Source organism: Symphalangus syndactylus, chromosome 5 (assembly GCF_028878055.3).
Source record: "Symphalangus syndactylus isolate Jambi chromosome 5, NHGRI_mSymSyn1-v2.1_pri, whole genome shotgun sequence".
Taxonomy (NCBI): Eukaryota; Metazoa; Chordata; class Mammalia; order Primates; family Hylobatidae; genus Symphalangus; species Symphalangus syndactylus.
Genome location: NC_072427.2, coordinates 67122434 through 67194522, shown reverse-complemented (window position 1 = coordinate 67194522; position 72089 = coordinate 67122434). Strand labels below are relative to the sequence as shown.

Genomic DNA, 72089 nt, shown 5'->3' with positions numbered 1-72089 from the left:
GAGTTATATTTTTAACACTCACTGTCTTTGAGAAAGCAATTTAGTCTTTCTGTGCCTTGGTTTTATTATCTATAAAATGAGGGTATAAGCATCAACTTACTGGGGTAATTTATGAGAATTAGATGAGTTAATATATGAAATATATTTAGATTAGTCCCTGGCATATAATATTTTCTCAATAACTGTTAGCAATTGCTATTCATTAAAGTCAATAAAACAATACCTACTTTAAAAAGAAAACAGACTAGATAGATGAATGGAGGGTGGCTGAGAGTAGTTGCCCATTGTCTATGCATCCAAAGTTGGTGTATGTGTTATCATGGAACTCATCATGCAATATTGTAATATTCGTTGTCTGTGTCTGTTTTTTTTTCTTTTTCTTTTTCTTTTTTTTTTTTGAGACAGAGTCTTGCTCTGTCGCCCAGGCTGGTGTGCAGTGGCATGATCTTAGCTCACTGCAACCTCCACCTCATGGGTTTAAGCAGTCCTCCCACCTCAGCCTCCCCAGTGGCTAGGAATACAGGCACACACCACCACACCCAGCCCGGCTAATTTTTGTATTTTTTGGTAAAGATGAGGTTTCACCTTGTTGGCCAGGCTGGTCTCAAATGCTTGACCTCAGGTGATCTGCCCACCTCGGCTTCCCAAACTGCTGGGATTACAGGCATGAGCCACTGTGCCTGGCCTGTGTCTGTTTTCTTTAGGAGACTCCACACTTTGGGAGTTCAGGGACTGGTGCCTTATCCCTTGCCACACTCCTAGCACCTACTGTGGTGCCTTGAATATAGTTAGCACTCAGTAAGTACTTTTTTCCCTCAACATGGTTGAACTAGCTCAAATGCTTAAGAACCAATAGTTTTCTTATTTACTAATATACTTTAGTGGGAAAAAGAGGATTGGAGTTTTGCAAATTTTACTATATTTTTAAGCCTGATAGGGACATAGACTTACAATGAGGTTTAAAGATAATAGGGAAAAGGATTTAAAATCTGGAATGGATGGGAAGAGCCAAAATGGATAATCACTTCACATGTTGGGAAGGAGGGAGGAGGGAAAGTGAGGGGAGAAGAGAAGATACCAAGCTGATAAATCCTGTGGGAGACAGCTAAAGACAAATGTTCCTTACTTCAACATTTTACTGTAGGGAGGTCCTGAAGCCCTGGATGTAATTATCTTGGCTGGAACTCCGAGACGAGGGTAAATAGAAATCTGAGTGTGTCAACAAATTATTTAATTAAGCAGAGTACATGGCAGTGTGAAAGCAAAATTCTAATGTGCAATAAGATAATGTGATTGAAAGCTTCAGCTGTGATGGAATGGAGAGAGTAAGACATGAAAGAAAAATGCTACAGTCCTGAGGACCAGGCCATGGACTGGTGTAGCCAATGTGAAAAATAAAACAAGAAGTCAGATAAAGAAAATGGAATTGTATTATTCAAGAATACCTTATTTAGATCAACCCCATGGGTTTAAAATAAATTTAAAAGCAATTGAGATTAAGCCATCGTTTTAGATGAGCCAAGGAGGCCTGAAAGTGGCATTAAAAGGGTCTCAGGATTTGTGCCATCAGCATAAAAGTGGCAGTTACAATTAGAAGCAGAAGTGAAATGGCTAAGATGTATAAAAACAAGAAATGAACAGATGGCCAAGGCATTCAGTTTGCTAGGGTGCTAAAACCGGATATATTTTATATTTCATTCCAAGTTAGCAAATATTAGGACATTAAAATGCATGAACGTGGTGTGTTTTCCATCTTGCCATGTTTTTATTACCAAGTTAGGGGGAAAAAAGTAGGCTGCATGGAATGTATGCAAATGCATCAGTCTAAACAAATGCAGAGTCAACGGAGATCAGGAAGGTCAGCTGGATTTCTATTTTCTAAAGAGCTGCCTGGTCAATTGTATCCTAAGCTTCCTGTGTCCAGATAGTCCTAAGTGGCCACCCACTTCCAGAAAGACTACAAAGGTTAGATTGCTGAATGACACTTTCTTTAAAGGTGGTAGTAGCTCCCAATGATGTTTATACATGGAAGATGTTTTTATTGAACTTTAGTATGTCATTCGCCCTAAGCAATCATTAATACAAGGTAAGGTCACTGTGATCAGTGGAATATTGATAATACCAGACTGTCATTACAAGACCCGTTTCTTACACATTTTCTGTGGAGCCTGGAGCTTTCTCTGTAGACTGAGGCCACAGTTAAGCACAAAATTTTCAATGGTTTGCAGGCTTACTGATTAAGGAATAGGAGTATGTTTAGAGTCACTGATCTCTCCTGAACTTCTTTATTTGATCTCAGCCAATGTCTAGGCTTCTGAAACCAGATCATGATGCTGAGTCCCTAATGGGAAACTTGTTGAGTTCCTTTTTTTCATGATTGTCAGTTTCTAGGCTACCAGATTTCTCTGTCTTCAGAATACGTAGCCATGCATCTCTGAAAATAAAGAACAATTTCTCCCTCTCCACTTTTCATTTTTACCTGAATCAAAATTGCACTATATTCATTCATCCAGTCAGTCACTTAATCTATATTTATTGAGTGCTGATTATGTGGTAGGTACTGAGCCAGGAACTAGGGATGAAATGGTTTCTGCACTTATGTTTAAAAAGAGATTGACTTTCTCACGGTCTGTGTTTATTAACTTTGACTCCCTTTGACATAATATAAATGCAGTGGAGAAAAACATTCACACCTGACATCTGTGGAGGCTGAAGCTGTACATATAAAGAAATACTTAAGAGAGTGTGTGCCCTTCCTCTATTTCCATCTCCTGCCCTGCTCCAAGTTATGTTCTGGAAAATACTATTAGGTTGGTACAAAAGTAATTGCACTAACCAAATATGCACACAAAAAGTGTCTGTGAACAACACCTATTCGCTCTCAGGCTGCAGGGGTCATGGAGAAAAGAGCATTTATCTTCCTCTAGTACCATATTAATATCTGGAAGGAATACAGTTTTTGACCAAAGAGAAGGAAACAAAATTGTGTGTATATTGTATGATTACATTATTTCACATGAACATATGGAAAGATGTATGTGTATGTGGATGTGAGGGTCATCTGGCTGAGACATCTGTCACCTGATTGATGGCCAAGGTTGATTTGGCTGATCTGGCCAGCTAGGTGGGTGTCCCTTCTCACAGCTCCATGTGCATCTCTCCTGAGGCTGCTTGGTCAGAGGATGGCCTTCCCTGATAGAGGAGGATCATTCTTCAGTCAAGGGTATAGAAGTCTTTGTGCTCTCCGGCTAGGACCCCCCAACAAGACACATGTGTATGTAAATTAATATGTATACATTTTATTATATATGTGTAATTTACCTATGTGTAAACGCAACACCAAATAACAGATACTTTTTTTTTTAAGATAAGAGTCTCACTCTGTTGCCCTGGCTGGAGTGCACTGGCGTAATAACAGCTTACTGAAACCTCTACCTCCCAGGCTCAAGCAATCCTCCTGCCTCAGCCTCCCAAGTAGCTGGGACCACGGGTGTGCACCACCACGCCTGGCTGATTTTTCAAGTGTTTGGAAAGATGGGGTCTTACTATGTTGTTCAAGCTAGTTTCAAACTCCTGGGCTCACGCAATCCTCCCACTTCAGCCTGCCAAAGTGCTGGGATTAGAGGTGTGAGCCACCACACCTGGCCAACACATACATTTTTAAATATGGTTAAGGCAACCCTCACAGTAGCCATGGACTTGAGGAAATGCTGTGTATGTGTGTGTGTTAGGATAAGGATGGAAGCTAGGGCAGGGTAGAGAGACTATGAGAAGGGATGAAGAGCACAGAAGCACAGAATTCCTTAGTGTCTTCTATCGTAATTATTGAAGGGTTATGAATGGTACAAGAACAATGGCCAGTAGTGATGATGGGGCAGAAGGGGGAGGATGCAAAGAGATGATGATTTGAATATGGATCAGAGAAAGATGGTACCTTGAAGATATTAATAACATATCCTGCTGCTAATTTAATATATAATATGTATATATAATATATTGATATACATGTACACATATGCACAAATAATATGTGTAATACATAAATTATGTACCATAGTAAATAGAAATGTCCTCCATATTTCTGAAGTTTAGAAAATGGTGATGAGTTTTCTTTATATGGTAGCAGAGTTAAGCCACCTTTATTTATAAACTTAAACTATGTGTCAAAGGTAATTTAAAAAGCTATCTATATAAAATTTGCTATAAAGAATGAGTATATTTTAAAACTGATGAAATATGGATATCATTTGCAGCCATACCCTGATGTTGATTACATGATTTTTTAAAAGCCAATAATTATTTCAATATCCATCTAAAATATTCTGATTGAATGAAGAGATAAACAAATCTGCCACTAGAAGATGAAAGGAATATGTACATGTAAAATCATCAAAGAATGTGCTTTAGAGAATTACACAAATGCTTGAGGAAAAATTATGTAAATAGCATTTTTTAGAAACATAAATGTAAGAAAGTTCCAAAAGTGGCATACTATTATATCATAAATATGTATTATTCTAAAAGTAATGCTGAAGGGCATTAAGCATTTCTCTTTAGGATAACCACTATTTAATGAAAATAGAAAACATTTTCAAAGTAGCTTGATTGCTAAGTGTTTATATCAGCTACAACTGTTTCAGTAAAAAATAAACATAGATATTTAGGTAGAGAAAATAACTGAAGTATACTTCTTTTCAGAATACATGACCTAAGGATTTAATATTTCAAATACAGAAATAATTTTAAAGGCTTGAAAATAAGATCTATGTAGTTGAACAATAAAGTCTATTTCTAAAACATTTTATAAACATAAATCCCTTCCACCAGCTCTGCAATTATTCTTATTCTTGTAATTGTGTCTTCCTGGTCTTAGAAAACAGATAGAGAACTGAGACCCCATAGGGTCATGAAAGAGACACTGGACTCCAGGGTATTGCATAGCTACTAATGCTAGGAACTTAAGATAAATGTTTGTAAAAGATAAATATCCAATATTGAGTGCTTACTATGTGCCATGTGAAACATCGTTTTCCTTCATTTAAAAAATTTAATCTTTCCAAAACACCATGAGAAGTAACATTTATTATTCCCATGTTGCAGATGAAGAAACCAAGACTGAGAGTGATTTATGTTAACTTGCCCAAGGTGAAGCAACTAGAAAATGGGAAAGCAGGACTGGAACTTAGGAAGCGATGTCTTTAACCACTGCCCTGTACAGCCACCCATATTAAACCCAACTATAACTCTTTATGATTAATTTTATCTCAGGAAGTCAGAGAACTGTAAAATAACCTGCCCAAGGTTCTTTTGCAGATTAAGTGTCAGAGCAGGATTTAAACCCGAGTCTGACTTCAAAGCCATCTTCCACTGTGCTTTGATGCCTTCATCTGAGATGATGCCAAATACCTGTGCCACATACTGGCACCTGCAGTTTATTAGGCTGTTGGCATCTAGTCAAGGATGCTCACAGGGTGTTAAAGCAGCAGTAGGGACCAGAGAAGGACTTCTGCCTAAAAGTACATGCAGACCTGTCCAGATGCAAGTCTGACTCTGTTAACTTTGTGCCATGGTGACCCCTCATGGGGTCTACATCCTATACAATACAGAGCTGACCACTGTATTTCAAAATGAGTTAAAATGTGTGAATAACCATAAACATGAGTGATGGAGTAAAAAGATAAAATCAAACTAGATATATTTATATTAAGAAGAAGACAGACATAATAGAAATATTGAAGGTCTCAGAAATTAAATGAACATTAAGAAATGCATCTGAATACATATGATCTATTTTGCAACTAAAACTGACTATTGTTTAGAATCAGATTTTAAAATCAATGTAGCTTTATATGGATATTAATCATAATACTATCCATAATCATGTGTAGTAATCAAAATAAAAATTATTCCTCAGAAAAAAGTATACGATTGTATGTACTCTATTATTGAAAAGGTATTCTTCTGCTTCATTGCTAAATATGCAGTTCTGCTGAAGAATTTCTTCAAAGTGACCCTTGGAGATCTGGACTCTTACAATGTATGTACATGTTTCACAATTGCTTAAATTGACAATGGAAATAAAAACTTTGTAATTACCAGAAACGAACCCCTCCTAATGGATCACTGTTAGTGAGTACAGAGGCCTTTTGAACTTTGCCAAAACAGGTGCTTCATGCAGAGAAGGCTGCTGAGACCAAATGCTAGGATTATTAAGTAATAATTAGAGAAATTCTAGGTAGAGAGAGTGTATGAAAGGACAGACTTTGATGAGACAGATGACCTTTCAATGTTGCTAAGGTGTTCTCATGGTGGATTTTCCCATTCAATTCAACAGCCAGCAAATAAAGCAATAAATTAGAACATGCCCAACCACTAGAAGTCATTTCTCCTGTTAAAAGGAGTCATAATAGGAAGCAGAAATCAGATGGTGGAGTTGATAGTATTCTGCTCCCTCGGGGCCCATTCCTCAATGGTGAGAGCTCCCAAGAGCCTCATGGCTGATAAACTGCTCACTCTGGAGTCCTGCCCCAGCTGGCGGACATTCAGTGACCGGACAAAGAGTGGACCTGTCCCACTGTATCAGCCAAGCCCACCCTTCTTTCCCAGACAGGAAGGGACTCAAGGGCTGCGAATGCAGGTCTGGTGTGACTTGGGGACTTCTGGCACACACTTCTCTTTTCCCTCTATCTGTTGATTCCTTTAAACCTGAAGAGGTGGAAAATATCTCTGAAGAAGTAGACCCCTGGCACTTATTTTGTGCCAGGAAATACTATAATTCAAGAAAAATTCTTTTTTCCTCACTAAGGATGTTACTTAGATTATTTTAGAGCTGTCTTCATTCTGGCAAAAACAATTCTGATAAAATACTTGCCACAGTATGTGGCAAAAATAAACCAAATAAATATGTAAATACAATAAATAAAGTTTGTTTAATGGGTACATTAAACCCAATATTCTTATCATACACCAACTTACCATTCTCTGTAAGTTACTGTACTATTAAAGTCACCACCAAGTGAACTGTTATTAAGAATACAGCTGGCCAGGCACGGTGGCTCACGCCTGTAATCCCAGCACTTTGGGAGGCCAAGGAGGGTGGATCACCTGAGGTTGGGAGTTTGAGACCAGCCTGACCAGCATGGAGAAACCCCATCTCTACTAAAAATACAAAATTATCTGGGCATGGAGGCACATGCCTGTAATCCCAGCTACTCAGGAGACTGAGGCAGGAGAATCGCTTGAACCCAAGAGGCAGAGATTGCGGTGAGCCAAGACTGCACCATTGCACTCCAGCCTGGGCAACAAGAGCAAAACTCTGTCTAAATAAATAAATAAATAAATAAATAAAATACAGTTATAGCTGGAGTGTGGGTCCTGGATGAAGCATTTTTTTTTCCTTATTCCCATAACTTCATTACTCTGCCTTTTAAGAAAATCTAATTTGATTAGCTCTGTGGAGTTGCCTTTTTAAGAAATTGTATCATGCTAAAACATAACGGGAAATGTTCTATAAATGATTTAGTCAAACCTTTAAAGGTTCTTTAAATAATAGAAGAAAAGCCTGGTGAACTTCAAGTGAGATTCTTGAAGGATTAATTCACTGTTAAAGCTACTACTCTATTCATTGTCCACATGTGGTGATCAGGCAAACCTTCCTTTCAAGGTTCACTTTCAAAGAGTCGCCATGTAATCTTGCTCAGTGTGGACAGAAATAAGATCTCTGTTTGCTAGAGGCAAATGTATTACAGCCAAAGCTCCAAGAAGGAATGGCATGAAGCAATGATTTTCAGGAAAAAGAAAACCAAACAACAACAAAAATGCCCTGTTTCTAATGAGGCTGATTCTTTGATCCCCTGGAAGGGGCTCCTCAGGTCAACAGGAGTGGAGTTGATTTGGTCTGGAAAAGCTGGAAGGTCAACTCTGGAGATAAACAACTTGGAGTTCTGTGCTGGAAACTAGGAAACTTTGTTTCAGTCCTGAATTTCCCAGTAACTTCTTGTGTCACCTTAGCTTGTTACTGCACCCCTCAAGGTTATAGTAAGTTCTCTTGCTTATTAAATGAAGAGGGAGAGGGCTTATGAGCAGATCTTCATGGAAGTTGCAAGCCTAAAATCTCATGGCCTCAGATTGCACTTGAAATATCATGAACACCTATGTCAGAAATATTGTTTAATATTAATTGGAAATATCTTTCACATCCTCATGTATTTGGGATGATGCCATGTGTGCATACGTGTGTTTCTTTTTTCTCTGCTTATTTTAAAATAATCATGAATTAGAGTGTCAATATATTTTTAGTTCTAAGAAAGAGAACATAGGTGTAGGACAATTTGGGCAAGTTCTGTATTGAAGGCAGAAAGTCACTTTTACTAAATTCCTACTTAAAAATCTAAAATAGAATATTATATTTCCACAGCACTAATAGTCATGCTGGATTTTATAGAATATTCCTAAATCTTATCCAAGAAGAGGTCTCGTCTGAAATTGGTGAAAGTCTGTTTATTAAACAATTATTTTTTCTACTTTTTTTTCTTTTGAATCAAGCAATTGGGGTAATTTAATTCATTTACTCATTTTCACCTCTTCTGAGTGCCTACTAAGTGCCAATTACTGAGTTGGAAACTGCAAGGATTAGAGAAATAAATGACAAAACTACTGACCTCTGGGAGCTTGCTATGGACAAGTATAGGATTATATTTACAGGCTTCCAGGCTTCAGACATTCAAAGAACTAATTATATCAGTTATTTCCACATTATGTTTCATTTGTTTGTTTCCTTTCTGCAATTACCTTATTATCAAAGAGGGGAAATATATAGATGAGGCCAGGAGTGGTGGCTCATGCCTGTAATCTCAGCACTTTGGGAGGCCACAGCGGGCAGATCACATGAGGCCAGGAGTTTGAGACCAGCCTGCCCAACATGGCGAAACTCCATCTCTACTAAAAATACAAAAATAATTAGCCTGGCATGGTGGTGCATATCTGTAATCCCAGCTACTCAGGCGTTTGAGGCACAAGACTCGCTTGAACTCAGGAGGTAGAGGTTGCAGTGAGCCCAGATCATGCCACTGTACTCCAGCTTGGGAGCCACAGAGCAAGATTCTGTCTCACAAAAGAAAAAAGCAATAATAATAATCATAATAAATGAAGTATACAGATGATCGCAACTTAAGATGGTTGGACTTATGATTTTTGGACTTTACCATGGTACCTATACAACCATTCTGTTTTTCATTTTCAGTACAGTATTAGATAAATTATATGAGCTGTTCAACACTTTATTATTAACTAGGCTTTGTGTTAAATGATTTTGCCCAGTTGCAGGCTAATTGTAAGTGTTCTGAGCACATTTAAAGATAGCGTAGGCTAAGCTATGATGTTCTGTAGCTTTGATATAGTAACTGCATTTTCGACCTATGGTATTTTCAACTTACGATGGGTTTATGGGATGTGGCCCCATGGTAGGTGGAGGAGCATCTGTGTACCATTTTTGTAGGGAAACGCTTTACCACTAAAAAGAAAGTTTGTGTGGTGCAGCAGGGAGCCTGCAGTCATCTTTTGTTTGGCAATGCTAGGGTGGATACAATGCAAATCATGTCCATTTTGCAACACATCCTCCCTTAATCCTTGGGCATCATTCATGTCAGATTGCTTTTGAAGGCTGCTTCACAAAGCAGCTGAAGGGAACACTCGCATAGGTGTGGGAGCCATGCTACTTACCTCCACAGTGACTACACCAAGTCTTCCTTTCACGCACACAAAGACTGGGGTGTGAGAGATATCCAAGGGCAGAGGATCTGGGACACTGTGATACTGAATAGGAGTCATTTACTATGCCCTTGAGGTGTAGACAAAGAATCCTTAATCTGGAAATTCCTCACCCTCCTATTTTTCACACCTAACTGCATCCAGAAATTGAGTATCTACAAGCTGCAACCTTCAGCTAGTGAAGAATGGCTTCAATTTGCACAGTCAGCAAGTGCAATACACGGTGGCCACGCTTAGTTGTAGTGAGGGGCTTGTTTCACTGTTCTTTGGTGGCAAGAATTGACTTCAGGAAATAACTTGGAGGGGAAAGGAGACAGGTTAGCAAGTAGAGAGTTTCCCAACATTCAGGAATTGTGTGGTCATGGAATTGGTCACCCATCAGGGTATTCACCAGCTCAGACAAACCAGGAATGTGTTACTGTACGTTGGGGATGTGGAGGATCACGCAGCCGCTGAAAATTTGAGCTGTCATGTTTCTGTGATTCTGTGAACCAATGATCTTACTTTTCAGAAGGTTTTTACTGAAGGAGAATTCAAGGCAGGTTTGTGTAGTACAGATTTTCCTAAATTCTGTCCTACACGATATAAGTTTTTAGAGATTTAAGTTACAGCAGAAATAAAGGTGTTCTGTAACAAAAATAGTTTTGGAAAATGTGAGATGTTAGACAGTAGAATCCTCCCTTGGGGATTCATGATGTACATTGCCAGGGCATTTTGAAAAAGTTGATAGTGAAGAAATTTGTTTAAACTTTGTTTAACCCAGTATTTCTCAAACATATTTATTCGAAATGTAATTTTTTTTTTTTTTTTTTTTTTTTTTTGAGACAAGATCTGACTCTGTCTCCCAGGCTGGAGTGCAGTGGCATGATCTTGGCTCACTGCAACCTCTGTCTACTGGGCTCAAGCCACCCTCCCACCTAAGATTCCTGAGTAGCTGGGACTACAGGCGCATGCCACTGTAACTGACCAATTTTTTTTTTTTTTTTGTGGAGACAGGGTTTCACTGTGTTGCCCAGGCTGGTCTCAAACTCTTGGGCTCAAGTGATTCAACTGCCTGGGCCTCCCAAAGTGCTAGGATTATAAGGGTGAGCCACCATGCCCAGCCTCAAATACAATATCTTTTATTTTTGTATAAAGCCAGTGTTCCAAAGTCTACCACTTGACAAATTTCTTGTGGTAAAAAGAATATGACTTTTTGACCAATTTGAGTGGCAAGTCTAAGCTTGAACAAAATTCTTACTGTTTCAAGTTTCAATGTCCTCATCCAAAAAAAAGGAGAACTACTTACTCATGCAGAGTCTTATGAGTATTAACATATGTCTTAGAAAGTGCCTAACAGGCCAGGCACAGTAGCTCATGCCTGTAATCCCAGCACTTTCAGAGGCTGAGGTGGGAGAATTGCTTGAGGCCAGGAGTTCAAGACCAGCCCTGGCAAAATAGTGAGACCCCATCTCTACAATAAATAAATAAATAAATTTAAATTGAAAAAAACTAGCCAGGTGTGGTGGCGTGTGCTTGTTAATTCCAGCCTTCTGAGCTCAAGCAATCCTTAGGAGGCTGAGGTGGGAGGATTGCTTGAGCCCAGAAGGTCAAGGCTGCAGTGAGCTAGGATCACACCACTGCATCCCAGCCTGGGTGACAGAGTGAGACCCTGTCTATAAGAAAAAAGAAAGAAAGAAAAAAAGTGCCTAAATGGTGCTGGACCAACAGCAAGTACTCAATAAATGGTGACTATTTTCATTAGTTGCTAATTTTAGGACTTTTTCTTTTTTCACTTAAGTACCTAATCATTCCTCTTGCAGTTTAAATCTACTTCCTTCTGACTGACTTTGATGGAAATAGGAAACTGTCATTAATCAGTAAAATAACAACTCCGATTATATTATTCGGTGAAACAGCTGAGGCTTCATTGCCCAGTCTTTGCTCACGGGGCAGAAGGCCTCAGTGGCTGTGATCCCCAGTCCCTAATTTCAGGGACGAACTTGTCTTTAATCACTTTTCCTAAATAGACCTAGAGCCTAGAGGCACAGTATTATAAAGGAGTGCCTAAGCAGGGTGCCTGAAGGTTGAACACCTGCTCAAATAGTATTGTCTTTGAACCGTCATAAAATTTTGTTTGGATTCCAGTTATGGGGACTAGCATTTTAAGATTGTGGTGGATTGTGTACTAACGCCTCCTGCCCCTGTATCCGTGAAATTTATTTACTGTATTTTGCATTTTAAATATTTGTTGTTCTGAATGCAGAGATTGACCTTCACACCAATCCATAATCGAAGTCCTCAGGTTTAGCCTCAGAACTTAGGCTGTCATCTCCATTTTTGGCCTTTAGTCCTTATAGGAGACAAATTCTCACTGAGAAAGCCTGGTGCTGTATATCTTTTCAACAAAGCTTTTCTTTTCTTTTTTTTTTTTATTATTAAACTTTAAGTTCTAGGGTACATGTGCACAACGTGCAGGTTTGTTATGTATGGATACATGTGCCATGTTGGTGTGCTGCGCCCATTAACTTGCCATGTACATTAGGTATATCTCCTAATGCTTTCCCTCCTCCTCCCCCCACCCTACAACAGGCCCCGGTGTGTGATGTTCCCCTTCCTGTGTCCAAGTGTTCTCATTTCAACTAAGCTTTTCTTTGCAGAACATGACTTCTTCCTGAAATGATGGGAGGCAAAAGCAAAAACTCTGTTATCATGATAATGTGGTCAGGAGAATGCCTCAAAGTGGGTGTCTAATTTACTGCGGGGCTTTCAGTGGCCAGTGGTTGAGGTGGAAATTGAAAAATGTCTTTTGTTGATGATCAGTCAGCTCTTGTGATAACACTCTTCCCTTTTTTTGATTTTTAAATTTTTTTGCCAAGGGCACTTTCTTTTGGGAAAGCATGGTGACTAAGGGCACAGACGGAACTGGGTTCAAGTGGCCTTGGACAAGTTGCCTTATCAGATCCTCAGCTCCCTCATCTGTATCTGGGGATAAAGATCCCCAGGGATCATTATCTAGGGATATTGTTAACAATAAATGTGAAAATAAAAATGCGTGTATATTGATTGATAGCCTGAACATAGTCAATCGGAGTTAGCTATTATTGTTATCTTTTTAAGTTTATTTAACAAATAATCAGATGATTATCATTATATAACTTCATATGTGTATCATTTTATTGGATATCGTGAGATGATTAATACACAGAAGGTTAGTTTCCACTAGGAGTTTACAAGCTTATCTAAATGCGATGCAGACATGAGTCTCTTCTCTACACACAAGGGAGGAGAATGATTTTCTTATTTGGCTCACTAAATCCTCATACTCTCAAGAAATTCAGAAGTAATATATCACACAACTTTGCCCATCAGATAGAAATTTAATCTATAACAAGAGATATGCAGAAAGAGCTATTTTATAAACTTCATGTTAATTTTTTATGAGGGCATTTTATTCATCAGATTACATTGGTGATTATAAAATATTGTTATCTTCAGACTTTTCTATATAGGAATCAACACTTGTTTTTTGCATAAAAGAATGCATGACTAAAAGAAGTTGGTGATTTCTAGGTGACCAAATATATGGGCATATCTTTGCACTGTTTTTTCTGAAGAAAAATTTTACAGCAATAGGTAGGAGAGGGAGAAGTTGATGTTGGTAACAATCCAGATATAAGGTGATTAGAGATCAGCTGATAGGAAAAATAGAAAACTGGTGGAGCCAGTTAGAAAGAGTTTGCAAAGGCTGAGTGCAGTAACTCATGCCTGTAGTCCCAGCACTTTGAGAGGCTGAGGTGGGAGGACTGCTTGAGCCCAGGACTTTGAGAGCAGCCTAGGCAACATAGTGAGACCCCATCTCTACAAGAAAAAAAAAAAGTAGCTGGGCATTTTGATGTGTGCCTAGGAGTCCTAGGAACTCAGGAGGCTGAGGCAGGAGGATCGTTTGAGCCCAGGAGTTCAATGCTGAAGTCAGCTATGATTGCACCACTGCACTCCAGCATGGGCAACAGAGTCAGACTCTGTCTCTAATACATAAATGAAAGAAAGAAAAAGAAGAAAGAAAGAAAGAAAGAGAGAGAAAGGAAAGAAAGAGAGAGAGAGAAAGAAAGGAAGGAAGAGGCCGGGCGCGGTGGCTCACGCTTGTAATCCCAGCACTTTGGGAGGCCGAGGCGGGCGGATCACGAGGTCAGGAGATCGAGACCACGGTGAAACCCCGTCTCTACTAAAAATACAAAAAATTAGCCGGGCGCGGTGGCGGGCGCCTGTAGTCCCAGCTACTCGGAGAGGCTGAGGCAGGAGAATGGCGTGAACCCGGGAGGCGGAGCTTGCAGTGAGCCGAGATCGCGCCACTGCACTCTAGCCTGGGTGACAGAGCGAGACTCCGCCTCAAAAAAAAAAAAAAAAAAAAAAAAAAAGAAAGGAAGGAAGAAAGAGAGAGAAAGAAAAGAAAGAGAAAGAAAGAAAGAAAAGAAAAGAAAGAGAAGGAAAGAAGGAAGGAAGGAAAGAAAGAAAGGAAGGAAGGAAGGAAGGAAAGAAAGGAAGGAAGGAAGGAAGGAAGGAAGGAAAGAAAGAAAGAAAGAAAGAAAGAAAGAAAGAAAGAAAGAAAGAAAGAAAGAAAGAAAGAAAGAAAGACAAAAAGAAAAGGAAAGAAAAGAAAAGAGTAGGTTTGGGTTTGCAAGGATGAGGTTTCCTACCACCATCACTACCAAATAGCTCTTTGGATTGTCATACCTCTGGGCTTTCCACTTTGAAGGAGGAATCATTCTTATGTCAACTACAGCTTTTCATTCATCATTTCTAAATTTAAAAAACAAATGAAAATGACCCATAATTATTGTAATTTTTCTATAAACCAAAATATAACGTGAGCTGCAGATGTATCTTTTGTTTTACTGATTTCCCTTGTAAATCACATTGTTTGTATTCTATTAGGGAAGTAGGAAAGAATTGTAGCATCTGGGGTCACAAAAAATCAACATTTGATAGCTTATTAGGCTAATATTGCCCATTTATTTTCACATTATAAACTACATAGAAATCCTAACTGTGAACATCTCAGAAATGAATCCTTCCTGAGCTTCGTTTACCCAGTGTAGGGAAATTATTCCCCAATACCCTTCAAAGTATCCAAACTTTCCTCATGCTCCTGAACTCACATACCTTCCAAACTAGTATCAGAACTCTTCAGCTAAAAATTATACATTGATTCTGACTCACACATTAAACCAATTATATTACTCAGTTCTTTTTCAAACAAACAGCATACTTAGAGTGATTCCATATGTTTTGTATCTTTCTCAAAATTTTCTTTGAGTCAGGACAGATTTAGCCTATCTAGCTGTACTGCAAGATTGATTGGATTATTTCACTTTTTATTTTTTCTCACCCCCTACTAATTTTTTCCCTTTCTTATATAAAAGCTCGCTGTTTCAAAGTCACTTTTTAAAAACTACAGGTATAAAATACAAATGAAAACAACATCAGTAAGTGTTTTGGTAATAACAGGTCCTAGCAAGGATATAGAACAACTGGAACTGTCATACGCTGCTGGTGGGAATGCCATTTCAGAACACCACTTTTCATTATGTACTAAAGCTGAATTGAATGTATACATACCACTGATAGAGCAAGGATAAAAAATGCATATATATTCACAAAAGACATGTATATGAATGTTCATAAGGGCACTATTCCTACTGACCAGAAACTGGAAACTATCCAAATGCCCATCAACATTAGAATGGACAAGTAGATTGAAACTACACAGCAATTGAACACTACACAGCAATGAGACTACACAAACTACCACACACACACAATATTGATGAAGCTCAGAAATATTAATATCATGTTGAGCAAAACAAGGAGTTACTGGATTATTCTATTTACATAAAATTCAAAAACAGGCAGTGATTGTTTTGGGAGGGTCTGATAACCAAAAGAGGGCACAGGAGTGCAGTTCTGGGATGCTACACATGTTCTGTTTCTTGATTTGGGTGCTAGGTACGTGAGCTGTACACCTCGTGAAAACTCATCCAGCTATACACTTGTTATTTATGAACCTCTCTGTATGTATGTTACGCTTCAATACAAAGTTTAAGAAATGTGGTAGTGTCAAAGTCAAGATACTGAACAGATGGCATCCAAAGTATGCGATCTAAATGTATATGCAAATCAGTCCTACCTTTCTTCAGAAAATTTTTAATTGATTCAGCACATTTATTATTCAAGTGTCGTGAGCTTTTTCCGTTACACTGACATCATCTTGGACATTTCAAAGGCCTGTTTCGTTCAATGTACTATGAATTACTCTCTTCCCTATCTAGCTATATATCTGAGACATAGCTCCCTGGGGTCAAGGAACATTAATTTTATAACTTTTGTTTACCAACAATATCGAAAGGTCATGAATATGCATTTTCTCAGTCTTACTAGAGGTAGAAGATAGTATTGATGCTCTATATATGCCTATCCTAGTTTGCCATTGCTAGAATAAGATTAAATGAGAATAGATAAAATAGAATAAGATAAAATGAGTGGTTTCAGAAAACCACTTTTCTTATTTCCCTTGTAAATTACATTGTTTGTATTCCATTAGGGAAGTAGGAAAGAATTATGGCATCTGGGGTCACAAAAAATCAACGTTTGATAGCTTATTAGGCTAATATTGTCCATTTATTTTCACATTATAAATTACATAGTTTATAATGTTATAAATTATAACAACTTAAATGCATGTTGCTAAATGAAAAAAAGCCAATCTGAAAGGTTATATATTGAATGATTCCAACTATATGGCATTATAGAAAAGGGAAAACTACAGAGACAGTGAAACAGGTCAGGGTTTGGGGGAGGCAGGAAGAGATGAAAAAGTGGAATACATGGGATTTTTAGGGCAATGAAGCTATTCTGCATGACACTGTAATGGTAGACACACGTAATTTAGTTTGTTTTGAGTTTTTAGAGACAGGGTCTCACTCTGTTGCCCAGGCTGGAGTGTAGTGGTGTCATCACGGTTCACCGCAGCCTCAAACTCCTGGGCTCAGATGATCCTACTGCTTCAGCCCCCTGAGCAGCTAGGACTACAGTTGCACACCACCATGCCTGGCTAATTTTTCATTTTTCATTTTTTTTTGTAAATACATGGCCTTGCTATGTTGCCCAGGCTAGTCTTGAACTCCTGAGCTCAAAGGATCCTCCCATTTCAACCTCCCAAATTGTTGGGATTACAAACATTAGCACCTGGCCACATGTCATTATATATTTGTCCAAACCTGTAGAATGTTTAACACAGAGTGAACTCTAATACAGTCTGTGAGCTTTAGTTAATAATAACGTGTCTATATTGGTTCATCAGTTATAACAAATGTACTACAAAATGCAAGATGTTAATAAATAGAGGAAATCGGGGAAGGGGTAAAGGAGATATAAGAATTCTTTTTACTTTTCTACTCATTTCTTCTGTAAGCCTAAAATTGCAGAAAGAATAAAAAAAAGAAGTCTATTAATTAAGAAAAAAACAAAGATCCCATGCAAAACATTCACTGGAGAGCAATCAGTTACTAATTCAGTGAACACATTGTTAAAGTCTTTCTAAAATTTGCAATTTGCTCCGATGCTTGAATTTAGATGAAGGTTATATTGTCTAATCATAAGTCATATTGTTGTTTTTTTGTAGAGACGGGGGTCTCCCTATGTTGCCCAGGCTGGTCTTGAACACCTGGGCTCAAGCAATCCTCCCACCTCAGCCTCCCAAAGTGCTGGAATTATAGGATCGAGCCACCACACTCGGCCTAGTCATAAATTTTAATAGTTCATGAAAAAAGAGTCCAAAATTCTTACCATGTCGACTGTATTTACTGTTAAGTCATCACAATGGTTTTATGCCGGCATTTTCCAAATAAAAATGCCGAGGAATGTTAGTCCTGTAAAATCATCTTGGAAGAAAATTTGTGATCAAATTAGGGAAATACAGTACTCAATAATGTTTCCTTATTGAAATTTCATAATGCATATTGGCATATTAAAATCTCCCAAAAGTCCTGCCCAAAACAAATCTATTAACTGTGTTTAATCCAGACTATTTCAATTATTAAACCACAGAATCTTCTTTTTCAGTAAAACCTATTAAAATCTGTGGGACATTACTTCTGAGTAACATGCTTAGAAAAGTGCTGCGTAATGCGATTATAAAATGTTTTATTTCTAACAAATAGAATCCAACTTGGTTTATAGCTTTATTGAAAATATTAATTTACAATAAATGACACGTTTAAAGTGGATAATTTAATGACACCTATTTATACATCTGCGAAACCATCATCCCAGCCAAGATAATGAACACATCCATCAACCCCCCCAAATCTCTTTATATCACTTTGTAGGTCTTCTATTCCATTCTTCCTTAACCTTATTCCCAGGGAACTTTTGGGTTACTTTCTGCAAACATAGATTTGTTTACATTTTCTAGAATATTTTATAAATGGAATTATATAGTATGTTATATACTGAATGTTTGTGTTCCCCTAAAATTTATAGGTTGAAATCCCGATCCCCAATGTGATAGTATTGGGAACGGGGGCTTTGGGGAAGTAATTAGATAATGGGATCAATGTTTGAATCAGAGGAGACACGAAAGCTTGCTCTCTCTGCTCTGTTTTCTATGTGTGAAGAGGCAATATGAAGACAGCCATCTGCAAATCAGTAAATGGGCCCTCTCAAGACATCAGATCTCATGGCGCCTTAATCTTAGACTTCATAGCCTCGAGAACTGTAACAAATAAATGTTCACTGTTTAAGACACCCAGTCTGTGGTAACCGGCTACAGTAGTTTGAACTGAATAACATAACGTATGTACTCTTTTTGTTCTGGCTTCTTTCACCCAACTTAATTATTTTGAGGTCCATCCATGCAGTTGCATATATAGTTCATTTATTTTCTTTTTTTTTTTATTAATTTTTTTTGCACACACAAAAAAATAAACATTTTCTAAAAATACATACAAACAAAAAGATGCGTATCAAACATATTAGGAAGGTTGCACATGGGAAGTTGGGGAATAGAAATGGGGGGTGGGAGTTAAAATAAATGAGAGAGGGACTTTATATGGATCAGTGATAATAACTCAATCCTCTATTTGACAAAGAAGAGGGAGAAGGAAGAGGAAGAAAAAGAAAGTGGGATAAAGGATCAGAAAGGGAGGAAAATAGAAAAAATTAGAGTATGACTCCAGGGTAGACCTGTTTCGTTGTCACTGAGTTGGTTGGTTAGCTTGTCTGTTGTATTTTTCATGTTTCGCCAAGTTGGCCAGACTGGTCTCGAACTCCTAGCCTGAAGTCATCAACCCGCCTCACCCCCCAGAGTGCTGGGACCACAGGCGTGAGCCACCACGTCCAGCCCCCACATTGCTTCTGGCCTCCGTGGTAGACCTCCCAGACGGAGCGGCCGGGCAGAGGCACTCCTCACTTCTTCCCGGACGGGGCGGCCGGGCAGAGGAGCTCCTCACTTCCCAGACGGGGTGGCCGGGCAGAGGCGCTCCTCACCTCCCAGACGATAGGTGGCCGGGCAGAGGCTCTCCTCACTTCCTCCCGGACGGGGCGGCCGGGCAGAGGCGCTCCTCACTTCCTCCCGGACGGGGCGGCCGGGCAGAGGCGCTCCTCACCTCCCAGACGGGGTGGCCGGGCAGAGGCGCTCCTCACCTCCCAGACGATGGGTGGCCGGGCAGAGGCGCTCCTCACCTCCCAGACGATGGGTGGCCGGGCAGAGGCGCTCCTCACCTCCCAGACGATGGGTGGCCGGGCAGAGACGCTCCCCACCTCCCAGACAGGGCGGCGGCCGGGCAGGGGCTGCATTCCCAGCACCCTGGTAGGCCGAGGCAGGCGGCTGGGAGGCGGAGGCTGCCGCGAGGCCAGACCACGCCACCGCACTCCAGCCCGGGCAACACGGAGCTCCGTCTGCAGTCCCAGTACCTCGGGAGGCTGAGGCGGGCAGAGCACTCGGCGTCAGGAGCTGGCGACCAGCGTCGCCAAGATGGCGAACGCGTGCCTGCAGCCAAAGGAGAAAAAGCAGGCAGCGGTGGCGCGCGCCGGTAGTCCCAGGCAGTCCGCGGCGCGGGTAACAGCGAGCTGAGTAGATTGCAGCCCGGGCCACGGAGGGAAAGAAAGAAAGAAAGAGAGGAAGAGAGGAAGAAAGGAAGGAAGGTAGTTCATTCATTTTCATTGCTGACTAGATTACATTTTATTTTCATATCCATTAACATGTTAACAAACATTTAGATTGTCTCTGGTACCTGGCTTTTATAACAAAGCTGCTCTGACATTCATGTGTAAGTTTTTGTATACATATATGCTCTCATTTCTCTTAGATAAACACATAGAAGTAGAAAAGCTGAATCATATAGTAGATGTGTGTTTAACTTTTGAAGAAACTGCGATTGTTTTCCAAAGTAATTGTACCATGCTATATTCTCATAAGCAGGGTATAAGGGTTACAGTTCTTCCACATTCTTGTCAATACTCAGTATGCTAAGTCTTGTTAATTTTATTCATTTTACTAGTTGTGTAGTGGTATCTCATTTTTAAAAATTTCCATTCCTCTATGACTAATGACATTGAGCATCTTTTCATGTGCTTATTTGCCACTTGTATATTTTCTTTGAGGAATGTCTGTTCAAATCTTTTGCCCATTTTCAAGGCATTGGGTTGTTAGAGAGTTCCTTAAATATTTGAGATACAAGTTAGTTACCAGATATGTCATGTGAAGACACTGTTACCCAGTTGGTGATTTATCCTTTCATTTTCTTCACAGTGTCTTTCAGAGAGTAAAAATGTTTAATTTTGATGAAGTCCATTGGACTGTTTTTTTGGTTTTGTACATGTTGTATGAGGAATGGATTGGAGTTTTTGTTTTGCTTTGTTTTTGGATGCTAATGTTCCATTTTTCCAAAACCACTTGTGGAAAAAAACTGTGTTTTATCCACTGGGTTGCCTTTACACACTTGTCAATCAATTGTCCACCTAAGTAACCCACAAAAAACTATTAGAGTGCATAAACAATATCTAATTGCAATTGTGGATTTATCTCTTTCTCCTTGCAGTTCCATCTATTTCTGATTCAGATATTTTGAAGATCTGTTATTGGAGGTCTTAATGTTTAATATTGTCATATCCTCCTGATGAATTTACCGTCTTTTTCATTATGAAATGCCTCTCTTTATCCCTTTACATTGTCTACTCCGATGTTAATGTAGCTACTCCAGCTTTCTTTTCTTTTTTTTTTTTTTTTTGAGACGGAGTCTTGCTCTGTCGCCCAGGCTGGAGTGCAGTGGCGCAATCTCGGCTCACTGCAAGCTCCGCCCCCCGGGTTCACGCCATTCTCCTGCCTCAGCCTCTCCGAGTAGCTGGGACTACAGGCGCCCACCACCACGCCTGGCTAATTTTTTTGTATTTTTTAGTAGAGACGGGGTTTCACCGTGGTCTCAATTTCCTGACCTTGTGATCCGCCCGCCTCGGCCTCCCAAAGTGCTGGTCCAGCTTTCTTTTTATTCACATTAGCACACTATATCTTTTTGTATCCTTTACTTTGAACTTATTTGTATCTTCTAACAAAGCATATAATTGGGTCAGTTTTATTTAATCTGAGAAGCTCTGCCTTTAGTTGGTATGTTCAGACCTTTTACATTCAATGTGATTATTGTAATCTACCATCTTACTATTTATTTTCTATTGTCACATATATTCTTCCCTTTTCTCTTTCTCTTCAGTATTTTTTATGATTCTAGTTCATCTCCATTGTGCATTAGCTATAAATAATTTTTTGTGTTAGTGTAGTTATTGTTTGGGGGATTATACTATACATCTTTAGTTTATCACAGTTTAACTTCAAGCACTATTACATTACTTCAAGTATAAGACCCCTACAAAATACACTTCCTTTTCTCCTCTCCTGGTCTTTGTGCCATTGTCTTCATACATTTTACTTCTATATGGGTTATAAACTCCATGATGCATTAGTAATATTTTGCTTCAATCTGTTGATTAACTTATTATTTTTGTTTTGTTTTGTTCTGTTTTGTTTTGTTTGAAATGGAGTCTCACTCTGTCACCCAGGCTGGAGTGCAGTGGCACAATCTCGGCTCACTGCAACCTCCACCTCCTGGCTTCAAGCGATTCTCCTGCCTCAGCCTCCCGAGTAGCTGGGACTACAGGCACATGCTACCACACCCAGCTAATTTTTGTATTTTTAGTAGAGACGCAGTTTCTCACCATGTTGGCCAGGATGGTCTCAATCTCCTGACCTCGTGATCTGCCCGCCTTGGCCTCCCAAAGTGCTGGGATTACAGGCGTGAGCCACTGCACCCCGCCGAGAAAAACATTCTTTGTATTTACAAGACAGTTACCACTTTTAGTGGTCTTCTTTTTCTTTTGTATATGTCCAGGTTTTTATCAGTATCATTTCATTTTTCTTGAAGGGTTCCTCTTGACATATTTTGTAGATATGTGGTCAGGTTATTAATTCTTCTTTTATGTGTCTGAAAAAGTCTATTTCATCTTTGTTTCTATAAAATATTTTCACTGGCCAACAAATTCTATGTTGACAATTTTTTTCTTTTAATATTTTAAAGATGTTATTCCACTACCTTCTAGCTTGTGTTGTTTCAATAAGAAATTTGCTTTTCTTTTTGTCTTTATTCTTTATGTAGCATTCCTTCCCCACTCTGCATCACATACACAAAAGTGGCTTTTAAGATTTATCTCTTTGTCTTGAAGGAATTTTATTAAAATTCATCTTGGAGTAGTTTTATTTTCATTAATTATTCTAGGCGTTTGTTGAAATTCTTAAATCTGTGTGTTTATAATTTTTATCAAATTTGGAAAACTTTGGCTATTATTTCTCCAAATATTTTCCCCTACTCTATTGGAGACTGCAATTACACATGTATTTGGCTACTTAAAATTAGCACATAGTTCACTAATGGTTTTCTTTTTCTCTCTGTGTTTCATTTTGGATAGTTTCTACAGCTATGTTTTCTTTTTTTTTTTTTTTTAATTATACTTTAGGTTTTAGGGTACATGTGCACAATGTGCAGGTTTGTTACATATGTATACATGTGCCATGTTGATTTCCTGCACCCATTAACTCGTCATTTAGCATTAGGTATATCTCCTAATGCTGTCCCTCCCCCCATCCCACAACAGTCCCCGGAGTGTGATGTTCCCCTTCCTGTGTCCATGAATTCTCATTGTTCAATTCCCACCTATGAGTGAGAACATGCGGTGTTTGGTTTTTTGTCCTTGCGATAGTTTACTGAGAATGATGTTTTCCAGTTTCATCCATGTCCCTACAAAGGACACGAACTCATCATTTTTTATGGCTGCATAGTATTCCATGGTGTATATGTGCCACATTTTCTTAATCCAGTCTATTGTTGTTGGACATTTGGGTTGGTTCCAACTCTTTGCTATTGTGAATAGTGCCGCAATAAACATACGTGTGCATGTGTCTTTATAGCAGCATGATTTATAGTCCTTTGGGTATATACCCAGTAATGGGATGGCTGGGTCAAATGGTATTTCTAGTTCTAGATCCCTGAGGAATCGCCACACTGACTTCCACAATGGTTGAACTAGTTTACAGTCCCACCAACAGTGTAAAAGTGATCCTATTTCTCCACATCCTCTCCAGCACCTGTTGTTTCCTGCTTTTTTAATGATGGCCATTCTAACTGGTGTGAGATGGTATCTCACTGTGGTTTTGATTTGCATTTCTCTGATGGCCAGTGATGATGAGCATTTCTTCATGTGTTTTTTGGCTGCATAAATGTCTTCTTTTGAGAAGTGTCTGTTCATGTCCTTTGCCCACTTTTTGATGGGGTTGTTTGTTTTTTTCTTGTAAATTTGTTTGAGTTCATTTCTATAGCTATGTTTTCAAGTTCGCTCATCTTTTCTCTCTTAATTTCATCTAGTGTATTTTTTATCTCAAAATTATAGATCTCTCTGAATGTTCTATTTTTGTCTTTTTAATGTGTATTCTATATCTCTATTTAATATGTTCAGTCTTTCTGCTAGCTTTTTTAACATAGAGGGTATCATTATAATAACTGATTTAATGCTCCTGTCTGCTGTTTCTATCACCCGTGTCATTTGAGGGTCAATTTTGATTGACATTTCTTCTCATTGTGCATTTTATTTTCTCCTCCACTGTCTGCCTTGTGACTTTTAAAAAATTGGGTGCTAGACATTGTGTAATTTGCCTTGTGGGGTGCTGGGTGTTTTTGTATTCCTATAGTAGTTGTTGAGCTTTGTTCTGAGACATGGTTAAGTTACTTAGGAACAGTTAATCCTCCTGGATCTTGCCTTTAAACTTTATTAAGAGGGACCAGTGCAATGTTTACTCTAATGTTAATTTTTTTCCCTACTGTTGAGGCAAAACCCTTGTTAGTATTCCAACTGAGGCCCCATGAATCATGAAGTTTTCCATTTTGGCTGTTGGAATTAAGCACTATTCCTGCCCCTTTGTGAGCTTCTGACACTGTTCCCCTAATAATTTCTACTGGGTCTTTACCCAGCCTTGATAGTTTACACACATGGCTAATCAGTACTCAACTGAATACTTATGGGGACCTTCTACAATTCTCCAGAGTTCTGTCTCTGTGCAGCTGTCTCCCTCTCCTGTACTATGCTCCGAGAACCTCCACTTTGACATCCCCAGGCCCTCAGCTCTGCCTCCTTACCTCAGGGAGTCTGCCAGACCCTGCCTGGGTTTTGCTTCCCTGTGTTGTGGACAGGCCATGTTCTCCAAGCAATTGCTGTGGCAATCAGAGGGCTCACCTTGCTTGTTCTTCTTCTCTTGAGGGTCATTTGTTCCATGACATTGTTTCATATGTTACATTCATTTTCAAAGTGGTTTTAGGTGGGACGGTAAATCCATATCCTTTTACTTCATCTTGGCTGGCCATGAAAGTCAGAATTAACTATATTTAGAAATACTACGACAAGTAGATCTTCAAAGGAAAGTAGAAACTAACACTTATTGAGGGCTTCCATGTTTTAGGCACTATATCCTGTTATCATTATCTCAATCACCAAGTGAGATTAATACCATGAACTTGATTTGTAGTTAAGACAGAGCCTAGGCTATTTCATACAAGTCATACAGCTAGTAAAGAGTAGAGCTGAGATTTAAAGCTCAATCTGTTGGCACAGTCCAAACTGTTTTCTTTTGAAAGGCATCCTCACAGCGAACGTTCCGTTCAGACTTCTCTAATGAATTTGCCTCCTTAAAAGTTTATTTAGTAGCCTACCGTCAAACAGAATTCTACTGGCACCTGTGAAAGGAGCTTGTGTAATATATGATTTTTCTAATTAAGCTCAACATCTCACACTGGTCCCACAGAAAGGATGAGTAAGAGATCGCAATGTATCTCGACCTGACCAATACATAAATAAATAGTCAAAACCCATTTCCTACTGAAGATGCTTTACTAGCACCATCTATATATATTCAACAGCTCGCATACATCATTTTGATGTAGAGAGTCCAGCAGAGACATTCATGTTGATATGCTATACAGAATTTTTACTTCATAGTCAATGTGCACATTTTTTGTTAGAAATCAAAGTGGCGTGATAGATGTCTTAGGTGCTGTTTAATGGAAGAGATGTCAGGATCATGACTGCTCCAAATAATCTCTGGATCAAATGTTCCTGGATTTATGATCACCTGAGAATGTATTTTATAACTGCATTTCCCTTATCATGGTAGCCTTGTACTCCCACAGGGCAGACACAGGGTTTAGACTTGTAGAATGACTCATGAGTGAGGCTGAGCCACTGAGTTACTATAGAATATCGGAGCTCTCTCTGGTTCATCATAGCTTTTCTGGTGGTATCTTTTCGCCACCAGAAACTGGTTCTTCTCTATCATCATGCTGTGAAACATCACCTAGGTCCCCTTTGTTCTCTTATATACCTTTCCACCCATGAGGCAGAGCCTGGAAATATTTCCTCTCACTATCTATTGAAGTGAGACATTCCTGAAATTTAAATGTAGTCCTATCTACTTATCTTCTGAAGGTGAGAAACATTGAGATGAATTCTTAATAACTTGGATGGTCGAACAAGTGCTAGGAAATTTTTCCTAGATAAACAGTCTTTCTTGAATATTTAAATTAGTGAACAAAGATATCTTGTGTGTTAGTCATTTATACACTGACTTTTATACCTTCCCTTATAGCTGAGTGCATCTACATCTGGCACTTAAAAACATGCCATTTGGGGATTGGCGGGGAGCTATTGAACATAGAATGTAGGTCAAGTATAACGTGGAAATGTTCAACATTACAGAAAAGAGTTGGGAATTATTTGTTAAGGCCAGTTTTCTCTCAACAACATTCCTGATGTATAAATGCAATTGTTTGCCTAATTCAAACAATACTTGTCCGTTACATCTGCATGATAAAATCCATGGCATGAATGAGCTCCATGAAAGGACAGCAGCAGCAGCCCAGAGGTGCAGTGGGATCACAGGTTTCATTCATTAAAATTACAAACCTTCAAACGTCTGTGAGTGGGTCCAAAGGGAATGTTTCTACTTATTCTGACCAGAAAGTTTTAATTGGGTCTGTTTTCTCATCTTCTCATTTTGACCAGAGATCTTTAATTGGATCTGTTTTTAACTTCAAATATAGAGTAGAGTCACATCTTACCTAAGAGGATAAAATCTTAAGTTAGCCAGCAAGCCAATAATTAATTATAATCAAAATTTCCCAGGAGAAATTCCTTAAGTCATCCACAAAGTACAATATAAATGGCTTTGTAAATACAAACTCATATCGTAATTTTTTTTTTTGTCAGGGGATGGAGGGAGACAGGATCTTTCCTTGTTGCCCAGGCTGGAGTGCAATAGTATGATCATGGCTCACTGCAGCCTTCATCTCCTGGGCTCAGTTGATCCTGCTGTTTCAGACTCCCTAGTAGCTGGGACTACCAGATACATGCCCCTAAGCCCGGCTAATTTTTGTATTTTTGTAGGAACAAGGTTTTGCCATATTGCCCAGGCTGGTCTTGAACTCCTAGGCTCAAGCAATCTGCCTGCCTCAGCCTCCCAAAGTGCTAAGATTACAAGTGTGAGCCACCATGCCCAGCTTAGTAATTCTTAAGAACAATGAGAATCACTGAGGAAAGAATACAACTTTTAATCATTTAAATGCTGTTCCTTTAAAGAAAAGTAAGAAGTGGAAATGGAAAATGGGTACAAAACATTCTAAAATAGGACATTCACTCTACTCTGTTAAAATACTAAACCTCTGTGTCCTTAAGACATCTTGGTAGATCTGCATGCTCCTATGAGGAATAAATGGGAAAATTTATGTGAAAGCACCTAGCATAGCACCTTGCATAGAGAAAGTACTAAATAAATATCCACCAGATTTGAATCAAATATAGCTTGGTCATACCCAGGAATAATACGCTTTTTTTGGAAACATGGGGAGAACTTGACCACTTGCCTACTGACTGTCCAGGTGATGGCTCTGCTGAACAACTGTAACTCCTGTGCCTTAGGGCATTATACTTTTGACCCTTAGAGCAAAATTGTTTCAAAAATCAGAGTAAAAGTTAAATACCTGATCAGCAGCAGCCAAAAAGTATGTTCAACACTTGATTAAGACTTAAAACTTCTCTAATACTCCGTTAGAACAGCTTGAAACAGTTCATCAAGCTGAAGTAAAGACTTCAAACTTCTTTTCAGTTATATGCAATAGTATAGTCGCTCCCTTAGATGTAAGAAATGGGAAATAGTATTTCCATTCACCTTTTAGGAGAATGACCAACAAGCAGAGATGGAAATGTATTCACTAGTTGATATCAAAAACCATGACATATGATTGCACGTAGGTAATAGGTTACTAAGCCAGTGACCAAGTCTAATTCATGAACAAATGACAATGCACCTGGTGATTCCTGGATATTCCTGATTGGCAGACTTTGGACTTCTTGCACTCAAGTAAGTAGGGATTGGAGGCATTAGGATTAGGAAATTGAGATTATTAATTGATTATGTTAGATTGTTATTCCATATCTGCACTGTCACTCTTTCCATTTTTTCAGATCTCTTTGCTTAAATGCTTCCTTAATAGAGAGGTCTTTCTTGATCACTTTCGATCTCTATCGCTCTCTCCATATCTATCTCTATCTCTCTAGATATCTGTCTTTATTGCTGTCTCTTTCTCTGTTTAGCTCCTGGCTCTGTTAGCTTTCATTCTTTCTGGTTTCTCTGTTTTATTTTTCTTATGAGCACTTATACCACCTAACATACTATATATTTATATTGATTAGTTTATTCCACAAGAGCAGGGACTTTGGTTCATCTATTTTCATATCTCCAAGTGAGGACAGAAGCACATAGGAGGTGCTCTATCAATTGATCAATCAATGTTAATAAATGTAACAAAGTATGAATGAATTATTAATTTAACACCTGCTCTGAAATAGGTAGACAGTATAAAACTGGAAGTTCTAGATTCTGGCTGTGTTTTGGAGTTCATCATCTTGTAAGATGATCAAGTGTGTGAGAATTAGACAACGAGGCCTAATTTGCTCATTTTTCTCAATAACCTCTCTCTTTATTCTCCCCTTTCAAAACTAGCACTACTGCCAGGGAAATAGTGCTCTTCCCAGGTTCACAGCTCCTCAGGCTGTCTCGATGACTTCTTTTGAACTTCAAAGCTGCCTTTGATGTTCATTTTGGTGTCTGGAGAAAGCTAGCACTTGGTGAGCTTTGCCTCCACTTCTGGTTGGCTGACCTTGTTGTTCTGTGCTCTCTAAGGCCAGAAAATACATAAGAAGAATGACTGTAACTCAGATATGCAACATTTGCCTGACTCTTCCCTCTCCCAGGACACTCCTATCCTAGCTCACCTAAGTGCCTTTTGGGTCTGGGCCTAAGCTGTCCCCATGACACAGTCTGGAAAATATCTAAGCAGTTTTTCAGAGGCAGAGTCTCTTCTCTTCCTCAACATCACTATTTCTTCCCTGCAAAGTACAGAGTACTTTCCACATGGAAACAGGAAAGCCGTAGGCCAACTAGAATAGATTCAGATTGTTGGATGTAAAAGCAGAGGGACTGTGTGCACAATGGGGAAGAGCTTCAATGGAGAGGCCAGAAGGACAAGTATTTCAACCTGGTTCCACCACTCACCAGCTCTCTGACCCTGGGCATTGAAACTCTCCAAGCTTCAGATGCTCTGCTGAATAAATGCTGGGGATAATAGCAGAACTTATCGCCTATGAAAGTCGTGAGGGTTAAATAAGAGAATGTTGTAAAATGCACTTAGTACATAGCACAGAATCTCATTCAAAATGTTCACATTCAACATTAGAATAAGAGCTCAGACTTCTAAATATTAGACATTTAGAGTAAAGCATCATGTAGATAGTAGATTCCAGACTAATTCAAGCAACACCTTCACTTAGATTTAGATTGCAGTGTGAAAAATGAGAGATTTGTGTTTCATTTCCCATTGCTATATACCCGCACATGTCTGTAGCTACTCTTTGTATGTGAATATTTGCACATTTTATATCTGCATATATGTTAATGAACTGATCAGTTGACCAACAGAGGCTTATATTCTAATGCTCCCAACCAATTCCTGTGCGCTTTCTGCATCTCCCATGTTGCACTTCTCCACACCTCCGACCTCACAAAGTGCCCTTTCTGCTTTCCAGAACGATGGAGACAGGGATTTTAAATTCCTCCGCATTTATACAAATTAAGTCAAAACAAGAGGGAAGTCAAAATCTCCTATATTTTAAGGTTTATTCTTTTCAGACTTGAAGTGCCCAATGTCACTTTCTTGTCATTTACTGACTTGAAGTCACCAGTGTCCCAGAGAGAAGAAAGTGTAATTTCCATGACTGGACCTCAGTTCTAGGATGGGGTACATTTTATTTTTGTTTATGTGAATTTTTTTGTATTAAAAATAAATTATCAAAAAGTGAGAGTCACAGCAGGCACAACCTTTGCAACCTCTCACAGTTTAAGTGGAACCAAAATAGCATTCCAGGGTAGAGAGTGTACAGAGTGTATTCTGTATTCCTGCTTTCTGGTCATCAGACATCAAGAGTTTCTTAAGACTGACAGAATAAAGTACTAGAAGTTGTGTGGGATAAAGTAAATAAACTAAAGGTTGAGGTGGACATGAAGAAATACGTAGAAATATTCTTTCCTAGCTGAGCGAAGACAATGTAGATGATGAGGGCTTGGATCTGGCTGTTGGAAGGTGAAGCTCTGCTGCAAGGTCTCTCTGTGACCTTGAGCAATTCATTTAACCTGCCTGCGTCAGTTTCCCATTCTAAGAAATAGGACGTTTGAGCTAGGAGTATGGGGACCAGGAAAATTAGCACTTATGAAGCTATCAGAATATAAAATAATTATAAATGTTACTTTGGTTATGTATATTAGAGGGAAAAGACTGAAAACATGATGAAGATCTTTAATCGGATAACTCTGGTGTTTCTATTATGTATTGGATGTTGATTTAAATATGAAATCCTACTCTCCCCCTGACTTATTTTAGGACTTGTGATTGGGAAGATGACAATGTTCTTGACAGGTAAATCACTGAATTTGGGAATCAAAAGACTTGGAGTTAAGTTCTTGTGTGCCAAGGCCGTGGAAAAGCCATTTAACCTTTCTTCATCTTAAAAATGAAGATGTTAATTCCCCCCTCCCCCAGAGAGTTATTCCTAAAACTAACTGAGATAATTTGTGCGAGAAAAGTTGGTATCATTTGATGAAGCAGGAAGCACCCACACTTTGGAATCAGAGAGACATTGTTTTAAATTCTCATCCCATCTCTACTCAGCCACAAGATGCTGGGGACATAATTCACACGTTGTGGATCTATTTCTTCACCTGTAGAAGACAGTAAAGTATCTACCTAATAAGTGGGTAAGAAAAATAACATCTAAAAACTCCTGGTATGTATTTGGCCTCCGAAAATTCACTCCTCCTAACAATAAAATAGTCACCTATAGAGTTATAATGGTACAAGGAACCTCAAAGAGACAGCTCCTTTTTTAAAACTTTTAAAAATTAAATAATTAATAACAAGAAAATAATATTCCACAGTTGTGTAAAATATTAAGAATAACAGACTGGGAGCAGTGGCTGATGCCTGTGTAATCCCAGTAGTTTGGGAGGCTAAGATAAGAGGATTGCTTGAGCCTAGGAGTTCATTACCACCTGGGCAACACAGTGAGACCTTGTCTTTACAAAAAAAAAAATATTAAAAATTAGTCAGGTTTGGTGACATGGATGTGTCCCAGCTACTTGGGAAAGTCATTTGAGCCCAGAAGTTTGAGACTGCAGGGAGCTATGATAATGCCATTGCACTCCAGGTTGGGTGACAGAACCAGACCGTGTCTCTTAAAAAAAATGGAATAAAATGGACATCTGTGTACTAGCTAATCACATTACAAATATCTTTGGGGTCTCCTATAAGACTGTACCCAATCCCTCTCAGCCCCTTCCTATAAGGTAACTGTAATGTGAATTTACAGCTTCTCTTTTTACTACATATACAAGTATTGTCAAATGATATAGTTTAGTTTCAAAAACTGTTGTACTAGTGGATTTTTACTACATGAACTCTGACTTTTTTGACTCAACATTATATTTGTGAGATTCATCCATGTTGTTTAGCTGCAAAGCAGTCATTTTAATTACTTTATGTTATTTCATCATATAACTACCATTTATCCATTTTTCTACGGATGAACATTTGGTTTGTTTCCACAATGTAACTATGCGTATTCTTATATAATCTTGTGATTTTTCTTTAGGGTATATATCCAGGAATGAAATTGCTGGTTTACAGTTTATATATCTTCATAATTACTAAAAATGTCAAATTGTTTTCAAAAGTTGTACCAATTTATACTCTCACAAAGAGCATATAAAGAGTTTTCATTGGTCTACAATCTTGCTAAGATTGGCATTGTCAGTAACAGTATCTCATTTTTATTTTAAAGTGCACTTCTCTGATTACTCATGAGGTTGAGTATATTTTCATATGTTTATTGCCCATCCATAATTTAGCTGCTGATATTTTAAGACTTGCCCTTTCTACACAAATAGCATGACTGACTCAATGTGCAAGCAATTCACCCTGAATCTTGTAGAAATCCTTATAAGATGAAGTCATCTTTAAGCATTCCAGTAGACTTTTCATAAAGAAATTTATAACATGTTGCTTTTGAACTCTCTCACATTACTTTCAGACTGTTGTAAACTAAACATCTAGCAGTTTCAGAGCATTCATAGTATACAATCAGAATATAATAAGCTACCAGCCAGATCAAGGTTCTTGGACGCAAACATGAATGTGAACTTTCCTGAGGGAGAAGGATTCATATTTTTGCTAATTGCAAATGACAGTTTTGCCTCCTGACTGGCTTTATGGGTTATCTTCATAGGAGAAGTTAAAAGATACAGTGGAATATTTTACCTGTTGGAATGAGAAAAGTGAGAATACAGTCACTTTCTCTTACTCTAGCCCAACATCAATTATTCTAGTTTAGGATGTAGATAGTAGATAGTAGCCTAATGTAGATAGTAGATTCCAGACTAACTCAAGCAGCACCTTACATTAGAAGTACTAATTATTTTCAGTCAACCCACAAATAAAAATGAATTACAGGGTTTAGTATAAATATCCAAAAATGCTACATTCACTTTCTTCGTCTTCTTGAACAATTGAGTCAATTCCATTAAACTGGGCTGAGCAAAGTAGGCTTCGGGGATTGAAGTAGGCAAGTGGTAGTAGGATGGTCCAGGCATGGAATTGTCATCCAAATAGGATGAGGAGGGAATTTGCACGGGGTCAGCTGGGTTTAGGGTTTTGGAGTGAGAATATCTGTGTCAGCAGAGAGGATGGGCAGCGGCGAGAAATTGATTTCATATGGAGAACTAATCCAATAAGTAAATATACTAAAGATAATGAGAGCCAGCTTCCTTACTGATAAATAAGAGAAATCTGTGGTATGGAAGTGGACTTAGAATTGCCTGTTTGGACTCATTGTTTTCAATATATAGAGACAGAGAGAGAAATATGTGTATATGTGTTCACAAAGAGCACACCTAGCACAGAGGGCACCTTGGAAAAATATCCAATCCCCAGTTTAAGGCAGGAAAAGTATTACATGATTCTGGAACACACTTTTGTGCCAGAAACAAGGACTTGTTCAAAGAATGATGGAGACATGTCAAAAGGACACAGAGATCAGATTGAAGAGGCTCCTGCGGGCCAAATCTGTGACAATTTAAGCTTTAAAAGAAATAATTATAGTAATGGATTAAAACTAATGAATAACATATAAATCCATGAGTCCATACTGACATAAATAAATAAACGAAGTTGATAGTTTGATGAAGGATGGGATATTTACATAGTGTCAAAGTATCTTCCCACAAAATGCTTACTAATTTCAAAGGGGAAAAAAATAGTTCTACAGTGGTGAAACCTGACAGACACTTTACGCAAGATATTTAACACTATCAGTGATGAGACAAATAAGAATTGTGACATTCCTGCCAAATAATCTGAATATAATTATGAGGAAACATTGGTTATACCCAGATTGAGGGGCATTCTACAATAACCGACCATTTGTAATCTGCAAAATTGTCAAAATTATGAAAGTCCAGGAAAAACCGAGAAAAGGTTCAACATAAAATGATAACTAAAGGCAACATGTGATTCTGGACTGGATCTTTCGTCTATCAAAGACATTATTGGGACAATTTGCAAAAACTCCAGTGGGGTCTGAGGATTAGTGCTAGTAATGTGTCACTGTGAAATTCCTGAGTTTGATGGTTTGTTGTGGTTGTATATAGGAGAATATCCTTACTTAGATAAATATACAATATAACATTTGAGAATGATCAGACATTCTCTCTAATTCTCAAATTGGTTCATTAAAAAAGGTTTTGTATTGTTTTTGCAATTTTTCTCTAAGTTTCAGGTTGTTGGAAAAGTAATTAATAAAATAGGGCCTAATACTCAAAGAGATAACGTGAATACAATCAAGATAAATTATTTTAATTAAACTTGTTCATAGTATTCAAAGCTCAGTGCCCAGTGAGTTCATGTATTTTAACCCAATTAATTAAATTGCATCAAAGATGAGTAGAAACAGAGATTGATATGTGCTTACTGAGTGTTAGGTCCAGGAAAAGGAAACTATATATTTAAGTGTAGGCTAGGCAGCCAGATCGTCTGGGTTCAATGCCAGTCCCATTAGTTACTAGCTCTGTAACCCTGGGGAATGAATTAATCTCTTTGAGCCTCGGTTACCTCATTTATAAAAAGGGGAATGATAACAACATTCCCCAAATTTTGTGAAGGTTAAAGAAGAAAACGTTAAGTCATTAGCATAATGTCTAGTGCATTGCAAGTGCTTAAAATGGTAGTTCCTCTTAGTGTTATTGTTTTATTTATTTTTTGTACCGCCGCTCTCTCTGTTAGGAAAACTTACCTATGCTTGCATTGTTCTCTTTCCCTTCCCAGGTTCTGACTTTGGGGGCAGAAAAGATTCCCAGATTCTTTCCAAGCTTCTCTGAACCTAGAAAATGGTGTAAAGAAGTAATGGTAACAATAGCAAAATCAACATGTAGCATGCATCCTTTCATTTAATCATTTCATATATGAAGCTAAGAATACTCCTTTGTATGTGGGGAAACAAATGTTTAATTGTTAGTGGTTTTATGACCATTATATATAAATGTCACATAACAACCAAGGTTATATCCTTTGACTCAATAATTTTTAACCTCTTTTTCAAATGTAAGTATGTTTGCCCCCCGAAATTGCTCATTTGTTTCCAAAGATTTTGGATAGCAGTGACAAACAAAGCCTGAAACTCAGTGGGAACTCCAGAAATATTTATTGTGTTGAATATTTATTGTGTTTAAAGTGTTAACAATCTATGTCACATATCATAATGTGGATTACTTTATCAGATATTTTGTTGAGGTAGATTTGGTAGGGAAGGGAAAAAAATAACAAGTGTCTCCGGTGCCTTGCAGAATGGGAAAATATGGCTATTGAATTGGTAATGAAGCACAAAAAGCCAAAGAATAGAAATAAACCTTTCACTGGACAATTTTCTGTGGGGCTCGCATTACTGCCTACCTTTCTTTATGACACATCTAACTTGAGTGTATCTCTTTAAAACACTTTATATATAGTTATTTTCTATTAATATTTCCTTGTATCTATTCTCCATACAGAGAGAAAGAGAGAAAGAGGAGAGAGAGAGAGAAAAGGGAAAAAAAAGCCTCAGCTAATCATCTTTCTCCTTACGATTACACTTCATTTCACATGCTTGGGAACCATGTGTGAGCAAGTCCTTTCTTTTCTAAGCTAAACAAGAACAGTTGCTTTCCCCAACTGATCCTCTTCCCAATAATTGAAACTGTTTATCATTTTCTTTTGGGATTGCTTCCAGACCTCCCTCTTCTTTGAATGTGAGGTTCCAGACTGTCTCCACTATTCTAATGGGAGCCTCTCTGAATTCTGAATATAGATCTTGGAGGAATAGTCTGTCTTTATTCCTATATACATCTCATTACAATGTAATCAGCAGATATGGTTTGTGATTTATCTTCAGATAATTTTATTAAGCATCTGTAGGTGCAATTTGAACATGCTGGGGCAATATATAACAAATAAATGCATCAAAGACCTCCTTTCTAAGTAGTAAAAATAAATCAGATGGTGTGATTTAAGAGCCCCAGAAAAAAAGTAATGAGAAATTGTAAATGGCATAGAAGGTTATAGAGTTGCAAACCCCTAGATCAAGAAACTACTGATATTAAGTATAATATGTAATTACATATTTCTCTTCTACCTGTAACGAATAACTTTACTGCTTTGTATAGGGATAATTCATATTAATAAGAATGAATGATGTTTGAAATACTGTCCTTAAGCAATTGGAAAATAAGAAAATTAGAGCAATATTCATGACATTGGTTTATCATGATCTTTTCTGTTTCTAATTTATTTCACAAGGAAAACACTTCATCAACATATAAGAAAGGTTTAAACTGAAATAATTATAATTAAACATTATAATGACAGCTTCCTGAATAGCGAAAACATTAACATATTTTAGATAGGAATTTCTAACAGGAAGTAAAACAAAATAAGGTCTTCTATTGTTCGAAGAAATATTTTATTTATGTTGCCACAAAGAAGAAAGAAGTCTTTAATCCAAGGTCTCTGAACACTTGGATCTCACTTAAATGAGACTAAAAACCCAAGAAAATCTGCGTCGTTGTAAATGATGACTTTGTTAGGATAAACTCATTCCAGTTTTTGAAGATCAAGGTACAGAGAGATTCCTTGTCCGCAGCAAGAATATTTCACATACACACAAAAAACTAGGCCTGCGTCTTTCACTCAGCTGAAGCATAGGGTAGAGATCCCAGACAGTTTAATTTGGATTAATGAAACCTATTTGTGGAAATAATGAGCAATATAATGATCATAATGTGCTAAGAAAATACTCTCTCTTTTTTTCTGTTGAAAACTAGCACAAGTGGCCTGTGAACTTTCTTGATGGGAGAAAGCACATTTAATCCAGATGTTCTTTTGCAAAGCATTTAGTTTAAAAGCCAAAGAAAAATTATTCCTGCGTAATTGTTCCTTGAAGCAGATTTATTGTGAATAGACCATTGTGTGTGTGTGTCTGTTTGGTGGTGTTGTTTTCCAGGCACATGCAGAAGACAGATTGTTGACAGTCAATGTTTAGTCAAGGGTGAGAATATTTTTGTTTTAGTCACATATCTTCTCTACCAGCCACATGATATGTTCTCTTTTTAATCAGTGCCACAGAAGCTTTTGTGCATTATGAGAATGCTGCTAAATATGACAGATCAGATGCATCTTTTAATTTAGTCCTGCTAGGAGAATAAGCTGTTCTTCTTTTACTAGGCAACAGAAGGGGACTTTTTATGTTACTTAAAGCTCAGCTGTGTGAAGCCTTTGAGAGATGGTGCTATCATGTTGAACTTTCTTGAATCTTTTACCAGAGGCAAATGGCTGTCTTCATTTTCCACAAAGCATTGCTGTTGAATTGAAATGTTCTTGGGATATGAGCCTGTACAGTAAACATGTACACATGTAGGATACTTTTTGGCTGGCATTATACTTAATAGGTGTGATGAAACAAAACTAAGTAACATATGAGGAAAGCTCTGGCTTGGCCAGCTCATTCTCTACCCTGTCCTGAACACAGAGGAAGGCACCACCATTTCCAGGTAATTCTTTGAGCTTTTATGATGCAAAATTGGTGGAACGAGGCAAAGATAAAAAAACAAAAAGGAAGGCAGATGGATTTTTGACAGAAAATCAAAAAGCATGGGAAAAAAAAAAAAAACTGTAATGTCCCGAGGTCTGTAGGCAAGGTACATACTTGACTGGGGGCTCTGGGAACAAATGATGAACCTCATGAAGAGAGAAATCTGGACGATGCAATGATGTGAAAGCATAAGTAATTCTGGGATAGAAAAGTGAGACACTTCCTGGGGTTGGGACGTTATAAAATTGAGAAGAGATAATTTTAATGTTTTGTTGCATCCTCTTTAAGGACATTGAAATATGTACATACATATTGGATGTCCTGTCTGGATGGTGCTTCTCTGAATGTTAGCAGCTCTCCGAGACTGAGCCACATGATCAGGACTTCCTGGGAATTACATCAGCATGATAGTTATAAGCTTTTATAACGGACATTTTCTGCTGGTGCTTCCTATTTCAGACACATTTTGAAACATTGGAAAATTGCCAATGATGATAGGTTTCTGTGAGTACCTGAGTATCTTTGAACCGATAGACTTATTTATCTACAAGGCCATTTTAGATACTCATGAAGTATTCTCTGTGTGACCCAAGCAGTGTATCTGCTGACAGTGCTACATCATAAAAACAGATTTGTGATATTGTTGGAGATACAAGATGGTGAGTGATGATCACAGAGTACAGCATCTTAGGAGCCTGAAGGTGAACGGGAAAAAATTAAAATCAAGTTTCAAGAGATTTATTTGGCAACATAAGTCTAGAAAAAATTTGGCAGGATGTGTAGAAACAAGTAAATACAGAAGTGAGATACCAAGTGGCTTAAGACTTCTTTTTGTTTAAAATATTTCTAGTGGGTAGGACCCTGATCGCTTGCTGTATGTTTCCTTGAATCTCTGAAGTTTTCTGGGACTTTGACATTACAGCAATAATAAAAGATTTTCAAAAGAAAAGCTAAGCATTTCTCAAGAATGATTTCCTTTTTAAACATGCATTCCTGATTCTACATGATTTAACTAATTAACTAATTTTCTAACTTTTAAAGTCTCCTTTCCTGTCCACTTGCTGTAGGAGGCACAGGGTGCTACAGCATGACAAGCCTGAAGATGAGCCTGAAGATGAGATACTGGGTTGTAATAAAGCTATTAATTTTAATCTCCAGTGAGGCTGTGCAATCATGTTGGGAAGACCCAGCTACACAGATCCTATAGGCCTGACTGCAGACTAAGGTCATAGTGATTCTGGGAAGGATCAGAGAAACCTTCAGAGCACAGCTGAATGTGTCACTGCAAATTTTTATGGTGCAATTTATCACAATGGCTAACATGGTAGTATTAAGAAGTGGGGCCGTTAGGGGGTGATTAAATCATGGAGGTAGATCCCTCACGACCATGATTAGCAATCTCATAGAAGGGGTGGAGGTGACTAGCTAGGTCCTTTGCCTTACTGGCCCTCTTCCCTGTGAGGGCACATTGTCCATCTCCTCTCCAGGATGCAACGCTCAAGATGTTATATGTGAAGCAGAGACCAGGCCCTTACCAGACGCTGAGCATGCCAGCTCCTTGATCTTGGACTTCCCAGCCCCTTCAATGGTGAGAAATAAACTTCTGTTGTTTACAAATTACCTAGTCGCAGGAATTTTGTTATAGCAGCACAAATGGACTAAGACAACAGTCTTTTGAACTCTCTTAGGTCACATTTGTCCACCTCTTGTGTTCTGCTTATTTTATATAATTTGTTTATACCCATTTTTGTATACAAATAAGCTGTGTTGTTAAATCATAGTAAGATGCCTCCTGTGGGGAACCATGATTTCATATATTCTTGAAGAAGTCTTACACTCTTCTCCAGTTGTAACAAAGAATTTGGAAATAAAGAATCATAGAGATACTCTTTTTTCCCTATGTTCTGAGAGCACATTTACACAGACACTTTACAGATACATTAATGTCAAGTACCCCTACCAGGTATGTATTTATTGTATTAGTTGGGACAAGGAATTCATATTGCTCTAATAAACAAACCCCTAACTCTTACTGATTTAGCAAATGAACATTTACTATTGGTTTATGCAGCACAAGGTGGATGATCCTACTTGGTGGGACCACACAGTCATTCAGAGATTCAGATTCTTTCCAGTCTGTGGCTCTGCTTTCCCCTGGGGCCTTGGAGTCCTCCGCTAGATCCTCAATATGCAGCCAGCAGACAGGGAAGAGAGAGTGTGGAGTGTCACTTGGAGGATCTGTATGGGCCAGATCTGAAGGCAGCATCCACTACTTCTGCCCTTATCCTAATGGCCAGAGTCCTCTAGCCAGACTGAATTGCAAGATAAGCTGGGAAATCCACTCTGTCTTTGTGGTCAGAAGGAAAGGGAACTGGATTTAGTGAAAAATGAGCCAGTCTCTGGCATAGTGTTATTATCTTCACATTACTAACAGGAAAACTAAGTCATAAAGAGTTTAAGTCACCCAGCTAATGGTGGTAAGCTAAAATCTGATCTCAGGAATCTGACTCTAGAACAGCACTTTTAACCATGGTACAGGGGTTCCTCCCCGAGAAATAATTCATGGTACTTCTCATTACTTCAAATGAGTAAAATGCGGAAAATGCAGCAGAGGAAGAGTTTTATGAAATTTTCCTGCTAGTTCATAAAACGTAGCAGACACAGGATTAGTGTTCGTTTACTCCATGGAATTTTTTTTTGTTTGTTTGAGACAGAGTCTCGCTCTGTCGCCCAGGCTGGAGTGCAGTGGTGCAATCTCGGCTCACTGCAAGCTCTGCCTCCCGGGTTCATGCCATTCTCCTGCCTCAGCCTCCCTAGTAGCTGGGACTACAGGCGCCCGCCACCACGCCCGGCTAATTTTTTGTATTTTTAGTAGAGACAGGGTTTCACTGTGTTAGCCAGGATGATCTCAATCTCCTGACCTCGTGATCTGCCCGCCTCGACCTCCCAAAGTGCTGGGATTACAGGCGTGATCCACCGCGCCCGGCCACTCCATGGGATTTCAACCCTATTTAGGATGAATGTGTCATGCTCTGATCTCAGTGTGTCTCTTCCTGAACATCCTTGGAGAAGTGGTGTGTGTGCTCTGATCTCTGTCAGTATTCTAGACTGAGCCAACCCACATTCTATCATCTGAGATGCCTGTTTCCAACAGCATGAATCTATGGAGGCGAATGGTTAGACCTGAGGATCTAGACTGGGTCGTGGAGTCAAACTGACAGACAGGCAGTGTGGCATTGGGTTAAACAGCAGACTCTGGAATCAAAACCCTTGAACAAGTAAAACCCAACCCTGGCTCTGCTGTTCTCTGGCTGGGTGACTTTGGGCTACTTAGTCTCTTCATTCTATAGCTTACTCATGTGTAAAATGTTGCTAATGATAACACCTACTTCACAGGGCTGTTATGGGGCTACATTAACACATGTAAAGTACTTAGAATAGTATCTGACACCTAAGCAATCAAAAGAGGTTGCTTTTTACTGTTGTTATTGTTATTTACTGGCGTCTGATCAAGCTGAAAACATGGTATATATATTTGATGACACATAAAGAAAATCAGCTCAGTAAATAGCAACCTCACCTACTCAATAGCTCAAGCAATTGGATGCCACCCTCCCTCATTCCCAAAATCCAATCCATCAGTAAGTCCTGCCAGCTCTACTGCCAATGTATTTATATTTATTCCTCTTCATTGTCCCTCCTTTTCCCTAGTTCAAGCGTCTTTCATCTCTTGCTTAGGCTACTGCAAAAACCTTTTAAAAGTTTCCTTGCTTCTTCTTGTGCCCCCTACAATCCAGTCTCCACCCAGAAGCAAGGGTGATCTTTTCCTTTTCTAGTTTTATTGAGGTATGATTGACAAAACAAAAAACAAACAAACAAAATGTATCTAGGCCAGGTGCAGTGGCTCATGCCTGTAATCCTAGCACTTTGGGAGGCTGAGGCAGAAGGATCACCTGAGGTCAGGAGTTCAAGACCAGCCTGGCCAACGTGCTGAAACCCCGTCGCTATTAAAAATACAAAAATTAGCCAGTCATGTTGGTGCACACCTGTAACCCCAGCTACTTATAAGGGTGAGGCAGTAGAATCGTTTGAACCCCAGAGGCAGAGGTTGCAGTGAGCTATCGCACCACTGCACTCCAGCCTAGGTGAAAGAGGCTCCAAAAAAAAAGGGCGTACAACATGATGACTTAATATACATCTATATACATACAGTGTGAAATGATTACCACAATCAGATGAATTAGCACATTCATCACCATACATAGTCACCATTGTTTGTGCGTGTGTGTGTGTGACTGTGTGGTGAGGACACTTAATATCTAGTCCCTTAGTACATTTCAAACACTATGGTATTATTGACTATAGGCACCACGTTATATCCTCGGAAGTTATTCGTCTTATAACTGAAAGTCTGTACCCTTTGACCAACATTTCGCTTTATCCTTTCACCCCTCCCCCAGTCCTTGGCAACCATCATTCTATTCTCTGCTTCTATAAATGTGATTTTTTAAATTCTACATATAACTGAGATTATATAGTATTTGTCTTTCTGTGTCTGGCTTATTTCACTTAGCCTAATGTTCTCTGGGTTCATCCATGTTGTCACAAACATGGCAGAATTTCCTTCTTTTTAATGGCTGAATAATATTTTATTGTATATATACACTACATTTTCTTTATCCATTCATTTGTTGGAGGACATGCAGATTGTTTCCATATTGTGGCTACTGTGAATAACACTGTAATAAACATGAGGATGCAGGTATTTCTTCAAGATATGTCTTCAAGATACTGATTTTATTTCCTTTGTATAACACCCAGAAGTGGGATTGGTGGATTGTATCGAGGTTTATTTTTAATATTTTGAAGAAACACTGTACCATTTTCTACAATGGCTGTACCAATTTACATTCCTTTGAAAATATAAATCAGATCAGGTAACTCGCCTGAGTAAACCTGCCAACAGCTTCCAACCTCATTTAAGTAAAATCTGAAGTCCTTCTTTTAATCAGGGGTAGATAATTTCTTAATAGATCCTAGATAGTCCAGGACAGTCCTGGCTTATACTGTTTTTCTAAGATTATTATTAATAGCATGCCTTTCACTCTCAAAAGTGTCCCAACAGATGATAAATTATATAATTGCCCTATTTAAGTGACCTGGAGCATCCCCACCCTAAGTAAATACTAATAATACAATTTGGTAATAAAACTTTTTGAATTTTTATAGGAAAGGAGAAGCACCTGCTAATTTAATTAAAGTTCATAAGCCTCAAATGCTAAGCTTGAAGCAATTTGATTATAATACAGAAGTTTGGATTTAGTCTGACTGGCTTTTAGCTGTATTTAAAAATAATTGATGGATTACTCAGCCCTGGCCCTGAGTCTTGTCTTCTTGATAGAGGGGCTTGGCCATCTCTCCAGCGCAGCCTCCTCTCCAGGCCACACTGCTGTGGTGACCTGCAGCCCCACTGGTGGACTGTGGGCCCTCCTTCCATCAGGCGGGGAGAGGGCGTTGTCCCTGAGAACCTTCGGCAATCCTAGCAATTTCTCTTCCCTGTCTGTGCTTACCCCACCTGGAGTGTTGAGGAGTTTTCTGCTTTGACCCCCTTTTTGGCTGAGGGAATATCCCTTTTTTCCTCTACTGGGGATGAGGAAAATGCAAGCTGGGATTGAGCCTTGTCTGTGGAGTATGCACCCATGCCCTCTGAGGCCTTATTCTCTGTACAAGGTCCATTCATTGAGAGAAACGAGAACCTATCTCTAGTCCATAATCAGACTTTGATCATCTGACTTCTGCCTACCTTTCTGACTTCATTACCACTCACTGTCTTTCTTAACTGGGCACATTGCCTCCCTTTTCTTTCTAGAATATCCCAAGTGTGATCCTGCCTCAGGGCCTTTGCATTTATAATTCCTTCTGCCTGGCATGCTGATCCCCTCATCTGCTGGACTCAGCTTAAACGTGATCTCTGTGGGAGGCCTTTCCTGAGGACCCAACCTAAAGCAACTTTCCCAGTTGATATGGTTTGGCTGCATCCCCACCCAAATCTCATCTTAAATTGCAATTTCCACAATTCCTGTGTGTCGTGGGAGGAACCTGGTGGGAGGGAATTGAATCATGGGGGCGGGTCTTTCCTGTGCTGTTCTCACGACAGTTACTAAGTCTCATGAGATCTGATGGTTTTAAAAACAGGAGTTTCCCTGCCCAAGCTCTCTCTTTTTCTCTTCACCTGCTGCCATCCATGTAAGACATGACTTGCTCCTCCTTGACTTCCGCCATGATTGTGAGGCCTCAACAGCCACGTGGAACTATAAGTCCATTAAACCCTTTTCCTGCGTAAATTAGCCAGTCTCAGGTATGTCTTTATCAGCAGCATGAAAATGCCCTAATATACCAATTATGCTGTCTCTCATAATCCTGTTTTATTTTCTTCACAGTACTTATGACTCTCTAAAACTATCTTACTGATTTAGTTGCTAATTTTCTTTCTTTTATACTCCATAATAATAATAGTTACTAGACTTACTAAGAGCTTAACATTCTTCTAAGTGCTCTTTGCAGATTGTTCAACTTTACAATCATTTTATGGGATAAGTACTATTAATATTTCCATTTAATAATCAAAGGAACTGTAGTGTAGAGAGATAAGTAACTTGCCTAAGGGTACAGAGATGGTGCCAGGGTTCCAGCCTCGGCAGTCTGGCTCCAACATCTCTCTGTTACCGCTAGGCAAAGCCTCCTTCCAACAAGGTCCTTTCCAAAGGAGAGAACTTTCCAGTCCTATGTGCCGTTGTATCTACCCCCAGCACCTCACACAGGACTTGGCTCAATTAATGATGGTTGGACTTTGTGTGAATAAACTTTGTTATATGACAACATGATCTTGTTTTATTTTCTGTAAACAGAGAAGCAAACCTTTCACTTTCCCACTTAATAGAAAGGACAGAGCCCAATCTCTTGTTTCAAGAGTAACTGGAGACAGGGGCCTAGCCAGGGCTGCTCCAAAAATCTAGATGGGGAAACGTGCTGTGTGGCCCTAAGGCAGATCCTGCATGAAGTCTTGGGAAAATTTCTTGGAGTGGCTTTTTATGGAGTTTCTCATAAAAATTAATGAGAAACTCCATAAAATAGGAAAATCATAAAATAGGAAATTCAGTTAATCATAAAATAGGAAATTCAGTTAATCATAAAACAGGAAATTCAGCACCAGTGTATCAACTCAAAAGGGGGAAAAATGCAGACACAGAACCAAAGCATAGTGTGAAATAACAAATCCCCTCACATCTTCTCCATATCAGGTGTGGGCACGGACAATTAAGCTGTCTTGGATTATGTATCTATGGTTTGCAGCTGGGTACCAGAAAACCTCCTTCTCCCATAGTCTACGTCTCTGCCATACCTCCTCTGGGCTCCCACAGCATTCTGTACAAATCTGTATCTCTTCACGTACCACATTACAGAGAATTTAACTAGTTATCTGTCTCCTTTCCACTCTAAATGGTAAAATCCTTGAACAATATACCATGTTTTCTTTATCACTTACATATCATAGCACAGTTTATAGCATATACTTGGTAAATGTGAGCTGAGTCGGTCTGATATGCCTTAGTTATTTCTCTGAGAGTGAAGGAGATAGTTACACTAGATGCTAGGAAGTTACCTTCCAGCAATAGGTGTTGGACTGGTCAGGTAAGGGCTATGCATTGATCTGGTTTGGGAATTGAGCCCGGCTATAAAAAGATATTTCTTTGTCTATACACACTAACATCTGGTTGTGTTCCAACTAGTTTATAACCGGATAAACATGCCCTTTCAATGTCCTGTTCCTATTTTCCCATTATCTGTTCCCTGCACTGCCGGTGACTTATATATTTAATATGCAAATATGAATGCTCCAGCTCAGACATCAGAGGCCTGCCCTGGCATCCATGGGACCTATTAGAAGCTGATCTGTGCATCTTGATTAGAACGAGTCCCTTTGAGGCCATCCATTCGTCTGAGCTGGCTCTGTTTATCATCTGGAGCTGCTCTTTTTTCTCCTCCATTGTATCACTGATGCTTGTGTAACCACTGTTAAATTCTCTTTTCCTGTATATCATTTCTTTGGACATTTGTTATGCAATCAATCATAAAAAAACAAAAATCAATGTATCAACAATAATAATCGTGTTCTCATTCTCAGGAATTCAGACTTATTTCTACAGAAGACACTATGGCTTGTATCATTTATTTTATTCTATAAAATCAGTGTGTTGAAAGCACTAAATACGTCCTATGATTTTCTTTATCAACTCTTTTACTACTAAAAAACAAACAAGCATAAAACCTGAATCACCACATTCTTTACAACATTAATCCTAATATTCATGCACAAGGTAAAAAGCATTTAGTTCCCTGAGTCCTTGAACCGTCAAATATTTGTTTCTTCTTCTTGCAAATTTATTCATTTAATAAATATATAAAAGTGCCCTATATGTTGGAGAATAACACAAAAAAAAGTCTTGTTTTTTTCTCATATTGAGTCAATTTGTTCAGTGTCTTTCAACATAGTCACAGTTGCCTAAATGTGTTCAAATGCATTCTGTGCCACTGATACAACCTTTAGTCTCTTATTTCTTTCTTTAAATGTCAGATCCAAATAGTATTCTTCCATGCCCAACACAGAATGCATAGAAAAGAGGCTTAATAATGTTCCTGTTTGAAGAAATGGGAGAATATTCATTTTCTGGCACATAGCAGATGATTGACAAGGAGTTATTGAATAAAAATGAATAGCTGAAGTTAAGCTTAAAATAAAAGTTTTCAGTTGATACTGCATTAAATTCTTCTTTTCTTTTTTGTTACCAATCCTTCTTCATTCCTTTCACTGAACCATCAACCTCTCTGTGAGCTGATAACATGTCTGTCCCATTTCTCTTCTTGTGCCCTTACACCACTGACCTTTGTGGTTCTCTAGGAACAATGTTCTGAAGATTCTAGAAATAGAAAAAGCCTGCGATCTTAGTGATAACTTTGTGCTCATTTCTTATAACACTTCTAATGAAGAGCAAGTGGAAGGAGATGAGAAGCCTAAGAAGAGAAGAAAGAATAATTTGATTCCGCAAATATTTATTAAATATTTTGCATGTATCTCTGTTCTAGACGCTGGAGATAAAGAGGTAAACAAGATGAACATTGTTCTTTTATAATGGGAGAAAAGACTAAGCAAACTACTATATGTAGAAAAATATCAGATAAGAAGTATTTTTGGAGAATTAAAATATAATAATATATTTAAATTATAATAATTTAATTATTATAATTATTAAAATATAATAAAATGTTGTGACTGCTAATCACTTCAGTTTGGGATACCAGAGAAAGCCTCTTCGGTGGCGGGGATGATACCTAAGCTGAGATCTGAATGACAAGAAGGACCAGCCACACGAACATCAGGGTGAGAGCATTCTCACTGACAAGGCAGATACTTTAACCTTGGTAAGATCAAGGGACAGATAGGAGATGTGTGTACCTGGAGTAAACTCTTCTCTCACTTCCTGCTTCTTTTCCTTTACCTCTCTGACAACCATTGATCTCTGATACTCTACAGACTCCCAAAAGCAAATACCTCTCCAGAAGTCAGATGCCGCACTATGCCTTTTATACAGGTCAACACTTGTATAAGTGGATAAGTGATAAGAGGAACTGAAAGTCCATTAACCCCTTTACCATTGAGAAAAAAAAAAATGCGGCTCACTGCCCATGTTCATTTAATTTTACATAAACACATTCTGAGGCTGAAGCAAATCTGACTGATTTTCAATGTGAAAATAAAATATAAAAACTGTTATTGAAGTTATTTCTAAACAGAACTACATCAGAATCATCTATTTAGGAAAACTTGGATTAATCAAATGAATCTTTAGCCAACAACTGTTTGAGAACAATGTTAACATCACACATAGGAATAGTATCCTTCTAGGATTTGACATTTTCAGCAACAGAGAATCATTACATTTTGTAAATGGAAATACCACTACTAAAAACAGAATGCCATATATAGAATGAGTCTTTGGTTTCCAAAGTTGTTATACTGGAGTGATGCAAAAATAATAGTAAAAGCGAGATATTTTGGGGTTAAAGCAATTTACACTGAGGTGTGAAAGAATCACTGCCTAATGCATTTTCATTGAAAGAGGAAACATTAACTGAAACAAGTATCTTAATCAGTCATACTCAATAGTTTTTGTGTCTTGACATTATTCAAGTGCCCAACACACACTTATCAAATACATCTCTCATTACACTCAGCTTCTAGTGGGAGTGAAAAGCTGAATGTTGAACAGATAGTCAAAGAATATCCTGCCAGAACCACTGTCATCCCAGAGTAACCATGGGCCCCAGGAAAATACAGGATATCATTGAGTGCACCAACATACATGTAATGAGAGTACCAGGAGGAGAGGAAAGAGAGAAAGGAGATTTAAAAATATTTAAATAAATAATGGCTGAAAACGGATGAAATTTATTTTAAAACACTAATTTATAAATCCAGGAAACTCAATGAATTCCACATAAGATAAAGAGATCTACAAATAGACATGTCATAGTAAAAATGCCAAAAGCCAAAGACATGGAGAAAATCTTGAAAGCAGCAAGAGAAAAATGACTTGTCATTTATGATGGAACCCCAATAAGGTTAACAGCTGACATATCAGAATCAGTGGAGGCCAGAAGCCAGTAGAATGATATACTCATTCTCAATGCTCAACGAAAACACTGTTGTTCAAGAATCCTATATCCAGCAGTTATTTTTAAAAAATGGACATGGAAATAAAGACATTCCCAGATAAACAAAATTCAAGTGAAATTGAATTGAATTGCTGGCAGAATTACCTTACAAGATATACTAAAAGTAGTGCTTCAATCTTAAAGCAAGCAAAATCAGATGGCAATTCACATCCACATTTAAAAAAAGGAAAGAACATTGGTAAAGATAATTATGAATTATAAAAGACGGTATAAATGAATATTTCTTCCCCTTCTCTTAACTAATTTAAAAAGCTATTATATAACATAATACACATATAATGTGTTTTGGGGACTATAACATATACAAATGTAATATACTTGCCAATAATAGCACGAAGAAGGACAGTAGGAACAAAGCTCTTTTGGGCTCAAGAAATGGTTCCATCTAGTAACTCAAATTTACAGGAATAAATAAAGAAAACTGAGGATGATGACTAAGCAAGTCAATGTAACAAAGGCTGTAAGTAAGTATACATACATGCATATACATAACCACGTGTTTTCCTCTCAATTTCTTCAAAGACTAAGTGCATAAAATAATAATTATGACAATGTAATTTTGGACTTACAACATTTGTAGATGTAAAATGAATAACAATAATACCAGAAAAATGTGGAAAGGGATTAGAAATAACATCTATAATTAAGTTAATATAAATCTGAAGCTATTTTTGATAAGTTCTAGAGCAATCAGTAAAGGCATAATTTAACAATTTTTAAAAATGTATCAAAAAATTATTAAAGAAATTAAAATGCTACATGAGAAAATATTCACTAAATGCAAAAGGGAGCAGCAGTACAGGAGGAATAGAATATCAAAAAAAATACGTGAGACATATAGAAAACAAAAAGTAAAATGTCAAATGCAAGTCCAACTACATCAATAATTACCTTAAATGAGAATGTTTCAACTATGTGCTGTCTACAGGAGACACACTTTAGATTCAAAGATACAAATAGATTAAAGTTAAAAGGATGAAAGAGATAGATCATGTAAGCAGCAACCACAAGAAATCTGGAGTGCCAGACAAAATAGATTTCAAAACAAAAATGTTAGTAGAGATAAAGGAGAACTTTTGTAAACATAAAAGAGTCAACCTATCAGGAAGATACAGTTATAAACATATATGTATTTTTATATATATATAATACATATAAATATATATGTTATATATTTATATAAGCTCCTGTCAAATATATATAGAATGTTATATATTCTATATATATTTTATTATATATAATAATATTATTACTTATTATATATAATAATATTATTATTTATTATATATAATAATATTATTATTATATATAATAATATTATTATTTATTATATATAATAATATATATTTTATATAGTATATATTATATAATTATATATACATTATATATTTTTATATAATATATTATATATAAATATATATATAATATTTATATAATATATAATATATATAAATATATATGTTATATATAAATATATTATATATATTTATATATAACATATATATATGTATATACTTAACAGAGCACCACAAAACATGAAGTGTAAACTCAAACAGAAAATTCAACAATAGTAGTTGGAAACCTCAGTGGCCCACTTTCAATAATGGATAGAGCAACTAGGCTAAGAATCAACAAGGAAATAGAAGACTTGAACCACAGTCTAACCCAATTATACCTAACAGACCTCAATAGAACATTTCATCCAACAACAGCAGAATATATATTCTTCTCAAGTGTACATGGAACATTTCTCAGGATAGACCATACACTAGGTCACAAAACGAAACTCAATAAATTTAAAAGAATAGAAATAATTTAAAAATACCAGATATGTTCTCTGACCAAAATGGAACAGAATTAGAAATTGACAACAGAAAGAAATTTGGGGAATCTACAGATACGTAAAAATTAAACAACACACTCCTAAATAACCAATGATTCAATTAGGAATCAGAAGAGAAATTACAAAATACTTTGAAATAAAAATGAAGACAGCATATCAAAAACTTATAGAAGGAAGCTAAAGCAGTGGTTAATAGGAAATGTGTAGCTGTGAATGTCTATGTTTTAAAAAAAGAAACCTCAAATCAAAAATATAATCTACCTGAAAACTGAAAAAAGAAAAATCAAACTAATCCTGAAGCAAGCAGAAGAAAGGAAATAACAGAGATTAGAAAGGAAATTAATTTTATAAAGAATAGAAAAACAATAGATAAAAGTCAATGAAAATAAAATCTGATTCTTTGAAAAGATTAGCAAACTCGGCCAAACTTTAGCTAAATTGACCAAGAAAAAAAAAAAGAAAAGACTGAAATTACTAGAATCAGAAATGAAAGACAGAACATTACTACCAACTTTAAAGAAATAAAAAGGATTGTAAAGGAACACTATGAACAATTGTATGTCAATAAATTAAACAACTTAGATGAACTGGATAAACTCCTAGAAAGACATGAAACTGTCCTCTGGTTACTGTGTTTATAATTGCACCTGCAGGCATGGTAGTGGAAATAGGGAGACCTGTTAGCTGTGAATGGCAAGAGAGGATGTTGGCTCAATGAGAAGGATAGCACTGGACTTGGTGAGAAGTGGTCAATCTAGATATACTTGGAAGGGAGGACCAATGAGATCTGACAGGTCAAATGTAAAAGTGAGTCAAAGATGACTTCTTGTTTTTTTCCTAGAAGAACGAACAGTATGGCTTTTCCATCAACTGATAGGGGAAAGATCCTAGGTGGAATTGTTTAGGGAGTGTGCAGGATATCTTTTATTTACCACTGTGCAGGCACTGTCTACTCACCCTCATTCTGTTCTGTACCCTGGTAAGCCTACTGTGGAGTACATTGCTGATCTTGTGCTCTCTGGGTCTCCAGTGCATGTTCAGCCAATGAGGGGCACTGGTATGAGATTCAAAGGAAGGAAGAGTTGCTTTAAGCTGGTTACACTCCCACAGGGCGTCATAGCTCCTGCCAATTACCTCCATACCTCTCTCTCTTTCTCTCTCTCTCTTAGTGACAACTGCTTCCTCTGTTCACTTCTTTCCCCTCCAAGATTGGTGGGACAATGACCACCTTTGTTGGCACTGGGGCTCTGTGCTATCCTCTGTGGTTTCTCTACACCCTGTAAATAGCCTCTTTATAAACTGCCGTCAAATTATCCAATTAAAGTGTGCCATTTGTTTCTCTTGCCAGAACTAGGACTGATATGAGAGGAAGATCAGAAATTTGGTTTTGGAATGACTGAGATGTCAAGGAAGAGAAGAGAATGGGCAGTGGGATATTTGAGTCTGGAATGCTGGAATTCCTGAAAGACAGGAATTTAGGAGTCACCAGCAGAAAGAAGATAGAACCAGAAGACTTGATGAGATCACCTCGGGAATGAGGGAAGATAGAGAAAAGCCTATTTAGAGTCAGTTTTAAAGAGAACAAGAACTGGAGTGAGCAAGTATAAACAAGTCTTGAATGTTGCTACAAAGGGGCCAGTACATGGGCAATGGCTGAGGAGGAAAGAAATTCTGTTTTTGTGTTTATTTTGTTTTATTAAAATGGAAGAAATAACTGCATGTTTGTATGCTGACAGACATGATTCAGTAGAAAGGGAAAAATAATAATGCAAGTGAGAAATGGGAGAATTGCTGAAGGATACTGTTGAATAAGAAAGGGTGGGATCTAAGGCACAAGGGAGTGGGGAGATTGTCTGAGGTAGTACACAGGGTACAGCTGGTTCATCTACAGTAACAAGCAGGAAGGCACAGTGTGAGGATTCAAATTTCTCTTCTGATTGTATTTTCTCAGTAAAGCAGGAAGCAAAAAGATAAACCAAGAGTGAAGATGCGAGGGAGGGGTTGAAGTTGAAGAAGAGGTTGTGAATGGTTACCTGCAAGTGAAAACATTAGGAATTTAGGAAAATGTAATCTGCATGTTGGCAGATCAAAGGATCACGTGAAGTTCACTATCATGAATTTAAAGTGGTACCATGTTCAGCTGGAAGGAGGCAGTACAGTTATAGAGTAAACAGTTTGATTTAAAGAGGAATTGGGGTTTTACTACGCAAGCATGACAAAGCTGTGTGGCCTTGGACAAGTTATTTAAGCTCTCTGAATTGTAATTCCCTCACGTGTAAAATGAGCATAATAATACTTATCATGAAGAATGCTATATGCATTAAATAACACAAATCAAAACTAATCAAGTGTCTGGCACATAGCAAGTGCACAGTAAATTTCTGCTAGATTTATTGTTATTGGAACACCTATTTAGGCTGTGAAAATTTCTTAAGTGCAAATGTTTGTTTTAATCATATGTACAGTTACCAAATGCTTCTTTGGAGTAAGCGCTGTTCAGTTCAATTTAGCACACATCAAAGCACATGTCTTCTCAGCAGGTGGGGGCCTAGAGACTACATCTATGTTGCGCTTGACTCATATCATTTCACCTCAACAGGGCATAAGCCTACAAAAAACATGGCTTGGGGAACCATTTACATAACTGTGCAATGCTTCAATTCCATTGTGGAACAACATGTGGAAAGCCAAGCCCTTTAGTTTGTTAGAGAGACTTCTAACATTTAATCTTTTTGCCAAATTCTTGGCAACAGCCTTAAGGCAAGTAAGAATTGAGTTGCTTAGATTAGTGCAACTTTGAAGTTATTCCTCTGTTTCTAGCACTAGTACTCTAAAAAGAGAAATTGCATGCAAGCACAGATAGTTTGTATGTCTTGCTTGCCCTTTCAGTCATCATTTCTTTTATTCTGGACATCGATTATACTTGATTAAGTGTTTATATCACATTACTTTGGCTATATTTAGTCATTATATATACTTCAAAGATTTTGCTTTAAGAAATGGAAATTATCCACTGGTACATTCCTGGAGAGAACTGATATTATCTTTGCTGGGATTTTCTTTTTTCATTTGTTTCAAGAGAATTTGTACTCAATTGTTGAAGCATTTTTCTTATGGCTGATTTAAACCTTCATCACATAATTCCAACATCTGATTCATGTTGAATTGGTGTCAACTGATTGTCTTTGCTCATTCAAGTTACAATTTTCTTGGTTCTTGGTATGACGCGTGATTTTTTGTTGTATCCTAAACATATTGTGTATGATGTTAGGAGACTCTGGATCCTATTTAAATCTTTTTATTTTAGCAGGAAATCACCCCGTTTAGGTTTAGCACATGGGTCTTGACCTACTTTTTTTTTTTTTTTGAGACAGAGTCTTGTGCTCTTGCCCAGTCTAGAGTACAATGGCGCGATCTCAGCTCACTGCAACCTCTGCCTCCAGGTTCAAGTGATTCTCCTGCCTCAGCCTCCCACCAGCACGTCCAGCTAATTTTTGTATGTTTAGTAGAGAAGTAGAGATGGGGTTTCACCAGGTTGGCCAGGCTGGACTGGTACTCCTGACCTCAGGTGATCCACCTGCCTCGGCCTCCCAAAGTTCTGGGATTACAGGCGTGAGCCACCACGCCCGGCCTTGACCTACTTTTATGTGTTGTGCTTTGTATGATACACTTTAATTTTCACAGCCTTCAAGGCATTATTTTGGTCGGCTTGGATTATCTGGTGTCGATGGGGTTCTCAATGGTCCCTACAGGTGCTTTCTGAAAGGGTTACGTGGTGTCCCCAGGCTAAGCCGCTGTGTGTCTCCTGGTCTGGAAGAGGCATAGCAGAATCTCCTCTCTGGACAGGGAAAGAGAGTCTGGAGCCTGTGGGAACACAGCCTTCCCAGGTCAGGCTGCTTGCCGTAGCTGGGTCTCTCTGGCCAGTTTCAACCCTCCCACCTTCACTCGACTATCTCTGGGCTGTAAATAGAGTTTTAGTTTTTTTTCTTTTTCTTTTTTTTTTTTTTTTTTTTTGAGATGGAGTCTTACTCTGTCGCCCAAGCTGGAGTGCGGTGGTGTGATCTTGGCTCACTGCAGCTTCCGCCTTCTGGGTTCAAGCAATTCTCCGCCTCAGCCTCCCGAATAGCTGGGATTACAGGTGCCCACCACCACACCTGGCTAATTTTTGTATTTTTTTTTTTTTTTGAGACGGAGTCTCGCTCTGTCGCCCAGGCTGGAGTGCAGTGACGCAATCTCGGCTCACTGCAAGCTCCGCCTCCCAGGTTCACGCCATTCTCCTGCCTCAGCCTCTCCGAGTAGCTGGGACTACAGGCGCCCGCCACCACGCCCGGCTAATATTTTTTTGTATTTTTAGTAGAGACGGGGTTTCACCGTGGTCTTGATCTCCTGACCTGGTGATCCGCCCGCCTTGGCCTCCCAAAGTGCTGGGATTACAAGCTTTTTATTCTTATTTTTTGAGACGGAATCTCGCTTTGTCCCCCAGGCTGGAGTGCAGTGGCGCCATCTTGGCTCACTGCAAGCTCTGCCTTCAAGGTTCACGCCATTCTCCTGCCTCAGCCTCCGGAGTAGCTGGGACTACAGGCACCTGCCACCATGCCCGGCTAATTTTTTATATTTTTAGTAGAAACAGGGTTTCACCATCTTGGCCAGGCTGGTCTTGAACTTCTGACCTCAAGATCCACCCACCTCGGCCTCCCAAAGTGCTGGGATTGCAGGCATGAGCCACTGCACCCCGCCTAAATAGAGTTTTAAAATATAAATCATTCTCTTTTTTCTACACAGTAAAATTTACAATTAATATTAAGAACTGTGAAAGTATCATTATACAAATAAACATTTGAAAAGCACTTTAATATTTTTATTTTAAAAGCTTTCAAAGTCACAAAGTTCAATGAATAACACTGAACACTCATATACACCTATCTAGGTTCACCTACTGTAGAATTAACAGATAAAATATAGGACTCCCAGTTAAATTTGAATTTCAAGCAAAAAGCCAAATAATTTTTAAGGTTATGTATGTATACAATATTTTGTACCTACTTATATTGAAAAATTATTTGTTGTCTATCTGAGATTCAAATTTAACTGAGTATCCTGCGTTTTTCTTTGGTGAATCTGACAGCCCTCACTTAACTGCTAACATCTGGCCTCACTCATTCCAGTCATTTCTCTACATATACTTTTCCTTTGCCAAACCATCTGGGAAACCCTTTAAAAATAAAATCACAGAAGGTTTCATATGTGTATATGAAGCAGAATTGTCTGCCTTGGTTTTTTCATCTAGTACTCAAAACTGCATTTTTCCATTGGTTGTTATGTAGCACTAATTCCCCACCCCTGCCTAGATTCTAGGCTAGTTCTGAGTGCACACCCATGATGTAATTACAAAAACACTTCAACTCTCATGTCAGAAAGCCAGATGCTGTCACCAGTGAAACAACAAACAAGAGGCCTCTGAGCACCATCCTTTTAGAACTGATGCTAAAACCATTTCAAGCTAAGGGCAAGCATTCTATGAAAACTCTCATATTGACTAAGCAACTACCATCGCTTGCTTCTTGAAGATGTTCCAGCTTTTCTCAGTTTCTTTAGTATGAGAAATCTCACCCAAATTCTGCTTTCTGTGGACTGGACATATCCATATTTATAGGTAACCATTGTAACTTAATGATTAAGAGCACAAGTCTAGGTTGCAGACAGTTGTGGGCTGAAATCCTATCTCCTGTAGTCAGGCTCATTAAAGTAAGTCATTTCTCTCATCTGTAAAATGGAATAAAATACCTACCCCTTGCATTTGTTGCAAGGCTTAGGAGAGCACTGTGCTTGGCATGTAGTAAACTAGCAATCATCGTGTTGCTCTCCACCACAGTTTATGACTTTCACCAAAGCCAATTTTATTGTGTTCCTGATCTTTCCCTGGAAATAATTTCCACACTAGTTTGAAGGCTTCTAAACCACAGCTACTGCTCACAACCATCTTATTACAACATATTTGAATACTGTAGTCATGCACAAAAGCAGAAGGGAAGTGAAAAGAGATGAGGTCTCAATTGTATTCTTAGACCCCATCCACACAGATATGAGTCAGGGACCACCAGCTAGATAGAAGTATAGTAGTAAATTTGGCTCCATCAATGACTACATGGTGTATATGTGTTTATCTGTGTGCATGTGTGTGTGTGCTCTATGAATGAGATGATATGAAAATATGTTAAAAGTTTATGTGTCATATATGGGAAATGATTTTTCCTTCATACATGAATTCATGTTAGTCAGATACTTATCAGACTAATATGTGCAGTTTAGGTCATGAGACCTTTTTTTTTTTGAGACAGATTCTTGCTCTGTTGCCCAGGCTGGAGTACAGTGGTGCAAAGAGGGTTCACTGCAGCCTCTTCAACCTCCTGGGCTCAAGTGAATCTCCTGCCTTAGCCTCCCAAGTAGCTGAGACCACAGGTGCATACCACTATGCATGGCTACTTAAGCAATTTTATAGAGATGGGGTCTCGCCATGTTGCCCTGGCTGGTCTCCAATTCCTGGGCTCAAGTGATCCTCCTGCTTCGGCCTCCCAAAGTGCTGGGATTACAGGTGTGAGCCACCGGTGCCTGGCTCAAACCTTTAAAAAAGTGTGGAGGCACTTGGAACAGATTCAGAAAAGGGAACTACAAACATGCAAATGTGACATGATGAAAAGTCAAAAGAATTGAAATTGTTTAGAAGGACAAGGACAAATTGATTTGTTTTCAAGAATAAGAAAGGTTTTCTAGGAAGATTCCAGTTCACTATGCCTGTGTTCACAGAGGACCAAACAAAGGGAAATTATTACATTGAAATCGTGTACATTTTTATTTTGTATGAAGATGATGTTCTAGGAAATTTGGTGGGAGTTTTGACTTAAGCTTTGTATATAATCACCAGTCCTGGCTATTTTCGATTTGGTGTCTGCCTGAACCCAGGGGCTGTTGTAGATGAATGTGAAGGTTCTTTCTAGCTTTGAAATGTAACTGGCACTGCATATGGAAGATATGTTGCACAATTAAAAATCTGTTAAACAATTACTGAAGAGATGGGTCAGCCACAATGCAGAGATGAGTATTTTGTCATGCTCTGGTTGTTCACAGAGCACAACATGAGACCCATCAATCAGCTTTTAACAGACAATTCCAGGTCAGCCAGCGTGACTGGATTTTTAGTGCTGATTTCATTGGATTTGCATTTGCTATTACGAAAGACGACAACCGATAATTTCTTAGAACATAAATCATTGCGTGTGCCTTGATCCCTAACTGGAGAAACAAACAAAATTTTTTAAAGTTGCCATTGAACTAACAATTCTCAGTATGGACGGGAATGTTTCCTTTATTACATTCAGGGTGGATTCATTCTAGGAACAATTTTGGTGTAGTGAGTCTCATTTATTATAGATTACCAACTTTCAGTGCTTGGCTGCCAAAATACTTTGGCTCATTCTCAAACCCCAGCAATTGCATAAATTTTCCTCTCCTCCTGCTCCAGAGCCGTTAACAATAGCTCTAGTTGTCTTTTCTTCTTATTTTATCTACTACTTTTGTCTTGAGTCCCCTAGAAATTTCTGTATGCTGTTTATACTGCGATATATTAATGATGATTCATAGCCATGTATTGATTCTTGTGATCCTCCCAAAACTGTGCCTTTGTTCCTCCACTTGGTTTCTATGTCCCTCTATTTGGTTCTGTAGGTCCGTATTTCACCTCTCACTTACACGTGGACCAGCACAGACACTCATAAATGAAACATGTATTTTTCAGTCAATGTTTATTGTCTCTGACCAGATCTAAAGGGCTTGGTTGACTGCATGAACAAAACAAAACAACAATAAGAATGAGACAAATCAAAGCAAAAACTCTGTGATTAAATAAGCTGGAACTTTATCTCCCACCTGCAAGCGGTCTGAAAGTGGAAAGATAGGGGCTGGCAAGGCAGCTCTAGTATTACAAAGGCCGTGGACGCTTTCCCAGCCTCATGGTCGATGGGTTGCCCTAGTTTCGGTCATGACATCCACATTCCAAGAAGCTGAGTAGAGGAGGAGATGGGAGTAGGGCAGATTCACCTCTTTCAAGGAAATTTCCTATAAGTTCCACACAAAATTTCTAGTTGATTCTCATTGGCTGGGACTACGTACATGGCCACTCCCAGACTCAAGGGAGGCTGGGAAGTGTCATCTTTTATGCCAGGTGACAATGTGGTCTACTAAAAACAAGGATGTTGTTATCATGGAGAAAGGAAACAATAAATGATGGACTAGACAATGATCAGCATCTACTGCGGAGCCTACATTGGGCTTTGGCAAGAAAAGTCTCAATCCAGATCCAGTGATTTAAAATGTCAATGTGATGTGGACATTCCCCTTTGGTAACAGTGCACCAGGTGCTGTGTTAAGTGCTTCATCATAAAATCCTCATGAAAATCCAGACGAAGGTGCTACTATTATATATCAAGGCTAAATAGTTCCATTTCATAGATGACAAGATTGAAGCACACAGAGGATAAAGCCATGGAATTAGTTTATGGTAACTAAGGTATTATATTTTCTACATAGTTCATAGTGAAGCTGGTGATTGAACCCAGGCAGTCGGATTGCCGAACATATACTAGTAACCATATTCCTGTGCTGTCAGTGAAGCAGAATGGGAGCGTTGCCTTTCCAAGAATTTTCCAGCATGAACTGTGGCATAACTCTCAGGGATTCTGTGATGTTGCCTTTACTATGCTCACACAGACATACACATGTATGTGAAAAAATTAATACCTCTGCTTTCATTTGGACATGATAGGCAATTTTCAGGAGTTGCTATCAACCCTTATACTTAGTTGTTGGTGCCATCCTTCTACCTCATCTTTCATTTGTTAAGTGTTGTCTTTATTTTTATGATTACTAGAAACATGGAACTGTGTAAAGTTTATTTCAAGTGAGCTATTTGCTGCAATCCATTCATTCTTTTGAAGCACTTTATTCCTACAGCTACCTAGGACAGTTGAGGTCTAGCCATGATTCAAGATGGGGCTGTCAGTCCATTTGGTTGGGGAGATGGCCAAACCTTAGTGATGCCTTGTCAGCTTAGGCACAGGATTGATGACAGGGTCATTGTAGAAAACAAGAGTAAAAAGATTTGGGGGATTGATTCTGGTCTAGAGAAAGATGCTCTATTGTTTTGATTGCAATTTTGATTGGCAAATTGGAAAATAGAACTTAGTCCTCCTGAATGGGAATCTTACTGTAAGGGAAAATAATTTCAAACAATCCATGTTTTTTAAAAATGAATAATTTTTCTAACTCAAATATTGTATTCCCTTCATATGAAATAAAAACCTACTAGTCAGGAGTCCATTACATAAATACGTCATGTCAGCTGATGTGAGAAATAGTCTTCTTTTAAAATAATTGATGAAGAGTAGAGATTTAATGCCTTTGAATTCATTATTATTTCACACTGTTCTGAAGAGGAATTTTTATAGTTCATTGTTTCCGTAAGTCATCTTAGAGTTTTCCAGAAAGAATTGAAAGAAAATGGAATAAAGATGCAGCCAGCTTTGAAAAATGTCTATTATAGAAATTGTCACATGTATTAAAAGAGTAGAGATAATACCATTGTAATTGTCCATGGGACTATTACTTAACTTCAGCAGTTACCCGCATGTGGCCGGTCTTCTTTAATCTCCACCTCCACCCTTATCTCCCTTCCCCTGTACACACTGGGTTCTTTTGAGTAATCTCAAACATCGTCTCTCGTATCTGTAAATACTTCATTATGAACCTGTGCAAGTTACAAGATTTTCTAAAAAACATATGCCCAAACTTATTATCACTCTTGAAAAAAGTAATAATGATATTGAGAATATCATATGCTTCTCTCTTCTTTCTAAAAAGTTGGTGTGTGTAAATCAGGATCCTAGCAAGTTCACATATTACATTTGGTTGTTATGTCTCTAGTGTTCTTGTAATATATAGGTTCATTTTCTATTTTTTTTTTTGCAATTTATTTATTGAAAAAATTCTTATGGAGTATATATCACATTGTGGATTTTGCTGATTTGTTTATGCCCCTGTAGTGTCATTTATTATGTTCTCAGTCCCTTGCATTTCTATAAATTAATCAGATTCAAGTTTGATTTTTTAAAATTTCTGCAAGAATATTTCATAGATGTTGTGTACTTCTTACTGGATCACAATGTTGCATTGCATCAGGAGGAACGTTATTCTTCCTATTTTATCACATCAGGAGGAACATAAGTTGTCTCTCTGTTTATGATGTTAAGAGTGATCAATTCTTGATAGGCAATGTCAGCCAAATCTTTCCTTATAAAGTTCCTCATCAGCTTTTTACCTAATAATTTTAGTAGCTGTTCATGGTCACCACCTAAAATGGTTACTTCATTAGAGATGACAAAATTGAGGTAGTCCAATTCTATAATTTCTTTTCATATATTAGCTGGAATTCTTCTAGAAAAAAAATGGCTTTCCTACATTAACTATTTGGTTACCTTGAAGTGCTCTTTGTACAGAAAAGGTGTATAAATGCTTGAGTTTTAGAAATCAAATTTTAGAATAATGAGCTTATTCCTTAACAACTGGCAAAATTCAACAATGAGCTTTTTAAAATTATTATTGGGGTAAGCAAATGATTTTAAACATATTTAATATGCTAAGTCCTCTGCTGTTACTATTCCTTTCTATAATCAAATTGTCCTGACTTTGGAAGCCCTAGATCTGGAATCAAGCCTTTCTACAAAGTTCCTTTTAATGAAGAAAGGTATTTAGAATCCCTAGTCTGGTTGCTGGGTTGACCAAGGTCTCTAGACCTTTTCAGTGGTCAAAGGTAGAAAAATAGCTCAGGAGTCCATACTAATACTTCCAATACCAATTTTGGTTACAGAATTTTTACTTATTTGACTTATATCTGTATCTTTTCCTTCTTTCACTGAATGCCTTTGTTCCTAAATGAAATAATGTAAATATTTATTTACTTTTTATTACAATAGTATCAGAATGACAATATATTAAAACTAACTTTATGATTACTGAGAAGAGCCTTGATTACTGAGGAGACTTTTTTCACTTCTTTTGTTCTTACAATGTAACACACTAGGGATATACGGCAAAATTACTGTTTTAAAGTCACTTTGAAATAACCTTTCTCTGAGTGGTAAAGTCACCAACTCAAAAATAGTTCAAAAATAGGTTTATTATTTTCTTTTAGCTTTCTTATTCTAAGAATTGATTTTTAAGTTTATATTTTTGGATGATGTACATATATTTCCAGAGTAAAATCTACAAAATATTTTTGAAAACTAACTGTCATATTCATCCCCTCACCCAATTCCCATTCTGACCCAAAGGTAGCCCATGCTTCTAGTTTTTAGTATATCCTGGCATTTTTAAAGTAAGCCACTGTGTGTGTGTGTGTGTGTGTGTGTGTGTGTGTGTGTAACTATCTGTAGCGTCCCTCTTCCTTAGCTGGAAGATGACATAGCATACACATACCATACACATGGCTTTTCTCATTTAACAGTATATCTATGATTACAGGTGCACAGTGCTCCTTTTGTTGGTGTAACCTTAGTTTATTCACCTTGTCCGCAGTTGGTGGGCATTTGGAATCTTCCTAGTCTTTTGCTATTTCAGACCTGCTACAATAAGCAGCCTTCTTCGCCAACTACAATTTTTTTGACTAATTTGTTGATAAAGGCATTCAGGTTACTTCAGAGTTTTCCTTTTATAAACCAAAGTGTGATAAACATCCTTGCAGATGCAATCTTTGTTATCTCAATAGATTGAAGCTTCCTGAGAGCAAATCATTTTATTTCTGCTATATGCATAGCGTGAAATGCATCATCAGTTGGAAGGCATTCCGGAATTCTTAATAAATTAAACTAAATGAGTCATGAAAGAGACATTAGAAGAACACATTCATATTTCTGGAAAACATAGGCAAATCAATGTATTACTGATCGTCAGTACCAACAAAGGAAGCATGCTTTTCTACCAAAAGGATTGATATTCCTATTTTGTTTATAGGAAAGTTTCTTTAAACAGAAAATTTCTCAAATAAACACTGAACAAAGTTAAAGGAAGGGAATATGAAAGGGGGTAGTATTATTTATTGAGGAACTACCACACTCAAATTAGTCAAACAGACCACAAAAATTAATCAAGAGCCTACTATGTGTCAAGCTGCTGATCCAGGGGCCGGGAGTCTTGTTAAATGAAGCATACTGCATTTGTGCCTTGAGGAGCTTGTTTTCTAGTGGACAGGCATAAGTGGGAAGGCACAGATAATGAACACAGGGAGAAATGTGTAATGTGTCTTAGGAAACTGATAATGGTTGGAGAGAAATCCTTGGGAAAGGGAATGGGGTAGAATTCAGAGTCGAGGTGATGTGGACGGCTTTTAGATAAGAACGTGGGCTGGTAGATTTAGGGACAGGAGAGTAGAGTGGTTCCTTTCAGACTGCATATGCTTTCCCTGAGAAGAATGCAGGGAGGGTGGGTGCTGAGAGGATCCTGGAAGGTGGGAAGTAATTGATTTGGAGTGTGGGAATGTAAAGTTATTAGGGGAATGTCGTTGATACTGTGCTTGGGACTTCACCTATGAGAGGTTATTCGACAAAAGCTATCCTTCCAACACCCCTTGCTAAAAGAAATATTACAGCCCATGGTCTGGCCAAGGGGATTAAGAACATCTTCTTTCCATTCCCACTGTTGTGGGAAAAAAACTGGTTCTTGTCATATGACCAGGAAAGATTAGGCTTGCGGACACATAGAAGGGTGAGAAGAGGAATTTATTGGGCAAAAAGGAAAAAGGAAAAACAACTCAGCAAAGTAAGACGTAGTCCTGCTAACAGGCTCTCCACCTCACTGACTGAATCCCAGGTTACCACCCAGGAACAGGAGAGGCTCCTCCCTGCTGTAAACGGAGTGAACTTCTTGAGGCTCCACCCCATCCTCCCAGTGTGAAGGCTGGTTGAAGATTCTCTGAAGACCTTTCCCCTTATCTGCCTCCTGCATCTATCACCACTAAGCTAATTAGAACAAGAATTAGCACTGGACTTGGTAGGCAAGCCACAGATTGCCATATCTAGTGTGTGGCATATTACCTCCAACATGGACATACAATGAACTTAAACCACCAGCTTTCTGTTCTTAAATTTGGAGTTAGGAAATGGAGAGAATGAGGCAATGAGAAGACAATGCAAAAACTAAAAGAGTGCAATGAGAGATGCCACTAGAGAGAGTTGGGTCCATGCCACACTAAAGTAGGAGAAAGCAAAAATTATGCTTAAGCTGAAAGAATCTTCCAGAAAGAACAGAAAGGATATGGGGAACTAGGCAAAGAAGAAAGGGCAGGGGAGCAGGGTCTTTAGAGTTGTCTCATTCCTGAAAACAGTCCAGGCCCAGTTCCAATCAACATGTTTCCTCGGAAGAAATCCACTTTTACTTGAACTAGATTGAGTGAGTACAGTAGACAGCTGCCATTTCTGTGCCCAACATCTATTTTCTCTCTTTTGGCTAACAGCACACTTACTTTTGTCTAGGAAAACTACTCTTTTTCACTAAGGTTCATGAACTGTGGATGTCATTGACCCATCAATTAATTCCATCTATGAGCACATGACCTATATTTGGTCAATTATCACTCTCTTAACATAATGATTGATTCAAGGAAGAACATATAATGTAATAAAAGCCAGTAAAATTCAATTTGGGGGCCCTTGGAACATTGAGAAAAACCCCTTTAGTTGTGGTTGTTGAGAAGACAGAACAGTGGCTGTTTTGCTATCACTCGAAGAGATCTAGAACTGAATCAAAAAGTAAAAAACCGAGGTGAGAGAAGGAGAAAGCAAAATGAAATCAACATGCTGCCAAATGAATCCCTGAATCTGATCAGATCAGATGCTGAAGAACACAACTAAATAAAGTAGGGAAAGCACGGGTCCTGTATCATACTCCTAAGTCATACAGATGCTTTTGGTTAGAAAAATGAGATGTGAATGACACTGACAGAGATCCAGATTCAGAAGCCAAAGAAGAAAATTGATACAAAACCAATTGAGACCTTATCTTTGAACCTCTTCTTCCCATGAATTTTCTGGCATTTCAGATTTTCTATATCCTCTAATAACTTCTTAAATACTCCTGATTATTCCTTGCTCCTGAGCCTCTTGTCTTCCTTTGTTGGAGAGGAGATAGAGAGGACCAAAGTTTGCCATTTCTGAAACTTACCTATCCCTCTAACTGTAGTGTTGTGAAGAGTGTTAAAAGTGTTAGGCTCTGCTCCTCATCTGAGTGTATGGAATCATGCCTCTGATCAGCCCTGTGACCTTGGGTGGTTCATCTTCCTTTTAATCTTACTGCAACTTTCTTATTTGCAAAAGAGGAGTCACCAAAGCTGACTTCCAAGGCAGGAAGAGAAAACATCTGATACCTGTCCTACCATTTCCCCTACACACCCATCCCAGCCTGGTCCGTGCATCACTGCACCTGTGTGGAGTCTTTGATCATTCTCATGAGAGATAAATCTTGTTTGCCTTGTTTGCTTTGAAGTTTCTCAAAGCCCTAAATTCTGTGATACTTCTGAAGAAGAATGTGATGAAATTTAATATTTCAATATCTTTACCTTTATGTCTTAGAACTGAACAACTTCTCATAGATAACTGGCAGCATTCATAAAAAAATTTATTCTTAGGACTTTTAAGTTTTGTCTAAAAGCTTAATATCAGCTTATAGGCTGTACAAATAAATTCTTACAGATTCCACCATTAAATATTGCTAGAATAAGGAAATAATGCCATTAACATGAATAATTTGCCAAATACTCTTTTCTTATGAGCCTTGAGATTTGAAATATGGGTTAGAGGGACTCCATCATCTTCTTATAGTCACCTAGGCTTAAAATATGCAGTCACCTATGCTGCTCTTAACATTGAATCAATCACCAAGACTTTTGGCTACATCTGTACCCTCAGACTTTTTCCATCACCACCAGCCTGGCCCCAGGCCCTTATTATTTTGTGCCTAGAGCATTGTAGAATGGTTATAGTTCATCTCTGTAATATTTTTTTAAATTCCTTCATCATGTACAGCATGCTCATATTGATCTTGCTAAGATAATTGGTTGTCACAACATCTCCATGATCAAAACCCAAACTCCATGAATCTGCTCCATGAATCTTCATAGTTTTGTCCATACCTGCCTTTCATTCCTCCCACAGGAGCTTTCTCCTTCGTTCATTAAATCATATGGTTAGCAAGTATTTATGGGATTGCTATCCCATAACAGCATCTATAGTATGGCTAGATATGCAACTATGAATAAGACACTGTGCCTATTGTTCCGAGCTAATAATAGTCTACTAGAGCAATCAGACAGGTAAACAGATAAGACACACCTGGGTGACCTGGACATGGGAGAGAATGTGGAGAGTTACAGGAACCCAAAGCAGAGGTAGCTCCCCCAGCCCTGGAAGCCCTGGCAATGCTTCCTTGAGAAGATGGCATCTTGCTTGAGCCCTGTAAAGCAAGTAGACTGCTCTGCTCATTGGCCCTACATGTTGGAAACACCTGTCAAGGCCAAGCTCACACTTCAGCCTGTGAAGTACTTCCTTAACATCTAGTTAGTACCCACTGGTCTTCTCTCCATGCTCTAAGCTACTATGGCATTCGTTAATTCATTCTTCAGATATTTATTGTCTCGAACTCCTGACCTCAGGTGATCCAGCCACCTCGACCTCCCAAAGTGCTGGGATTACAGGCGTGAGACACAATGCCCGGCCTTCTTCAGATATTTATTGTGTCCTATTATGAACCAGAAACTGTCTAGACCAAGATATAGCAGTGAATAATTAAATCCCTGCTCTCTGGAACTTACATTCAAATGGGGTGAGGCAGACAATAGCAAACAAACAAAAAATATATAATGTGTCAGGCAGTGGTAGCTCCTGTAAAGGAAATAAAACAATAAAACAGGGTAAGAAATTTTAGATAGGGGAAAGCCTCCTCCGCTAAGGTGGCATTTGAGCAGAGAGATGCATAAAGTGTGGAGAGCTGAGGGATAAAGTTTCCAGGCCAAGGGAACATTGAATGAAGAAGCCATGAGACCAGGAGTGTGTTTGCAGTTGTAGGAATAGCATGGATTTGGTATTACTCGTTTCAATTCTCCTTGGACATTTGCCTTGATTCATCAGGGACCTTCCACATGAGTCCGAGTAGTTCTTCCCAAAAATGATTTTGGTTAATTGAGGCCAAGAATTGTAACTTCTGTCTCTGCATAATGTTGTTACTATTGTCCTCACCCCCAAATCCCCTGCACTAAATCCAGCTTCTTTATGAGGCTATCAAGAGGTGTTTGTTGATTGAATGCGAAGTGGGATGTATTCACGTTCTTGGTGAATTACATGTGCTATAAGGCACTAGTACTTTCCTTTTCTGGCTGATTTTAAAACAGAACAAAACTTCATGACCACCAAAAGAAAAGGGTGCGGTGGGGAGGGAGGGTGCAGAAACATAGAAAATATCTCAGAGAACTAATTTCAGGGGCCTCTGAGTCTGCTTCTAGGGCAAAAACTAGGACACTTTCAGCAGCGTTTCTGTAGGTTTTAATGTAGTAGCGGAGGACTGAGAACAGGATTGAACGGATGACTCCAAAAAAGTGATTTCATGAATTGTAGTCTGTGGGTTGATTAAGTATTGATCACCCAGCCTGGTCCTGAAACAGCCTCAGAACCACCCTGTGAATAAGCCATAAACCAAAAGAATTGCTCACTGTTTTAATGGGCAATCTCATTTGGGGTTGCTGTGAAATCCTGTGAATAAGTTTAGAAAGCTTGAAAATTCACTTACATATTTAACTTTTTAAGAGCAGCACCCCGAATATCACTAAGGCAAATACAATATTAATTAATGAACAGATGGCTATGAAAGCACTGGATTATTTCTTGTTTGAGACCTGGAAAGTGCCTGAATCAGATTTCATTAGGTCATTTTTCGGGATAAGTTTAGCATGTAAATTCTTTAGCTGCCAAGTTTGAATTGATATCACATCGTAGAGCAGCAGTGTGGTCTGTGGACCCCTGGGGCTCCTTTGATATCAAAACTATTTTTATAATGGTACTAAGATGTTATTCTCTACTTACTGTGTTGACATCTGCATTTATAGTAAAAAGCAATGATGAGTAAATCTGCTGGCATCTTAGCAGGAAACACGGAGGTGGCACTAAATATTGTCTTCTTCATTGTCATGCACTAAGTTTTACTTAATAATGTCCTTGATAAAACAGTGAAAATTTATTAAATCTCTACCCTTGAGTACACATCTGTTTAATATTCTGTACACATTAAGCACTTCTGTATGCCAAAGTACAACGCTTGTCTATAGGAAAAGCCATTGTTTGAGTTGCAAGCTGAACATTTATGCTTAAAATAACAGCTACAGTTATTTTATGAAAAATGAAGTGAGCCTGTCATTTCTAGGAAAATAACAGGCATTTATTGCCAATGATAAAATTAAAGCTTTCAAATGGAAATTTGAATTTTGGAAAATTTGGATCTACCACTGTGAGCTGAAAGCTTCCCAGAACTTAAAAGGACTTTTAATTATGAGATCTGTGTTTATTATGTGGATATTAACGAGTGTGATATTTTGAAGTTTGAGGAAATGTGTCAACATTCTGAAGATCTGCATAACTCAATAAATCAATATTTTTCAAATGACCAATGCATCATATTACAAAATCATACATGGGTAAAAGATTTATTCAAGGTATAATACAGACAAGTGTATTTTAATGTAACACAATATAAAAAGTTCATTGATATGGTTTTAGATCCCACATTACAATAACCATTAAAAAGCTACTATTTGTAAAGTTTTGGCATAGTATCAAAGAACAATATCTACAATTATTTCAAAGGCCATTAAAACATTTCTTCTTTTTCCAACTACACAGCTGTGTAAGGTGAGATTGTCTCCATATACCTCAACCAACGCAACACATTGCAGCAAATGGAAAGTAGAAGGAGCTATGCGAATCACTGTCTTCAATTAATCTAATCATTAAAGAGATTTACACAAATGTAAAAAAAGATTCACTTTTTTTTCCTGAAATTTTTGTTTTGGAAAATATGGCTATTTTTCAAAATTAAAAATAGGTTATTTATATTAACATTTAATAGGCTTGCCATTATTATTTTAAAAGTAATAAATAAGTGAATATTTGAATATTCTCAGTCAACTTCTAATATGGTAAATATCAATAGACATAAATGTATATAACCATATCTCTTTAGGGTATAAACTCTTTAGGTTAATGTAAACAGAAGCTCTTCTTTAGGTTCGTCAGTAATTTTTAGAGTATAAAGTGTCCTGAGTCCAAAACATGTGAGAACTCTTGCTATCAAGGGTTAATGATTGTTATATGGTGAAACAATCCAATGACTATCAGTGTATGAGTCCGGGTTATCCAAAGAAACAAAACCCATAGGTTTTATTTATACACATTTATATGTACACATATTACATTAATATACATAAATTTATATAATAAATATATAATAATATAATACTATGATATATAATAAACATACACTATATTAATATCCATAAATATTTCCATATATATAGTAACGAATTGCCTTACATGGTTGTGGAAGTGTTAAGAAGTCAGCAAGCTGGAGATACATGAAAGTTGATGGTATAATTCTGATCGAAGTCTGAAGACTTGAGAACCAAGAGAGCTGATGGTGTCCAAGTTTCAGTTTGAGTTCCATGCGGAAGGAGAAGACCACTGTCCCAGCTACAAGACAGTCAGGCAGAGAGAAAATTCTCCCTTACTCAGGATTTTGTTCTATTCAGGCCTTCGGTGGACTCCATGAGGCCCACCCACACTGGGGAGAGAAATCTGCTTTACTCAGTCTACTGATTCAAATATGGATCTCATCCAGAAACACCCTGACAGACAGACCTAGAATAATGTTTGGCCAAATGTCCAGGCATCTTATGGCCCAGTCAAGCTAACACATAAAACTAACCATCACAATCAGCAACACATACAAAATTTCATTTTCCCTTGTTTGCATGCATGCATACATAGATAAGAGGAACATTTATATGCATGGATAAGTGGTTAGATAGATGCTTTTCCCCTGCTTTAGACCTGTTATTAGAACGTTAAATTAATCACAAGCCTTAGTCCATGATGAAAGATCCCTGTAAGCCTCTGTTCCTGTTTTACTTATTCCCTCTTATCCCCATTCTCTCTTCCCATTTATCTCCTCTCATAAACAACTACTCTAATGTGTTTTCTGTGTATAATTTTTTTCTTGTATGTGTACTTGTAAAATATGTATAATGATTTTATGTTGCACATATTTTTAATTTGCAGAAATAGTATTGTGATAAATGCATATAAATTTATTTGCTATTTTTCATTTTAGCACTATGTTCTAAAGATCTATCCTTATTACATCATGCTAGTAAGAAAAGTCATATAGACAGATCATCTGACTGATACACATTTTTCTCAGCACACACATGCAGCTATAGATTGGATGGCAGCATTAAAAGATTTGACCTTTTAATATAACAAACATTGCTAAGCTGTACAATTTATACAACCTAACCTAAAAATACTTTACCATTTGCTCTCAAACCTCATGTTGTCAAGCAGCTTTTATTGATGGTCTCTGTGTGCAACAAGCTTGTTGCACCATGAGAGTGTCTAAGCAACAAGAGCCAGAACACAGGGTTTCAAAATCTTGGCTCTATAATTGTGTGATCTTGGGTAACTTACTTAACTTCTCTGTGTTTCAGTTTCATTATCTGTAAGGTGAAGTTAAATATAGTACTACTTGCAGATGCTGTGGCTCACGCCTATAATGCCAGCACTTTGGGAGGCCAAGGTGGGTGGATCACCTGAGGTCAGGAGTTCGAGACCAGCCTGCCAACGTGGTGAAACCCCATCTCTACTAAAAATACAAAAATTAGCTGGGCATAGTGGCAGGCGCCTGTAATCCCAGCTACCCAGGAGGCTAAGGCAGAAGAATCACTGGAACCTGGGAGGCGGAGGTTGCAGTGAGCCGAGATCGCGCCACTAACTCCAGCCTGGGCAACAAGAGCGAAATTCCATCTCAAAAAAAAAAAAAAAAAAAAAAAAAAAGAAGGTACAACTTTATGGCATTGACATGAGACTTTAAATGAGTTAATACATTTGTAAAGTGCTTAGAACAGTGCCTGGCAATAGGACACATTATATAGATGTTTGTGAAAGGAAAGGAAATGAAAGAACAAAAAGAACATGCCACCTGAGAATGCTGACTTGTTCCTAAGAATCAGTCTGCCTTTCCCATTAGAGCATTTCTCTTCCTTATCTTCCTGAGAAAAATGTTTTGGTAATAAACAGCCACTAAATGATTATGGATAGAGGTAGTAGTATTATTCTGTTATTTTACAATCTTATGTATAATATTAATAGTTACTTAGAATATTTAAGTAAATATACTAAATATTCTAAGTAACTATTAGAATTCTCAGTATAAGAATCAAGAGTAGAGATTGTAGAAAGTAGAAAAGTTCCTCTTCAAAGCTCGTCTTAGTTTAAAAATAAAATAATAGACACTAGGAATAATAGCTTCTTACTCTAAAGCCTTCTATCAACTATTAGTTCTTACACTTTAGCCCAGTTAGTTGCTTTGACTTACTCAGGCATGACTGGACAGGCCCAGGCAAGTTCTTAGCTCATAACTTATGCCCCTTCCATATTTGGAAATGTTATTGCTTCCTTAAACCTTTCGTAAGCAACTTCCTCTCCTTCTCTGTTCTCCCATGCACTTACCTATTTAGGAAAGTTTTAGGTTATTAGCAAATCAGGTATCAGTTTAAGAATGTGAGGTCTACCTTCAGCCAATGGATGCAGGACACAGCAGTAAGGATGACCCAAATGCAAAAGGGATAAATATGTCTGTTTTTTCTTTGTTCAGGTGTGGCCTTGCCATTGTTCCATATGCATGGAGCACCCTTTCTGCAGAAAGTAAAGATTGCCTTGCTGAGAGGTCCTTTGTCTCCACGCTGACTTTTCTTCATGGCACCAATTATCTATTTCTAACAGAGATTCATGGGCATTCAGACTAAGAAAATAAAAGGATTGTGCCTTTCACATCAAATATAGAAAGTTGTCAATCTCCTTAGAGCCCACAAAGCCATCTTCTTTTCTTTCCCATCAAATCATTCATGACTTCACTTTTCTCTCCTGGCCACAGAAAACAGAAATTCCCAGTGCCAGGAGCAGTGAAGTCAGAGCAATATGACAGCCTCCAGGTGTTTTGTATAACTAATTCCTGGCATGAGGCTTTATAGTTTTCTCTGCTTTTATCCTTATCATTAATGACCATGTCATTCTAGAAGCACTAACAGAATATCAGAAAAAGATGAGCATTTTTAATGGGGTTTGAAGAAGTCTGTCAAATGGAAGACCAACCATGGGACATATTTCTTAATTTGAAAATCAAGCTAAATTTAATTGATCCAGATCGTTTTTCATTATAAACTCTTGCTAGCTTCCTTTCTCAGAGTGATTGCAATCACTTACTTTTCAGATTGGGTGCCTGGGATAAAGCCAGATTAACTTTGAGCTGTGAATTTTACAAATGCTCTTGTTTAACATATAATCCATTTAAATAGAGCCATTCTACAAAATGCAAACATGGTAATTGGTGCAATTTTATTTTTTTGCGTGAAACAGCATACAAGAATATGCTTGCTTTGACTTTCTGAATCTCTGCACAGTCAGAAATCTGGCAGAATAATCACTGAAGTTCAAATTAGAGCCCCAGATGGAAACACAAACAGGGGCCACCACTGTGCCTTTTTCACGCTTCAAAGCTCAGTTCTGGACGGAAATGTGTTTTGAGTTAAAATATAATCATTTCCAATTCCTTCTGATCACTGAATCATATTTGAAAGAAACAGCCCAAGGACTACGATTGCTTTTAATTACCACCGAATGTTGATTGAAATGATCATTTCCCTCCTATCCATTTTTATTTTTATAGAACAAATAAGAATAAAATAAAGATATGGCCTTTTAATATTTTAAGTGTATTTTGGGAATGATTTCTGTTGGACATTGCACTTTTTGGAGTAGAGTTTCTTTATCAGGTTCAGATTTTCCCAATTTTATTTACTATGGATCACAGAAAGGGTAAGGTCAGTTTAATATCCTTGAATGGTCGAGTTTTTGAATTTGGTTGGCTTCTTTTAAAATTCAGTAAGGCTCAAGAGAGTTCATGCACTTCTCTG

General features: G+C 38.0%; 1 long non-coding RNA gene across 1 annotated transcript; it reads left to right on the top strand.

The window, feature by feature from the left end:
- Window positions 1-18699: 18699 nt before the first annotated feature.
- On the top strand, window positions 18700-67801 carry LOC134736708 (uncharacterized). Its single transcript, XR_010120965.1, has 3 exons — window positions 18700-19950; window positions 38607-38707; window positions 67744-67801. It is a non-coding gene; the product is annotated as an uncharacterized lncRNA (long non-coding RNA).
- The last annotated feature ends 4288 nt before the right edge of the window (window positions 67802-72089 follow it).